The sequence below is a fragment of the Stomoxys calcitrans genome, chromosome 2 (assembly GCF_963082655.1).
Source record: "Stomoxys calcitrans chromosome 2, idStoCalc2.1, whole genome shotgun sequence".
NCBI lineage: Eukaryota > Metazoa > Arthropoda > Insecta > Diptera > Muscidae > Stomoxys > Stomoxys calcitrans.
The window spans coordinates 180,649,433-180,721,521 of NC_081553.1; positions in this window are offsets into that span (position 1 = coordinate 180,649,433).

The following is a 72,089-nucleotide window of genomic DNA, read 5'->3' on the forward strand; positions in this document are numbered from 1 at the left end:
GTAAATCCGTGCAAGACAGAAGTAGTTTTTTTTCAGCAGGAAAAACAAGTTGCCTACAGTGGCACCTATCTTTTTCGGAGGAGAGAATGTTGCATTTACAGATAGAGCAAAATACCTGAATGTTTTGCTGGACAAGAAATTGAACTTCAAATCCAACATTTAGGAATGGGCAAGAAAGGCCACTCTTGCCCTGTATACATCTGCAAGAAAGCCATTGGCAAAAGTGGGGGGTTTAGACCGCGTGTCATGCATTGGGTATATACTAAAGTTGTCAGGCCTATAATTGTATATGGTGTTGTGGTCTGGTGGACGGCGCTTCCAAAGTCCACCTTTTGTTCAATAGTCTACCGGTTCCAAAGGATGGTTTGCTTGTGCATCACAGCAGTACTGAGGCCGACACCATCTAATGCACTGAATTTAATTCTATATCTTATGCCTCTGGACATTGTGGCTAGACAAATTGCAGCGACCACTGCCGTGAGGCTAAGGGAGCTTTCTCTTTGGTCATGTGGCGGTTACGGACACTGTGTTATCCTTGATACAAGTACGATGTTCCCGGCAGTGTGGATTACACTGATCCGGTTTTTGATAAAAAGTACTGTACCACTATTCCTGATAGAACCGATTGGAACTGCGATATCCCTGGTAATAGAAGTTACATAGACTTCTATACGGATAGTTCCAAACCAGACGACCATGTGGACTTTGGGGTTTACTCTAAAGAATTGGTCATATCGAAAGTTAACCTTTCACTGCAGTGCATCAAGCAGATATCCTAGCAATTGAGGAAGTGGTGCAATAGCTAAGATATAATGTCATTACGACGATTGGCATAAATATTTTCTCAGACAGCCAGGCAGCCATTAAATCCCTGGAGAACGTATTTCTGAAAACACAAACCGCACTCGACTGTTGCAGATCAGCCATCTCCATAAGAGATCTGCAACAGTCGAGTGCGGTTTGTGTGTTCAGAAATACCTTCTCCAGGAATTTAATGGCTGCCTGGCTGTCTGAGAAGATATTTATGCCAATCATCGTTATGACATTATATCTTAGCCATCCAGTTCAAAATTCACCTGCTCTGGGTATCAGGCCACAGAGATATCCCAGGGAATTGTAAAGCGGATGAGCTTGTGAGATTAGAAAGTACCCCACACATTCCAGGGATACTGGAATCTGTGGCTATGCCTCTAGCGACATGTAAGCTAAGTTTTCAGGACCAAGGCCGAAGGACAATGAATAATAGATGATCACAAAGAGGAGGCTGTGAGCATTCCAAAACTATGAGGCCTAATCTAGACTTGAAGAGGTCTACTGCTTTGCTGTCATTGGCTAGAACAGACGTCTCAGTCAATGTGTCCGTAATGACAGGTCACTGACTAATTGGAAAACATGGTGACAGACTGAAGGTTGCCTGTAACGACTTTTGCAGAAGCTGTAAGGACATCGAAGATGAAGAGACTATAGAACACCTTCTAATAGTGTGTTCCGCACTGGCAGTCAGACGGAGTTGTACTTTAGGTTCTCATTTTTTTGAGAACCTGTCTGCTCTGTCGGATGTGAACATTCGCAAGTTGTTGGGCTTTTTAAAGCCATTTGGATGGTTCAACGGTAGGAACTAGAAGGCATATTCCTTCTTCTGTTAATGTGGTATCACAAAGGACGAAATCGTCTAAGTGAGTCTGATGGCAGACTGCCACTTTAACCTAACCTAAGATCTACATTCTTAGTAAACCTTTATTTGAAATTCAATTTAAATTCAGTGAACTCTTCTAGCAAAAAACAACAGCAAACTCATTTTTCTAGGTTTAAGGTTTTACCAAGGACTCTGAGTCCTTCTTGACATTAATACAGTGTATCTCTATACTATTAATTAACCTCATTTATCTTAATCAGCTATTTTGAAAGCCGCCATCAAATGTACAACTAATGAATAGTTTTAAAAAAGAACACTGCTACAAATAAAACTAAACCAGAAGTTTCCCTTTTTTTTTCAACGCAATACTGCAGCCGGGGTTTGCCGGTTTGTCGTTTGTTGGCCAAAGGCTTCTAGTGCAGTGCAATAGCAGACCATGACGGTGTTCGGTCTGCTTGTCTTTCTGTCAACTTGCCTTGTTTTATAGACATTAAGAAAAGTTTAATTAATTGTTTTGTTGCTTTTGGACAGTTTGTGGTGGCTTCCCCTCTAAGCAGTCAAGGCAGATAGCCAAGAAAGTAGATGTAATAAGCAATGGGTTAAGATTTGCTATTATTAATGCTTGATTCTGGGTGACCTTAAGTGGTTGGTTTAAAAAATTTTAAATTTATCTTCTGTCCGTGCGTCGCACTGTTTTTTATTTGTAATCGCTATAGTCTTCAAAAAATAAGGTATGCACCTTAAATTTGGCACAGATCCATATCTTTTCCATATGCATATTTTGTTCTTGAATGGGCCGCATCATATTTAGATAGGGTGTCTTTAGGCCATAAAATGCTTTTTTTTCGCCCGATTTGGGTGAATTTTGGAACAGTGAGTTGCACGTAACACCCTGATATCTGACCAAAATATGATCGATATTAGACCATATTTAAATATAGCTGTCATACAGACCGATCATAAAATTTCGGGTCCTCAGCCCATTATAGGCGCATTTTTACCCGACCACCTCGACATTCAATGTTGAGTTGGGTATGGTCGAGAACGGATCGTATTTGGATATAACTTCATTTAGGCCTTACGTGTTAGAATAGTTTGTTGGAATAGTGAGTAGTTTTTGGCCACCTCGACATCCTTACCCGTCATAGACAATAATCTAAGTAAAAGGCTTCTTGGGTTCACAAATATTTGCGAAGTTTTGATAATATGTCTACCCATAGTGGTGGATATACAAAGTTCGAAATGTCAGTACACCTTGGTGATTGCGATAACTAATAGGGAGGAGAAGAGGGCTGCCTACCTAGGAACATGTGGAATGTGAAATTCAAAGGCCCTTAATGGGTATACACTGCATACAGCTACATCGCACAGTGGGGCAAAATCGAAAAAAATCTAGTAAACCAGTAAAAAGACATTAAGTTTGGCCGGGCCGAACTTTGGATACGCACCACCTTGGGTATATATGTAAACCACCTTTTGTCATAATCCGGTGAAAATTACACCATTTATGCCCCCATAGCAGCTATATCGAAATATGGTCCGATTGGGACCAAATTCGGCACTGACATTGAGTGCTCTAAGAGGTACAAGTCATTTTTCAATTTTGTGGAAAATATATAGGTCTTTTTGGTAGCTATATTCAAATATTGACTGATCCCAACCATATACGACACGGATGTCAAAAGGCCCAAAATAAGTCACTGTGTCAAATTTCAATGAAATCGGATTATAAATGTGCTTTTTATGGGGCCAATACTTTAAATCGAGAGATGGGTCTATATGGCAGCTATATCCAAATCTGAACCGATCTAGGCCAAATTGAAGAAGAATGTCGAAAGCCCTAACACAACTCACTATACCAAATTTCGGCGACGTCGGCCATTAAATACGACTTTAATGGGCCCTAAACATTAAATCGAGAGATCGGTCTATATGACAGCTATATTCAAACCTGGACCTTTCTGGGCCAAATGAAAGTAGGATATTGAAGACCCTTACACAACTCCCTGTATCAAATTTCAGTAATATCGGATAATAAATGTGGATTTTATGGACCAAAAACCTTAAATCGAGAGATCGGTCTATATGGCAGTTATATCCAAATCTGAACCGATCTAGGCCAAATTAAATAAGAATGTCGAAGGGCCTAACACAACTCACTGTCCCAAATTTCGGCGAAATCGGACAATAAGTGCGCCTTTTATGGGTCCAAGACCTTAAATCGAGAGATTGGTCTGTATGGCAGCTATATCTAAATCTGGACCGGTCGGAGCCAAATTGAACAAGAATATCGAGTGGCTTAATATAACTCACTGTCTCAAATTTCAGCAACATCGGATAATAAACCTGGCTTTTATGGGCATAAGAACTTAAATCAGCGATTTGGTCTATATGGAGGCTATATCAAGATATAGTAAAATATAGCCTATCTTAACCTGCTAACCTGAACTTAACCTGCCTACGGACAAAAAAAAGAATCTGTTCAATGTTTCAGCGCAACATCTCACTGACCCAAATTTCGGCGAAATCGGACAACAAATGCGCCTTTTATGAGTCCAAAGCCTTAAATCAAGAGATTGGTTTATATTGCAGCTATATCGAATTTGGGACCGATCGGGGCCGATTTGTCCCGCTCCGCTGCTCCTTCTTTAACTCTCTAACATCTTTTTAGTGCCCTCTGTCTCCGAAGTGTCCCCACCTCGCCCTGAATGCGGATATCGAATTCGTGCCATTGTAGCCCATGACGCTAAACGCGTTCGGATCCTGGCAAGAACATCGGACAAAGCGGTGTTTATCACCTCTTAATGTTGGCCACATTTGCGAGGTACCATGTCATGCATGGTCATTTAAAAAATTACCCCCGAAGAGGTGTCGCACTGCCGGACGCCGTTCAGACTCGGCTATAAAAAAAAGGTCCCTTATCATTGAGTTTAAGCTTGAACGGGTGGTGGTAATGTTCTTCCTTAGGGTAAGATGCCATCATTAAGGGAGGGATGCCACCTGAGACATTTCGATTTAAATATGGATATCAAATTCGTGCTGCACTTCCAAATCCCTTTAATTTGAGCCCCATATTGCCATGGCCGGTAAATATGAACCGTTTAGAGGGTGTTTGGGGCTGGGGCGGCCACCTGCACTTTGCACTGAAAATAGATATCAAATTCGTTCTTTATTCCCAACGGAAATGAGGTTCAGTTTAGGGGGAGCTTGAGGGCGTACCCCAAGACACTTGGCTCCAAAATTGGATATCAAATTCGTTTTCTACTCTCAAATACCTTTCATTAGAGCCCCATATTGTCATAATGGGTTAAATAAACCATACATGGTACTTGGAACCAAATTTTAATACCATATTCCTTTTCTGGTTTCCAATACCTCTATTAGCGTTACTAAGCGGTGGCGTGACCTTCTATACTTCGATCTAATTTTGTATGACAGATTCGAAATCTACTCCCGAATACCTTTCATTTGAGCCCCATATTGAAATGAATGGTCAATATGTCTGTTTGGGGGAGTTTTGGGGTTGGGGGCCGCCCCAACCCCAAAACTGGTTACTTAGACTCAAATTTTAATACCATATTCGTTTTCTACTCTCCAATACCTTTCATTTGATACCTATATTGTCCCGATCGGTCCATTTTTGATTTTGGGTTGTGTTTTTGGCATAAGGAGGAGGGTCCGTCCCCCTTCCGATACAGAAAAATGATATAGCCTATGTTTACTTCCCGACCAACCTACACAATGTACGAAAATTGCGAGAAAATCAATTCTGCCATTTTTCAGTCTATACGGAATAAACGAACCGAGTCCCATATATCCGCGATTGGCTAATGTGCCCATTTTGGGCGTTTTTTGTGGGGGTGGGGTGACCCCCTATATTTCGACATGAGTTTATATGCCAGATTCCTTATCTACTCCCGCATACTTTTCATTTGATACCCATATTATCCTTATCGGTCCACTTTTAATTGTGGGTGGTGTTTTTGGGGTAACGGTGGACCCCCTCCTTCTGCCCCCTCCGTTATCAGTAAATTATAAAGCCTATTCCTACTTACTGACCATATTCGTCATCTACTCCCGAATACCTTTCATTGGAGTCTGATATTGTCATGATCGTCAAATAAACCTATTTTAAGGGGTTTTGGGGTTGAGACGGCCCCCAGCTACTTGGAGGCAACTTTTGTTATGAAATTCGTACTCTACTCTTGAATACCTTTCATTTGAATCCCATATTGTCCCGATCGGTCCACTTTTATTTTTGGGCAGTACTTTTGGGGTAAGGAGGAGGGTCCACCTCCCTCCCGATATCAAAAATTATAGAGCCCATGTTTCCTTCCAGACCAACCTACGCAATCTGTAAAAATTATCAAGGTAATCGGTTCAGCCGTTTTATATCCTCCACCATAGGATGGGGGTATACTAATTTTGTTATTCTGTTTGTAACACCTCGAAATATGCGTCTGAGACCCTATTAAGTATAAATATTCTTGATCGTCATATCATTTTAAGTCGATCTAGCCATGTCCGTCCGTCTGTCTGTCGAAAGCACGCTATTTTCGAAGGAGTAAAGCTAGTCACTTGAAATTTTGCACAAATACTTTTTATTAGTGTAGGTCGGTTTGGAATTGTGGGCCAAATCGGTCCATGTTTTGATATAGCTGCCATATAAGCCGATCATGGGTCTTGATTTTCTTGAGCCTCTCGAGGGCGCAATTCTCATCCAATTTGACTGAAATTTTGCACATAGTGTTTTGATATCACTTTCAACAACTGTGCTCAGTATTGTTCAAATCGGTCTATAAACTGATATAGCTGCCATATAAACCGATCTTGGGTCTTGACTTCTTGAACCTCTAGAGGGCGTAATTCTCATCCGATTTGACTGAATATTTCGCACATAGTGATTTGATATCACTACCAACAACTGTGCGAAGTATGGTCCTAATCGGTCCATAATCTGATATAGCTGCCATATAAACCGATCTTGGATCTTGACTTCTTGAGCCTCTAGAAGGCGCAATTCTCGTCCGGTTTGACTGAAATTTCGCACATAGTGTTTTGATATCACCTCCAACAACTGTGCGAAGTACGGTTCTAATCGGTTCGTAACCTGATATAGCTGCCATATAAGCCGATCTTGGGTCTTGACTTCTGGACCCTCTAGAGGGCGCAATTCACTTCCGATTTGATTTGTGACAATGGCTCCTTCCATGGCCTTCAACATACGTGTGCAATATGGTCTGAATCGATCTATAGCTTGATACAGCTCCCATATAAACCGATCTCCCGATTTTGCTTCTAAGCCCCGAATCGGACTATAACTTGATATAGCTGCTCCTCCGTCCTTATTCATTATACTTTGTTTTCCTAAAAACAGATACTGCGTAAATAACTCGACAGATGCCATCATGGTGGAGGGTATATAAGATTCGGCCCGGCCGAACTTAGCACGCTCTTACTTGTTATTTAGATATATCGGGCAAAAAGACCCCTGTTTTGTTGTACAAAATTGAACAGTGATTTATATATATTAGACCACTCATTGTCCGTGCCGTATTTGGATGCATAAGTTATTCAATTTTCACCGGATTGTGACAGAAGGGGGTTCACATATATACCCGGTACGGCTCTCTCTTGCCGTACCGATATTGAGTTCGTAGTCCTATGTGACCCGTTACGATACCGAAAGCTATACTGGTGTCTTTCTTACCTCCTTACAGTAATAGCCTCGTCGTTTCACGATCCGGATCCCTTCATAGGATTTTGTCGTCGCCACGAATAAACTCGAAGTGCGTCACCCCGAAAGGCTTCATGTTAACCAAGTTTATTGAAGGCAGTCCTCTGGCCTTCATTGCCAAATCGTCTGCTCTTTCATTGCCCCTTTCTCCGCTGTGGGTCGGCACCCAAACGATGTGGATCGTGCCATCCTCAGAGAAGCCGTTAATCTTCATCTTACACTCCAAGATTATTCGTGAACTTATCGTCTTGGTTGCTATTGCCCTGATGGCCAGTTTACTGTCCGTAAAAATGTCCACAGTGTGAACTTCACACTTGACGTTCTCGCGTTTATACCACACCACCTCACGCATTCCGTGGTCGACCGAATCTCCGCCTGCAGGACCGTATTGTAAAACAGATCTCAGTCCCTAGGTTCCTAATGTAGAGAATGATGAAGAGTGTATATTCAGTGAACACTTTTCACTCAGACATTATGTTTGGACACATTTATCAGCCAGTGCTGCCAATCTAAAAAACTTTAACCATGAAAATATCACCCTTTGTCTGAAAAGAAGAAGATGCAGTTTAATATTTAACTTTCACTCCAATTCAATATTTATCGCCTGTCTCTATTGTGTCCTTATCAGGGCTGCGTTTTTCTCTTCAAAATGCATTTAATTTTTTTTTTTTTAAAACTTTATTCATGTGCATCAGAAATTTCGGGTGACATCTATGCCAAGCGCATACAGGTGGTATCATATGAAAAAAGAAAGCTATGACACATCAAACAAAGGAATAAATGAAATTAGTTTGGGATGCGATGAAATGGGGGAAACTGATAAAAAGGGATGTATGTATGCAGAAAAAATTTTATTTTATTTAGGGGCAGCCCTTATATGCTTTGATTTATGTACGAGTATATCATTAGGAAGGGTATGAGCTACGGTTAGGTATGGTAGCACTCAAAGCTTTGGATCCAAGAAGGTTAATGCTTGATGGAATATTCAGAATATCGCAATAAACTTCAACCACATGTGATAATATTAACTTGGATATCTGTACACAACATCATTTCGGAAAATAAGAAATCGGATTCTGCTCAAAAAGTTTTGGTTTTGAAAAGTCAACTAGTGAAATTGTTCTAAAACGCACCATTTTCAGATCCACTCAATCTCTTAGACGAATCGCCTTCCACAATGGGGAGAACAAGATGGTGATATTACCATACTTTCATACTCCTAGGACTCCTTGGACTCCTTCAAAAATTGTCCTTCGTTTACAAAACTCGTTGCAGAAACTCCGTTTGAGTTCATAGTCAACATATATTCAGTTCAATCGGAAAAAAATTGAGCCTTCAATAAGTAAAAATTGAGAAATTGTTTCTGTGGGTAGCGACTACGACTTTTCCTACTTTTTATACCCTCCATCATAGGATGGGGGTATACTAATTTCATCATTCCGTTTGTAACTACTCGAAATATTCGTCTGAGACCCCATAAAGTATATATATTCTTGATCGAACTAGCCATGTCCGTCCGTCTGTCAGTCCGTCCGTCCGTCGGTCTGTCTGTCGAAAGCACGCTAACCTTCGAAGGAGTTAAGCTAGGCGCTTGAAATTTTTCACAAATACTTCTTGCTAGTGTAGGTCGGTTGGGATTGTAAATGGGTCATATCGGTCCATGTTTTGATATAGCTGCCATATAAACCGATCTGGGATCTTGACTTCTTGAGACTCTAGAGGTCGCAATTATTATCCGATTTGGCTGAAATTACGACGGATCCTCTCATGACTCAACATACGTGTTTATTATGGTCTGAATCGGTCTATAGCCTGATACAGCTCCCATATAAATCGATCTCTCTATTTTACTTCTTGATCCCCCAAAGGGCGCAATTCTTATTCGAATTGGCTGACATTTTACACAGGTCTCCAACATATAATTTAATTGTGGTCCGAACCGGACCATATCTTGATATCGAACCGGACCATATAGCAGAGCGAATCTTTCCTTTTATCCTTTTTTTGCCTATGAAGAGATGCCGGGAAAAGAACTCGACAAATGCGATCCATGGTGGAGGGTATATAAGATTCGGCCCGGCCGAACTTAGCACGCTTTTACTTGTTTAAGCTAATGTGGGGATAGAACTCGACAGATAGCGGATGGAGAGACGGGTATGATTGGCATTACAAATCGGTATTTCTAGGTAAAGTAAACGTTTTCTCTCATAAATGATTATGCGTTTAATACCTTTTAACGCAAAAGTCCTTCCAACCAATATTTGCTGTGTTTTAATTCAGTACTATAAATGGTGTTTTATAGTACGGGGCGCCCCACCCTGAAACCTACCAAATATATAAAGGGTGATTTTTTTGAGGTTAGGATTTTCATGCATTAGTATTTGACAGATCACGTGGGATTTCAGACATGGTGTCAAAGAGAAAGATGCTCAGTATGCTTTGACATTTCATCATGAATAGACTTACTAACGAGCAACGCTTGCAAATCATTGAATTTTATTACCAAAATCAGCGTTCGGTCCGAAATGTGTTCATTCACCGTAACGTTGCGTCCAACAGCATCTTTGAAAAAATACGGTCCAATGATTCCACCAGCGTACAAACCACACCAAACAGTGCATTTTTCGGGATGCATGGGCAGTTGAACGGCTTCTGGTTGCTCTTCACTCCAAATGCGGCAATTTTGCTTATTTACGTAGCCATTCAACCAGAAATGAGCCTCATCGCTGAACAAAATTTGTCAAAATTTGAAAACATTTCGAACCGAACACTGATTTTGGTAATAAAATTCAATGATTTGCAAGCGTTGCTCGTTAGTAAGTCTATTCATGATGAAATGTCAAAGCATACTGAGCATCTTTCTCTTTGACACCATGTCTGAAATCCCACGTGATCTGTCAAATACTAATGCATGAAAATCCTAACCTCAAAAAAATCACCCTTTATTTAGACCAATCACGACAATATGGGGCTCAAATGGAAGGTATTTAGGATAAGAAAACGTATCTGATATATGATTGTCGGACCAAGTGTTAGGGGGACCACCCCAACCCCCAAAACACCACTAAATCGGACCTATTTACCGACCATGGCAATATCGGACTCAAATGAAAGGTATTTGCAAGTAGAATACAAATCTAATATCCAAATGTGGGACCACGTTTCTGGGGGTCCACCCCTTCCCCAAAACATCCGCCAAATAGGACTTATATACTGACCATGGGAATATGGGGCTTACATAAAAGGTATTTGAATGTAGAATTCTAATCTGATATCCAAATACGGGACCAAGTATTTAGGAGGCCGCCTCTCCCCAAAAACATCCCCCAAAGGGGACAAATTTAAGACCATAGCAATATGGGGCTCAAATGAAAGGTCTTTGGGAGAAAAGCACGAATTTGATATCAATATTCGGGAAAAGTGTCTATGGGGCCACCCCACCCCCACAACACCACCCAAATAGTTAGTATTTTCTTGCTATTGCAATAAGAGAAAGAAGAGTCTTGAGAGGTTTATAGAAACATATCTTAGGGCAAGGATCCCTGGAGATCGCCGGTCTCTGCAGCAGCATGCATATAGTAAATTTTGGAAAGGACAAGAAAGGCCACTCTTGCCCTATACACCAGCAAGAGAGCCATTGGAAATAGTTCGAAGTTTAAACCGCGCGTCGTGCATTGTGTTTATGCTGCAGTTGTCAGACCTATAATGCTATATGGTGTTGTGCTCTGGTGGATGGCGCTTTGAAAGTCCAATACTCAACCTATCCAAAGGATGGCTTGTTTGTGCATCACAGCCGCACTTTAACCCCACATCTAATGCCTCTGGATATTGTGGCTAGACAAATTGCAGCGATCACTGCCGTGAGGCTAAGGGAGCTTTCTCCTTGGTCATGTAGTGGCTATAGACACTGTGTTATCCTTGTTACAATGTCCGCTGTTCCACGCAGAGTGGATTACACCCTACCTGAGCCGCTTTTTATAAAAGGTACTGTGACACTATTCCTGATAGAAACGATTGGAACTTCGATATTCCTGGTATTAGAATTTATATAGACTCCTGTACGGATAGTTCCAAACTAGACGATCAGGTGGGCTTTGGGGTTTACTCTAAAGATCTAGAGCTGGTCATATTGAAAAGGTTACCCGACCACTGCAGTGTGTATCAAGCGGAAATCCTGGCAATTAAGGAAGTGGTAGAGTGGCTAAGATATAATGTCATTGCCGCGATTGACTTAAAAATATCTTCTCAGACAGCCAGGCAGCTATTAAATTAATGGAGAACGTATTTCTGAACACAAAAACCAGCCTTGGTTGTCGCAGATCTCTCAACGAGTTGGCTGACCAGTTCAAAATTCATCTGTTCTGGGTGCCAGGCCACATTAATAACTCAGGGAATTGTAAAGTGGACGAACTTACGAAACTAGGAACTACCTTGCATATGCCAGGGAAACTGGATTCTGTGGGTATGCCTCTAGCGACATATAAGTTAAGATTTCAGGATCAGGCCCGAAGGGAAACGAATCATAGATGGTTACAAAGAGGGGGCTGTGAGCATTCCAAAACTATGTGGCCTAGTCTAGACTTGAAGAGGTCTTCCGCTTTGCTGTCACTGGCTAGAACAGACGTCTCAGTCATTGTGTCCGTCATGACAGGACACTGTCTGGCCAGAAAACATGCTGACAGACTGTAGGTTGCCAGCAACGATTTTTGCAGAAGCTATGAGGACATCGAAGAAAAAGAGACTATAGAACACCTTCTGTGTGTGTGTTTCAATGGCAGTCAGAAGGAGTTTTACTTTAGGTTCTCATTTCTTTGAGAACCTGCCTGATTAAGAGGATGTGAACATTCGCAAGTTGTTGGGCTTTTTAAAACGATCTGGATGGTTCAACGGTAGCAACTAGAAGGCATTTTCCTTCTTCTGTTCCTGTGGTATCACAATGGACGTAATCGTCAAGTGAGTCTGATGGAAGACTACCCAACCTAACCAATGGCAAATCATGGTTAATCGACTATTATCTGATGTCGCCAGATATAGTTTTCGATATCGGACGATATCAAATATAGTACTTAGAGTGCATCTACTGCAAGGTACTTAAATAAAACACATCTTTTATTTCGATTTTACTAGGATTTATCAAAATAACTTTCCCAACAACCCTCGTATAAACTCACCCATTTATGGGTAAAAAATAAAAACCTAAATTTGTTGAAGAGAAAGGGTGGGATTTAAAAATAGCCAAGTTGAAACGAGGCATCAGCGATGACATTCTCAAAGCCTTTTTTAATAGACTTTTGGCGAAACTTTTTTGTGAAAAATTTTACAGTATCGAAAAGTACAGTAAGCGTTCGTCTAACTCAGATAACCCTCTCTTTCCCTTTTTTTTAGCAATAGTGATTGACTGAGTGCAATCCGATTAACTTTTTTTTTACGATTTTATGCACATATGAAGAAATATGGGTGTTTGTGTGAAGATGCACCTCAACATATGGCTAGTTGCTTGATGTGAATAAATGCAATTTAAGGAGCATCCTCTTTCATCTATTGTTTGACCAAAAATGTGTATTGTGCAACACGCGCTTTGTCATAAAAGCTTATAAAAGGGTAAAGGTTTATTAAGTTGCCTCGAGGACTTTGTATGGGATTTTAAGTTCTTTTTTATGTAATGAAGAGATTTCGAAATTCTTGAAAATATCTAACATAATAATTTGCCAACATGTATAAAAGCGGATGCCACCGTAGTGCAGAGGTTAGCTTGTCCGCCTATTACGCTGAACGCCTGAGTTCGAATCCAGGCGAGGATATCAGAAAAACTTTTCAGAGGTGGTTATCACCTACTAATACTGGCGACATTTGTGAAGAACTTTGCCATTTGAAACAAGTAAAGGCGTGCCAAGTTCGGCCGGGCCGAATCTTAGGAACCCACCTCCATGGATTCTGCTATAAATTTATGCAAAATAAATATAGTTGAAGGGCATAATTATACCCTCGACCATAGAATGGGGGTATACTAATGTCGTCATTCTGTTTGCATCACCCCGGAATATGCATCTAAGACCCATATTCTGGATATATATATTCTTGATCGTCATGTCATTTTAAGTCGATCTAGCCATGTCCGTCCGTCTGTCCGTCCGTCTGTCCGTCTGTCCGTCCGTCTGTCCGTCCGTCTGTCCGTCCGTCTGTCCGTCTGTCCGTCCGTCCGTATGTCTGTCGAAAGCATGCTAAATTTCGAAGGAGTTAAGCTAGCCGCTTGAAATTTTGGACAAATACTTTTTGTTAGTGTAGGTCGGTTGGGATTGTAAATGGGCCAAATCGGATCATGTTTTGATATAGCTGCCATATAAACCGATCTTGGGGCTTGACTTCTTGAGCCACCAAAGGGCACAATTCTCCCCCGATTTGACTAAAATTTTGCACTTTCAAGAAACTTTTCCAAGTATGGTTCAAATCGGTTAATAACCTGATATAGCTGCCATATAAGCCGATATTGGCTCTTGAATTCTTTAGCATATAGAGGGCGCAATTATTATCCAATTTGGCTGTAATTTTGGCCGTGGTGGTTTGGTATCACTTCTAACAACTGTGCTAGGTAAGGTTCAAATCGGTTCATAAACTGATATAGCTGTCATATAAACCGATCTCCCGCTTAGATTTCTTGAGCCAGTAGAGGGCGCAGCTCTAATCTGATTTGATTGAAATTTTGCATGATTTGTTTTGTTATGACTTTTACAACTATGCTAAGTATGGTTCAGTAAACCGATCTGGGATCTTGACTTCTTCCGCCTATAGAGGGCGCAATTATTCTCCGATTTTGTACAACGGCTTTTCCCATGACCTTCAACATACGTGTCAAATATGGTCTGAATCGGTGACTGCCGGATACACCTCCCCTATAAACCAATCTCCCTATTTTATTTCTTGAGCCCCTAAAGGGCGCATATTCCTATTCGATTTGGCTGAAATTTTCACACAATGTCTTCTTCTATGGTCTCTAACATTCAATTCAATTATGGTCCGAATCGGACCATAACTTGTTTAAGATCCACACGTCCTTCCTGTGTCAACTTAAATTTTAAGTTGATACCCATTTTTTGACGATGGTCATACTTGCCCGATGAGGGGTGATGATCTGCGTCTGTTTCCAGTGGAGCGGTAGATCTAGATCCCGGGAGTAGGCTTAGAATGGATTCCAAAGACCCAACAGCTGCGGTGCTGGTATAAAGCCGTAGCTTGTTGTCTGCTACTGAAACCTCAACTGGTGGAACAGCTGCTCCAGGCTCCACTAGCTGACAGACAACTGGTCAGCAGGGCCTTTTGACGAAGACACCTGGTTTAAGTCTTAAGGACAAGGCCGAACCTATTCTTCTTCGCATGCCTATAAATTGCTTTGCCAATAGGCTCTCCGGCAAACCACCACGCTATTTAAGAGGTTGGAATAATAAAAGACGCATTGCTCTCTCAGGTTTATTGAGAGGCTTGGTGCGAATGATCCCAAGACTCTCCCTATTAGTGAGAGAGACTCCCTAAATTGGGCTCGGGGATTCACTGCACAGGCTACCCCAAAGACTACATGTCTTGATTCGGAAACTGCCCCACAGTCAGCCAAAAGGCTGCGATCACCTGGAGGGCACCCCATGCCTTAAGAAACTAGGGCGAACAATAGTAAGATGGGTTCAAGAACCTTTGCTAATGTCGCTAGGGACAGTTTGGTGATGGCAGTTGTCGACAAAGGAGAAGAACAGGGCTGCATAACTAGGAATAATTGAAGTGGGATAGTCAATGGACTGTCATCAGTATGCTCCGATGTCCTTGCGTTATTTCCTGGGTCTTCTTCAGTTTGTGCCGATGCAGGCTGGTATCGGGGCCGATACAGTTTAATTGCCTTCGGGGATCAACGCTTAATTGAAATGCATCGTTGTACGCTAAGAAAGATTTGTGAGATCTGGCCACTAGATTTAGTTAAGGAAGAAGATATTCCTTCTTGACCAATGGCGCATGCTTGGATACCAAGGATTCCCTCAAATCCTGAATCGATGCTTGGAAGACTAAGGGAATTTAATTCCAATCTTTCAACCAATGACTGGAAATTGGAAGATTTGATGAGGCTGATGGTGACTGGAAACATGCAGTATTCGTACTAAACTCCGGCTGTCAACAAGTCTGAAGGAATTGTATGCTACGGATTCAACAAGTTGAGACTGAAGGTCTATAGAAGCTGTGGGGTTGGGGAATCAAGAGACGACTCAGCAGTTGTTGCTGAACACTTGCCTGAAGAACTGTCGACCACATCGCTAAATTCTGGGGGATTGCAGGAGACTGAAAATCCTCCTGCCACAATCGAGACTGGAGGGGATGGCATCGAAACGGAACCCGACAAGCCCTGTGTGGGTGGGTCACAAAGTTGGATTGGGCTCAAAATGGGCGCCAGCGGGGAAGCACGGAACTCAAAAAGTACTTCGACAGCAGCAGCTAGTGAAGCATCAAAGAGGAATCGTCCACACCGCAGGCGTCCAGTGTGATGACTGGTTCCATAGTCTTTAACCTGCCCCCGGATGCGTGCGGAGGCTCATCATGACAATATCTAACGAATCTTGGAAGGATATGCGACTGGGAAGTGTTGGATAACCACAGTTATTTTGATCATCTGTATATTAGTTTCAGGCTAGGTGGAAAATATTGCAGAAGTCGTCCCTCGGCTAAAGAGAAGAAAGGCGGCTGGAGGTAGATTTCGGCACACATTCGGCACGACTATCCCTTATAGAGCAGAAAAGAAAGTCAGCATGTTTTAGTGCCAGAAAACTCTTCAAAAGAGCGAAAGCCACAAAGCCACCACACGATTTTGATGTCTTAAAGGCTGAGCTAAGAAAACACAAGGGCTAGATGAGAAAGGCTCAGAACAAATCCTGTGTGGAATTCTCCAGCTCCGTAAAGAATACATCTGAGACCTCTTGGCTAAGGAGGATCCTACCCACGAGACCTATTACGGTGGGATATAGCTGTCTTTGAAAGCGAACCAACTAACATGGGCTTGGCAGTAAATGGAGCCAAGACAAAGAGGATGATATCAACTCCCACCAAACCCTGTAAACCCAAGCCGATATAGTGGAGAAAGTTGTAAACTACAACAAATTTATCTACCTCAGCACCGCCGTAACAGTAACAAATGGCACCAGTGTTGAAACAAAACGTAATGATATGTGTGCCATGCCTATTCACACTTGCATCTCGCATAATCTTCTCTAGCAGGATATTAAAAAGTCCGCACGATAGGCTGTCTCCCCGCCTGAAACCTCGTTTGGTATTAAATGGTTCGGACAGATTCATTCCTATTTTAAACGAGGAACGTGTATCAGAAAGCATCATCCTGCAAAGTCGTATCAGTTTTGCACGGGGATACCAAACTTAGACATGGCTTAAAATGCCCTTGAACGTAAAGGGCTTTTGAAGGCGGCTTAGAAGTCCAAGAAAAGAGGGTAGGAATTGATTTGTCTTTCTCGGGTCTTTTTCAGGATTTGGCGCAGTGCAAATATGTGGTCTGTGATGGGTGTCGCCAACATAGGGGGGATCCGTTTTCAATCTTCTTCGTTTTTAGAACCACCATCGAAGGATGGGGTACATTCATAAAAAATATATATATACAGTTGAAATAGGCGCTTGAAATTTTGCTCAAATATTTTTAATTTGTGTAGGTTGGTTGGAATTGTAAATGGGCCAAATCGGTCCATGTTTTGATATAGCTGTCATATAAATCGATCTTGGGTCTTGACTTCTTGAGCCTCTAGAGGGCGCAATTCTTATCCGATTGGAATGAAATTTTGCACGTGGTGTTTTGGTATCATCTCCAGCAACTGCGCTATGTATGGTTCTAATCGGTCCATGTTTTGATATAGCTGCAATATAAACAGATCTTGTGTCTTGACCCGCTAGAGGGCGCAATTCTTATCCGATTGAAATGAAATTTTGCACGACGTGTTTTTCTGTGACTTCCAACAACTGTGCTAAATAAGGTTCAAATCGGATGATAATCTGATATATCTTCCATATAAACCGATCTTGGGTCTTGACTTCTTGAGCCACTAGTGGGCGCAATTCTTATCCGATTGGAATGAAATTTTGCATGAGGTGTTTAAATATGACTTCCAACAACTGTGCTAAGTATGGTTCAAATCGGTCTATAACCTGATATAGCTGTCATATAAACCGATCTTGGGTCTTGACTGCTTAAGCCACTAGAGGACGCAATTCTCTTCCGATTGGAATGAAATTTTGCGCGACGTTTTTTGGTATGATATCCAACAACTGTGCTAAGTACGGTTCAAATCGGTCCATAACCTGATATAGCTGCCATATAAACGGATCTTGGGTTTTGACTTCTTCAGCCACAAGAGGCCGCAATTCTTATTCGATCGGATTGAAATTTTGCACGAGGTGTTTAATTATGACTTCTAACAACTGTGGTAAGTATGGTTCAAATCGGTCCATAACCTGATATGGCTGTCATATAAACCGATCTGGGGACTTGACATCTTGAGCTTTTAGAGGGCGCAATTCTTATCCGATTGGAATGAAATTGTGCACGACATGTGTATCTATGACTTCCAACAACTGTGCTTAATTAGGTTCAAATCGGTCCATAACCTGATATAGCTGCCATATAAACCGATCTTGGGTCCTGACTTCTTGAGCCACTAGAGGACGCAATTCTTATCCGATTTGAATGAAATTTTGCATGAGGTGTTTTGTTATGACTTTCAACAACTGTGCTAAGAATAGTTGAAATCGGTCCATAACCTGATATAGCTGTCATATAAACCGATCTGGGGACTTGACTTCTTGAGATTCTAGAGGACGTAAATCCTATCCGATTTGGCTGAAATTTTGCATGACATATTTTATTATGACTTTCAATAACTGTACCAAATAAGGATTAAATCGGTCCCTAACCTGATATAGCTGCCATATAAACCGATCTGGGATCTTGACTTCTTGAGCCTCTAGAGGTCGCAATTATTGTCCGATTTGGCTGAAATTTTGTACAAGGACTTCTCTCATGACCTTTAACATAAGTGTCGAATATGGCATGAATCGGTTTATAGCCTAATACAGCTCCCCTATAAATCGATCTCTCTGTTTTACTTCTTAAGCCCCCAAAGGACGCAATTCTTATTCGAATTGGCTGACATTTTACACAGGTCTCCAACATATAATTTAATTGTGGTCCGAACCGGACCATATCTTGGAATCGCTCTAATAGCTGAGCAAATTTTTTCTTTTATCTTTTGTTTGACTATAAAGAGATACCGTGGCAAGAACTCGACAAATGCGATCCATGGTGCAGGGTACATAAGATTCGGCCCGGCCGAACTTAGCACGCTTTTACTTTTTATCGTTCAACAAATGAACTCCTGGTGCATTTAAACTCACTACCTTTAACGGATGTTAAATATAGCTACCCATATGACACCACGGAGAGGTTTGTGTCCACATTTGATATGAAGAAAGACCAAGATAAGCCGGGAGTTTGCCAAAACAGAACCAATCTCAACCGTCGCTTGGTTTTTACATCACAGAGTCATCCAAAGCAAGTATGGCCCAACATCCAAGTCAAGTATGGCCCTAACGGCTTATAACCTGATAAAGCTCCTATAGTATTGGGTTGCCCAAAAAGAAATTGCGTATTTTTTAAAAGAAAGTAATAGCATTTTTAATAAAACTTAGAATGAACTTTAATCAAATATACTTTTTTTACACTTTTTTTCTAAAGCAAGCTAAAAGTAACAGCTGATAACTGACAGAAGAAAGAATGCAATTACAGAGTCACAAGCTGTGAAAAAATTTGTCAACGCCGATTATATGAAAAATCCGCAATTACTTTTTGGGCAACCCAATATAATAATTCTTATCAATTTTTTATTTCATTGCCTACAAATAAATACCTGGCAATGAGCCTGAAAAATGCGATCCATGTTGGAGGGTATGTAAGTTTCGGCCCTTTCGAACCTATACTTACCTAACCTTGTTATGACATCGAATATCCATAGAAATCGATTCATATGCTAACATATTGATTGGAGTTAAAGTCAATAACTTTCTAAACATTTGAATCCAATGGCTGCTTTCCGATTTGATTGGAATTTGGCAAAAATTTTAAATCTTATAAAAATCTTACAATCGCTCTACATATTCGCCTTTATATAATTTGTCACTCATTCAGGGGTAGTGTAACACTTGCAGTTCTATCATAAATTCTGAAAGTGAAGATTTCTTTTACATTTCTTTCGTACTCGTTGTAGTTCCACCGGTAATCACAAGCGGTCACCGTACTAAAACGCAAAACACTTTCATTCAATTCCGAAGCTTTCATAAATATTCATAAATGTTTTCTAGTCTAGTTTTTCTCTCGTTTTCAATTAAAACTACCAAATAACGGCCAGATGGGGGGAGAAGCAGAATCTGAGGTAAACAAAAGAGTTGAACGGCCAATCAGTTTGGTGGTTCGATAACCATCTGCATTTCGTATTCGATGGGTTTTGTATCTGCAAGCACACAGAATTCATTAGAAACCCTCCCTCCCCATTTGGCCCAAAATAGAGATTGCAAAGAGATTGTGTCTATGCTATTGATGAAATGCAAAAATGTCCGACAAACTTTCACAAAAAATGAATTAATGACGGATTGGAATAATTTGTGAAAAGAAGAATACGTTGAAGTTTTTGAAAAATAAAATTCAACGCAGATTGATATGCAAATTACAAAAGGATGCATACAATGTCAATGGAATGCAGAGGTATTAACAATAGAGATGCTGTTATTGGAAACGTTAGGTGTTACGTGTCAAATCGGAATGTGTTGAGGACCCATAGATTCCATCTTCCATTGCCAAAACCCTAGGGCATTATATCATATGCAGAACAATGGAGCTTAAACGACAAGATCTTGCATTACGACGTATTAGAATTTGGCGCCAAAGCCTGTGGAATGTTTAAGTTTCACATCTTTGTTATATGATACTTGTTGTTGTTGTGTTCTATATTTCGTCTGCTTGATTCTGTTGAGTGTCAAGACTCAGGAACTCTGCGATTTAGATGTGGTGCGTCCACTGGGATCTGGGTCTGAGTCGAGTGGGTCTGACTGGGCAGTTAAACAGATGACGTGTAACGTGCGGTCCCTGGTTACAATCAGGACATACATCTTGCATGCCGGCTTCAATCCTCGCTCTGTAGGAGGCGGCTGCATCTGCCGGAACGTAATTGAGCCAGAACTACTCTGGTTTGCCGGGAGAGGTCAATTTCTTCAGGTGCAATGAGAGGCGGTCGTTCTCCAAGGGCTACATTCACCCGGTAGTCATTTACCGCATCTGCTACCGTGTCTACATGAATGATGTCTAAACCTGCTTGATATGACGCTTTATCTAGGGGTGCTCTCTTGTAGCGTTGAACCTCACGCTCTTGATCATGTAGATCTACCTTAAGCCAGCAAGTGACTTGAGGACCTTGTATCTACTTTTGACTTCATCGCAAATTCCTGCGGCATGTGGGGAGAATGGGTCAGAACTGTAAAATGTGACGCCAAGTATTTTGGGACGCTTTCTGGTCGGAATCATTTCTCCATCGACCATCACAGTCAGCTCAGTATTCACCTCACGCGTATTTGCAGTGAACAATGTGGCTGTAGATTTGGTGGCAGATATCTTCAGATTTCTTGTAGCGAAATATGAGGCAAGTTCGTTGAGGTGGATGTTCAACCTATAATACGATCTCTATGCCTTCTGGAGGGGGTGGAATGGAGGATTGGAGATTTCACCCCACCTTGGGGAGATATCACCCCACCTTGGGGAGATATCACCCCACCTTGGGGTACTCCCTGTTTCACTTAACGGTGCTTTGACTTCTTATCCCTAAATTCCACAAATGACTGGCGACCACACAGATAATTCGCGACCCAGCGTTTCAGGCCTGGCTGGAGAGACGTGTTGGCGATGTCCCCAAATAGTTTGGCATGGCTGACCATATTGAATGCTTTCGATAGGTCCAGTGCCAAGAGCACCGTCCTATCAAATAGCCTGGGCTGATTAAAGACACCGCAAATGTGAGCGGTGATGGCATGCAAAGCAGTTGTTGTGCTATGCAGTCTTCGGAATCCATGTGGATGCTCGGCGAATGGAAATTCTCTTACGACGAGGCTCAGGAGGAGTAATGCCTCAAGCGTCTTTGCTACTGGTGAGAGAAGGGAGATCGATCCGTACGACTTCCCCAATCTGGAGTCCTTTCCAGTCTTCAGTAGCGGGATCACTATGCCCATTTTCAAGACATAAGGAACTGAAGAGTGTTCAAAGGCAGGTTGAGGACACGGGTGTCGTATTTAACGTAGATGTCTGCCATCACGTCCCAAACCTGCTAGGCCCAAGGGTGAATACAATGCGTCTACCAACGCCCCCACATGTGGTAACCCACACATTTGATCCCACGTATTTGGACGTTTTCACCTCCTTGGTTAGGAGTGGAGCACTACCTAAAACTCCTTCCGATCTATGGGTCACGGCACCCGGTTGAAAACGCAACTCCACGCCGAGCATATGCACTACCCGCGATTTTGGTACAAACCACAACTACCACGATGCTCCCTACTGGGGCCTCACCAGTGTCAGGCTGGAACCGAAGTTCCAGGAGCTCCTGACACCTGACACCCGTGGTACCAGATTAAAGTCTCCGGTCAGACTTCGTAGCCATAAAAGACTACTACCAGTTGAACCCCAAACAGTTCCGGACTGGTCACCTGGATGAAAAGAATCGCCCTAAGCCGACCTAAAGCCAGCATACAAAAGTATGCATCAAACATACAACAGGACGATATACACAAACACAAACAGGACACGGCAGCCCTTACGGGCTACGCCACACATATCAGCATCAACATGGGACTCACAATCAACACGACCACCCTCACGGGTGACCGATCACAACCACAACAGCTACGGGAACCAACGATGGGCAAATGACGCTGCAACAATATGAGCAAGGCAGGTGCCAGGCCATGTCACGCGCAGCACCAAATCACTCGGTCGCGCCAGTACAGCAACACCTCGTTATGGATAAATAGCGTGTATTCATGCTTCCACCAAGACTTGTCCGCCTCCTAAGAAATACTTCCCGGGAAAAGGTGGTCAGCCTTGCAAAAGTCGTCTCGTTTTTAAGGGCCTCGCTAATCCCCATCGCGTCTTAATCTCTAATATCTGCATAGTAAGGGCATTCCGTCAGTACATGCCTCCAGTCCTCAGGTCTCCCACAGACACACAAATCAGTCGCGGACAAATTCCTCTGATGCAAAAATGCATCAATGCCCAGACTTAGGCCGAAGCCAAAGTCCGTGCGGTCTCGTACGAACGTCGCCCCAACGAATAAATTCGTAAGTCACCCGACCATTGCCACTCTTCGTCCATCTACAATAGTTCTCTACCTAGCATCAATACGCTCCAAAAAGAGTGCCTTGAGCCGCCTAGCATCCCCATCTGCAAGCTCAGAAGTGGTGAGCCAATCCTCACGCACAAATGGAATTCCCTTTTTTACACTATACAGTCAAGCGGGGGCGCGCCAAGCAATACCTGTAGTGCATCTCTCGAAACATTTTTACACACAGCCAAGCAAGCCAGCATTGTCACCCTCTGACAAGCGAGGATCTTCTTTCGTCCTAGGACTGTCGCAGCACTTCCATGCCATACAGGCGCTCCATAAGTTGTGCAAGCAACAAATAGACCACCATATATGGACCGAACAGCGCGACGACTAAGACCCCAATCGCTTCTAAGATCACGCTTAACCATACCAACCATATCCAAATCAACGTCCATGTAGAGATTCCGTCGGGGCCCAACGCCTTGGATGATTTGGCGGCACGGATGACATTCGTCGTAACTTCGCCCACGGTGAATTGTGATGGCTGTCCATCGGCTCGGAGATCACGGATACGACGAATGGCACTCCACGTTGCCCTGTCACTCTCGGGATGCACAAAAAATTTATGGTTGAAACACCTGGCGCATCTGTTCGGATCAGTCAAGGTTACTTCGCCAAAATTGACTGAGGTCATGTCATCCCGTCTAGCGGGGTTCGAGAGTGACTTAACAGTAGACCACAGCTTGCCTAAACCGGTGCTTAAGTTACATTGCTGCAAGTGTTCCAAACACAAATTCCGCTTATGCTCGTTGACTACCCTGTTTATTTCCAGATTCAGCTCGCTGATTCTGGGGTTAGTGGGGTCCATACAACAATTCCCATTAGGCTAGTTTTGGGTCGCTCTAGGGGTATTCGACCGGCTGGTATAAAGCGAGAGGCTGCTGCGTTAATGATGTCTCGGAAGCAGTTCACTAAAGCAGCGATTGGTATACTCTTTGAAGCCAGCCCAATCAGCCTCTTGTGAGAATTATGGGGAGGTGGTCTGACCCCAAGGAGATGACGGCTTGTCTGGATACGTCACTCAGAAGATCGGGGGATGCAATGGAAATGTTTGGCGAGCTGCTGCACCTCCTCGTAATCCTAGTGGGGGCATCATCATTCACCGTGCAAAACGTGGAGCCTTCAATCTGCTCTGCCAGAGCTATGCTACGCTGGTTGTTACTTAGAATAGAATGCCATGAAGTGTGATGCGTATTAAAGTCCCCTAGAACCAGACGATTTTGGCCAGATAGTAACCCGCTTATGTCGGGGTTGTAAGCTTGGGCATTAATTGGGACACAGCTACCATCCAGCGGTATGTGCACGTTGTATAGCTCCATCTCGGTAGTGCCGGACCTGACTGCTATCCCCATGCACTACATGCAGGGGCACTAATGCCAGGCGCAGGCGAGATGGGTCTATATTGCACGGAATGGTGTATCACAAAGGCCAATCTACCATCTCCATTCCATGAGCGATCCTTACGTAGCACATGGTATCCATGACAACTGTGCACTCTGCAGGTGTTGGTCAGCTTTGTCTCCTGGATCGCTGCGACCAATATATTCTTCCGACTCATAAAATCCACAATCTCATCGATCTTGCCACAGAGACCGTTGCAGTTTAGTTGCAAAAATGATACACTTCCCGGCCATGGCCTGGCAATATCGGGACTGGGATGCTGCTGTTGCGTATATTGCCGTACGGGAGATATCGGGGGCTTACATAGTACGACGACGAGGCCGCAGAAAGCGACGACGCTTGTGACCCACTGCTGGCTATGTTCGCACAGTACCTTGCAACATATTCAGCATGACTATAGTCACGTAATGAAGTAAGCCAAAGTAATTTTGGAAATGTACCCACTCCATGCACCGGTTACACCTCACCGACCGATGATAGAGGCGGATCTGGCAATACAAACAGAACCAGGGTCCGGAGTTCTTTTGATTCCCGGCACGGACCAGAAGCGTGCGGAGAAGGCACTCCGGGATGTGCATCTCCCATGACGAAAAAAAAACGAATACGTACACTGAGGCGCCAGCCCTTGCCGATGAGGAATTTCATCGGGACAATCCGGCTGCCATGGGATTGCTTGAACATACAATATAAAACAAGTAAAAGCGTGCTAAGTTCGGCCGGGCCGAATCTTATATACCCTCCACCATGGATCGCATTTGTCGAGTTCTTTTCCCGGCATCTCTTCTTAGGCAAAAAAGGATATAAGAAAAGAGTTGCTCTGCTATTAAAACGATATCAAGATATGGTCCGATTCGGACCACAATTAAATTATATGTTGGAGACCTGTGTAAAATTTCAGCCAATTCGTATAAGAATTGCGCCCATTGGGGCTCACGAAGTAAAATAGAGAGAACAATTTATATGGGATCTGTATCGGGCTATAGACCGATTCAGAACATAATAAACACGTTTGTTGATGGTCATGAGAGGATCCGTCGTACAATTTCAGGCATATCGGATAATAATTGCGACCTCTAGGGGTCAAGAAGTCAAGATCCCAGATCGGTTTATATGGCAGCTATATCAGGTTATGAACCGATTTGAACCTTATTTGACACAGTTATTGAAAGTAAAAATAAAATACGTCATGCAAAATTTCAGCCAAATCGGATCGGAATTGCGCCTTCTAGAAGCTCAAGAAGTCAAATCCCCAGATCTGTTTATATGACAGCTATATCAGGTTATGGACCGATTTGAACCATACTTGCCACAGTTGTTGGATATCATAACAAAACACGTCGTGCAACATTTCATTCTGATCGGATAAGAATTGCGCACGCTAGAGGCTCAAGAAGTCAAGACCTAAGATCGGTTTATATGGCAGCTATATCAGGTTATGGACCGATTTAAGCCATACTTGGCACAGTTGTTGGATATCATAAGAAAATACGTCGCGCAAAATTTGATTCCAATCGGATAAGAATTGCGCACTCTAGAGGCTCAAGAAGTCAAGACCCAAGATCGGTTTATATGGCAGCTATATCAAAACATGGACCGATATGGCCCATTTACAATACCAACCGACCTACACTAATAAGAAGTATTTGGACATGGCTAGATCGACATAAAATGTCTCGACGATCAAGAATATATATACTTTATGGGGTCTCAGACGAATATTTCGAGTAGTTACAAACAGAATGACGTAATTAGTATACCCCCCATCTTATGGTGGAGGGTATTAAAATTGCGCTGGACTTTTTATACCCTCCACCATAGAATGGGGGTATACTAATTTCGTCATTCTGTTTGAAACACCTCAAAATATGCGTCTGAGACCCCATAAAGACCCCAGATATTCTTGATGGTCATGTCATTTTAAGTCGATCTAGACATGTCCGTCCGTCCGTCCGTCTTTCCGTTCGTCCGTCCGCCCGTCTGTCCGTCCATCCGTCCATCTGTCCATCTGTCTGATATCTCCCCAAGGTGGGGTGATATCACCCCACCTTGGGGAGATATCACCTCACCTTGGGGAGATATCACCTCACCTTGGGGAGATATCACCCCACCTTGGGGAGATATCACCCCACCTTGGGGAGATATCACCCCACCTTGGGAAGATATCACCCCATCTTGGGGAGATATCAACTCACCTTGGGGAGATATCACCTCACCTTGGGGAGATATCACCTCACCTTGGGGAGATATCACCCCACCTTGGGGAGATATCACCCCACCTTGGGGAGATATCACCCCACCTTGGGGAGATATCACCCCACCTTGGGAAGATATCACCCCATCTTGGGGAGATATCAACTCACCTTGGGGAGATATCACCCCACCTTGGGGAAATATCACCCCACTTTGCTTAGATGTCACCCCACCTTGGGGTACTCCCTGTTTCACTCAACGGTGCTTTGACTTCTTATCCCTAAATTCCACAAATCACTGGCGACCACACAGATAATTCGCGACCCAGCGTTTCAGGCCTGGCTGGAGACGTGTGTTGTTGACGTGTTGGCGATGTCCCCAAATAGTTTGGCATGGCTGACCATTTCGAATGCCTTCGATAGGTCTAGTGCAAAGATGACCGTCCTATCACATGGCCTGGGCTGATTGAAGCCACGGTAAATGTGTGCGGTGATGGCATGTAAAGCAGTTGTTGTGCTATGCAGTCTTCGGAATCCATGTTGATGCTCGGCGAATGGAAATTCTCTTACTACGGGGCTCGGGAGGAGTAATGCCTCAAGCGTCTTTGCTACTGGTTAGAGAAGGGAGATCGATCTGTACGACTTCCCCAATTTCGTGTCCTTTCCAGTCTTCAGTAGCGGGATCACTCCGCCCATTTTCAAGACATCAGGAACTATAAGAGTGTTCAAAGACAGGTTGAGGACACGAATGTAGTGTTAAACGTAGATGCCAGCCATCACGGCCCAAACCTGCGAGTCCCAAGGCCCAAGGGTGAATACAATGCGTCTGCCAACGCCCCCACATGTGGTTACCCACACATGAGTACCGAATCCCATGTTTTTGGACGTGTACAACTCCTTGGTTAGGAGCAGAGCACTACCTAAAACTCCTTCCGATCTATGGGTCACGGCACCCGGTTGAAAACGCAACTCCACGCCGAGCTTATGCACTACCCGCGATTTGGGTACAAACCACAGCCACCACGTTGCTCCCTACTGGGGCCTTACCAGTGTCAGGCTGGAATCGAAGTTCCAGGGGCTCCTGACACCTGACACCTGACACCCGTGGTACCAGATTAAAGTTTCCGGTCAGACTTCGTAGCCATAAAAGACTACTACCAGTTGAACCCCAAACAGTTCCGGACTGGCCACCTGGATGGAAGAATCCCCCTAAGCTGACCTAAAGCCAGCATACAAAAGTATGCATCAAACGTACAACAGGACGATATACACAAACAGGGCACGGCAGCCCTTGCGGGCTACGCCACACATATCTGCATCAACATGGGACTCACAATCAACACGGCCACCCTCACGGGTAACCGAACACAACCACAACAGCTACGGGAACCCACGATAGGCAAACGACGCTGCAACAATATGAGCAAGGCAGGTGCCAGGCCATGTCACGCGCAGCACCAAATCACTCGGTCGCGCCAGTACAGCAACACCTCGTTATGGATAAATAGCGTGTATTCATGCTTCCACCAAGACTTGTCCGCCTCCTAAGAAATACTTCCCGGGAAAAGGTGGTCAGCCTTGCAAAAGTCGTCTCGTTTTCAAGGGCCTCGCTAATCCCCATCGCGTCTTAATCTCTAATATCTGCATAGTAAGGGCATTCCGTCAGTACATGCCTCCAGTCCTCAGGTCTCCCACAGACACACAAATCAGTCGCGGACAAATTCCTCTGATGCAAAAATGCATCAATGCCCAGACTTAGGCCGAAGCCAAAGTCCGTGCGGTCTCGTACGAACGTCGCCCCAACGAATAAATTCGTAAGTCACCCGACCATTGCCACTCTTCGTCCATCTACAATAGTTCTCTACCTAGCATCAATACGCTCCAAAAAGAGTGCCTTGAGCCGCCTAGCATCCCCATCTGCAAGCTCAGAAGTGGTGAGCCAATCCTCACGCACAAATGGAATTCCCTTTTTTACACTATACAGTCAAGCGGGGGCGCGCCAAGCAATACCTGTAGTGCATCTCTCGAAACATTTTTACACACAGCTAAGCAAGCCAGCATTGTCACCCTCTGACAAGCGAGGATCTTCTTTCGTCCTAGGACTGTCGCAGCACTTCCATGCCATACAGGCGCTCCATAAGTTGTGCAAGCAACAAATAGACCACCATATATGGACCGAACAGCGCGACGACTAAGACCCCAATCGCTTCTAAGATCACGCTTAACCATACCAACCATATCCAAATCAACGTCCATGTAGAGATTCCGTCGGGGCCCAACGCCTTGGATGATTTGGCGGCACGGATGACATTCGTCGTAACTTCGCCCACGGTGAATTGTGATGGCTGTCCATCGGCTCGGAGATCACGGATACGACGAATGGCACTCCACGTTGCCCTGTCACTCTCGGGATGCACAAAAAATTTATGGTTGAAACACCTGGCGCATCTGTTCGGATCAGTCAAGGTTACTTCGCCAAAATTGACTGAGGTCATGTCATCCCGTCTAGCGGGGTTCGAGAGTGACTTAACAGTAGACCACAGCTTGCCTAAACCGGTGCTTAAGTTACATTGCTGCAAGTGTTCCAAACACAAATTCCGCTTATGCTCGTTGACTACCCTGTTTATTTCCAGATTCAGCTCGCTGATTCTGGGGTTAGTGGGGTCCATACAACAATTCCCATTAGGCTAGTTTTGGGTCGCTCTAGGGGTATTCGACCGGCTGGTATAAAGCGAGCGGCTGCTGCGTTAATGATGTCTCGGAAGCAGTTCACTAAAGCAGCGATTGGTATACTCTTTGAAGCCAGCCCAATCAGCCTCTTGTGAGAATTATGGGGAGGTGGTCTGACCCCAAGGAGATGACGGCTTGTCTGGATACGTCACTCAGAAGATCGGGGGATGCAATGGAAATGTTTGGCGAGCTGCTGCACCTCCTCGTAATCCTAGTGGGGGCATCATCATTCACCGTGCAAAACGTGGAGCCTTCAATCTGCTCTGCCAGAGCTATGCTACGCTGGTTGTTACTTAGAATAGAATGCCATGAAGTGTGATGCGTATTAAAGTCCCCTAGAACCAGACGATTTTGGCCAGATAGTAACCCGCTTATGTCGGGGTTGTAAGCTTGGGCATTAATTGGGACACAGCTACCATCCAGCGGTATGTGCACGTTGTATAGCTCCATCTCGGTAGTGCCGGACCTGACTGCTATATCCATGCACTACATGCAGGGGCACTAATGCCAGGCGCAGGCGAGATGGGTCTATATTGCACGGAATGGTGTATCACAAAGGCCAATCTACCATCTCCATTCCATGAGCGATCCTTACGTAGCACATGGTATCCATGACAACTGTGCACTCTGCAGGTGTTGGTCAGCTTTGTCTCCTGGATCGCTGCGACCAATATATTCTTCCGACTCATAAAATCCACAATCTCATCGATCTTGCCACAGAGACCGTTGCAGTTTAGTTGCAAAAATGATACACTTCCCGGCCATGGCCTGGCAATATCGGGACTGGGATGCTGCTGTTGCGTATATTGCCGTACGGGAGATATCGGGGGCTTACATAGTACGACGACGAGGCCGCAGAAAGCGACGACGCTTGTGACCCACTGCTGGCTATGTTCGCACAGTACCTTGCAACATATTCAGCATGACTATAGTCACGTAATGAAGTAAGCCAAAGTAATTTTGGAAATGTACCCACTCCATGCACCGGTTACACCTCACCGACCGATGATAGAGGCGGATCTGGCAATACAAACAGAACCAGGGTCCGGAGTTCTTTTGATTCCCGGCACGGACCAGAAGCGTGCGGAGAAGGCACTCCGGGATGTGCATCTCCCATGACGAAAAAAAAACGAATACGTACACTGAGGCGCCAGCCCTTGCCGATGAGGAATTTCATCGGGACAATCCGGCTGCCATGGGATTGCTTGAACATACAATATAAAACAAGTAAAAGCGTGCTAAGTTCGGCCGGGCCGAATCTTATATACCCTCCACCATGGATCGCATTTGTCGAGTTCTTTTCCCGGCATCTCTTCTTAGGCAAAAAAGGATATAAGAAAAGAGTTGCTCTGCTATTAAAACGATATCAAGATATGGTCCGATTCGGACCACAATTAAATTATATGTTGGAGACCTGTGTAAAATTTCAGCCAATTCGTATAAGAATTGCGCCCATTGGGGCTCACGAAGTAAAATAGAGAGAACAATTTATATGGGATCTGTATCGGGCTATAGACCGATTCAGAACATAATAAACACGTTTGTTGATGGTCATGAGAGGATCCGTCGTACAATTTCAGGCATATCGGATAATAATTGCGACCTCTAGGGGTCAAGAAGTCAAGATCCCAGATCGGTTTATATGGCAGCTATATCAGGTTATGAACCGATTTGAACCTTATTTGACACAGTTATTGAAAGTAAAAATAAAATACGTCATGCAAAATTTCAGCCAAATCGGATCGGAATTGCGCCTTCTAGAAGCTCAAGAAGTCAAATCCCCAGATCTGTTTATATGACAGCTATATCAGGTTATGGACCGATTTGAACCATACTTGCCACAGTTGTTGGATATCATAACAAAACACGTCGTGCAACATTTCATTCTGATCGGATAAGAATTGCGCACGCTAGAGGCTCAAGAAGTCAAGACCTAAGATCGGTTTATATGGCAGCTATATCAGGTTATGGACCGATTTAAGCCATACTTGGCACAGTTGTTGGATATCATAAGAAAATACGTCGCGCAAAATTTGATTCCAATCGGATAAGAATTGCGCACTCTAGAGGCTCAAGAAGTCAAGACCCAAGATCGGTTTATATGGCAGCTATATCAAAACATGGACCGATATGGCCCATTTACAATACCAACCGACCTACACTAATAAGAAGTATTTGTGCAAAATTTCAAGCGGCTAGCTTTACTCCTTCGGAAGTTAGCGTGCTTTCGACAGACAGACGGACGGACGGACGGACGGACATGGCTAGATCGACATAAAATGTCTCGACGATCAAGAATATATATACTTTATGGGGTCTCAGACGAATATTTCGAGTAGTTACAAACAGAATGACGTAATTAGTATACCCCCCATCTTATGGTGGAGGGTATTAAAATTGCGCTGGACTTTTTATACCCTCCACCATAGAATGGGGGTATACTAATTTCGTCATTCTGTTTGAAACACCTCAAAATATGCGTCTGAGACCCCATAAAGACCCCAGATATTCTTGATGGTCATGTCATTTTAAGTCGATCTAGACATGTCCGTCCGTCCGTCCGTCTTTCCGTTCGTCCGTCCGCCCGTCTGTCCGTCCATCCGTCCATCTGTCCATCCGTCTGATATCTCCCCAAGGTGGGGTGATATCACCCCACCTTGGGGAGATATCACCTCACCTTGGGGAGATATCACCTCACCTTGGGGAGATATCACCCCACCTTGGGGAGATATCACCCCACCTTGGGGAGATATCACCCCACCTTGGGAAGATATCACCCCATCTTGGGGAGATATCAACTCACCTTGGGGAGATATCACCTCACCTTGGGGAGATATCACCTCACCTTGGGGAGATATCACCCCACCTTGGGGAGATATCACCCCACCTTGGGGAGATATCACCCCACCTTGGGGAGATATCACCCCACCTTGGGAAGATATCACCCCATCTTGGGGAGATATCAACTCACCTTGGGGAGATATCACCCCACCTTGGGGAAATATCACCCCACTTTGCTTAGATGTCACCCCACCTTGGGGTACTCCCTGTTTCACTCAACGGTGCTTTGACTTCTTATCCCTAAATTCCACAAATCACTGGCGACCACACAGATAATTCGCGACCCAGCGTTTCAGGCCTGGCTGGAGACGTGTGTTGTTGACGTGTTGGCGATGTCCCCAAATAGTTTGGCATGGCTGACCATTTCGAATGCCTTCGATAGGTCTAGTGCAAAGATGACCGTCCTATCACATGGCCTGGGCTGATTGAAGCCACGGTAAATGTGTGCGGTGATGGCATGTAAAGCAGTTGTTGTGCTATGCAGTCTTCGGAATCCATGTTGATGCTCGGCGAATGGAAATTCTCTTACTACGGGGCTCGGGAGGAGTAATGCCTCAAGCGTCTTTGCTACTGGTTAGAGAAGGGAGATCGATCTGTACGACTTCCCCAATTTCGTGTCCTTTCCAGTCTTCAGTAGCGGGATCACTCCGCCCATTTTCAAGACATCAGGAACTATAAGAGTGTTCAAAGACAGGTTGAGGACACGAATGTAGTGTTAAACGTAGATGCCAGCCATCACGGCCCAAACCTGCGAGTCCCAAGGCCCAAGGGTGAATACAATGCGTCTGCCAACGCCCCCACATGTGGTTACCCACACATGAGTACCGAATCCCATGTTTTTGGACGTGTACAACTCCTTGGTTAGGAGCAGAGCACTACCTAAAACTCCTTCCGATCTATGGGTCACGGCACCCGGTTGAAAACGCAACTCCACGCCGAGCTTATGCACTACCCGCGATTTGGGTACAAACCACAGCCACCACGTTGCTCCCTACTGGGGCCTTACCAGTGTCAGGCTGGAAACGAAGTTCCAGGGGCTCCTGACACCTGACACCTGACACCCGTGGTACCAGATTAAAGTTTCCGGTCAGACTTCGTAGCCATAAAAGACTACTACCAGTTGAACCCCAAACAGTTCCGGACTGGCCACCTGGATGGAAGAATCCCCCTAAGCTGACCTAAAGCCAGCATACAAAAGTATGCATCAAACGTACAACAGGATGATATACACAAACAGGGCACGGCAGCCCTTGCGGGCTACGCCACACATATCTGCATCAACATGGGACTCACAATCAACACGGCCACCCTCACGGGTAACCGAACACAACCACAACAGCTACGGGAACCCACGATAGGCAAACGACGCTGCAACAATATGAGCAAGGCAGGTGCCAGGCCATGTCACGCGCAGCACCAAATCACTCGGTCGCGCCAGTACAGCAACACCTCGTTATGGATAAATAGCGTGTATTCATGCTTCCACCAAGACTTGTCCGCCTCCTAAGAAATACTTCCCGGGAAAAGGTGGTCAGCCTTGCAAAAGTCGTCTCGTTTTCAAGGGCCTCGTTAATCCCCATCGCGTCTTAATCTCTAATATCTGCATAGTAAGGGCATTCCGTCAGTACATGCCTCCAGTCCTCAGGTCTCCCACAGACACACAAATCAGTCGCGGACAAATTCCTCTGATGCAAAAATGCATCAATGCCCAGACTTAGGCCGAAGCCAAAGTCCGTGCGGTCTCGTACGAACGTCGCCCCAACGAATAAATTCGTAAGTCACCCGACCATTGCCACTCTTCGTCCATCTACAATAGTTCTCTACCTAGCATCAATACGCTCCAAAAAGAGTGCCTTGAGCCGCCTAGCATCCCCATCTGCAAGCTCAGAAGTGGTGAGCCAATCCTCACGCACAAATGGAATTCCCTTTTTTACACTATACAGTCAAGCGGGGGCGCGCCAAGCAATACCTGTAGTGCATCTCTCGAAACATTTTTACACACAGCCAAGCAAGCCAGCATTGTCACCCTCTGACAAGCGAGGATCTTCTTTCGTCCTAGGACTGTCGCAGCACTTCCATGCCATACAGGCGCTCCATAAGTTGTGCAAGCAACAAATAGACCACCATATATGGACCGAACAGCGCGACGACTAAGACCCCAATCGCTTCTAAGATCACGCTTAACCATACCAACCATATCCAAATCAACGTCCATGTAGAGATTCCGTCGGGGCCCAACGCCTTGGATGATTTGGCGGCACGGATGACATTCGTCGTAACTTCGCCCACGGTGAATTGTGATGGCTGTCCATCGGCTCGGAGATCACGGATACGACGAATGGCACTCCACGTTGCCCTGTCACTCTCGGGATGCACAAAAAATTTATGGTTGAAACACCTGGCGCATCTGTTCGGATCAGTCAAGGTTACTTCGCCAAAATTGACTGAGGTCATGTCATCCCGTCTAGCGGGGTTCGAGAGTGACTTAACAGTAGACCACAGCTTGCCTAAACCGGTGCTTAAGTTACATTGCTGCAAGTGTTCCAAACACAAATTCCGCTTATGCTCGTTGACTACCCTGTTTATTTCCAGATTCAGCTCGCTGATTCTGGGGTTAGTGGGGTCCATACAACAATTCCCATTAGGCTAGTTTTGGGTCGCTCTAGGGGTATTCGACCGGCTGGTATAAAGCGAGAGGCTGCTGCGTTAATGATGTCTCGGAAGCAGTTCACTAAAGCAGCGATTGGTATACTCTTTGAAGCCAGCCCAATCAGCCTCTTGTGAGAATTATGGGGAGGTGGTCTGACCCCAAGGAGATGACGGCTTGTCTGGATACGTCACTCAGAAGATCGGGGGATGCAATGGAAATGTTTGGCGAGCTGCTGCACCTCCTCGTAATCCTAGTGGGGGCATCATCATTCACCGTGCAAAACGTGGAGCCTTCAATCTGCTCTGCCAGAGCTATGCTACGCTGGTTGTTACTTAGAATAGAATGCCATGAAGTGTGATGCGTATTAAAGTCCCCTAGAACCAGACGATTTTGGCCAGATAGTAACCCGCTTATGTCGGGGTTGTAAGCTTGGGCATTAATTGGGACACAGCTACCATCCAGCGGTATGTGCACGTTGTATAGCTCCATCTCGGTAGTGCCGGACCTGACTGCTATCCCCATGCACTACATGCAGGGGCACTAATGCCAGGCGCAGGCGAGATGGGTCTATATTGCACGGAATGGTGTATCACAAAGGCCAATCTACCATCTCCATTCCATGAGCGATCCTTACGTAGCACATGGTATCCATGACAACTGTGCACTCTGCAGGTGTTGGTCAGCTTTGTCTCCTGGATCGCTGCGACCAATATATTCTTCCGACTCATAAAATCCACAATCTCATCGATCTTGCCACAGAGACCGTTGCAGTTTAGTTGCAAAAATGATACACTTCCCGGCCATGGCCTGGCAATATCGGGACTGGGATGCTGCTGTTGCGTATATTGCCGTACGGGAGATATCGGGGGCTTACATAGTACGACGACGAGGCCGCAGAAAGCGACGACGCTTGTGACCCACTGCTGGCTATGTTCGCACAGTACCTTGCAACATATTCAGCATGACTATAGTCACGTAATGAAGTAAGCCAAAGTAATTTTGGAAATGTACCCACTCCATGCACCGGTTACACCTCACCGACCGATGATAGAGGCGGATCTGGCAATACAAACAGAACCAGGGTCCGGAGTTCTTTTGATTCCCGGCACGGACCAGAAGCGTGCGGAGAAGGCACTCCGGGGTGTGCATCTCCCATGACGAAAAAAAAACGAATACGTACACTGAGGCGCCAGCCCTTGCCGATGAGGAATTTCATCGGGACAATCCGGCTGCCATGGGATTGCTTGAACATACAATATAAAACAAGTAAAAGCGTGCTAAGTTCGGCCGGGCCGAATCTAATATACCCTCCACCATGGATCGCATTTGTCGAGTTCTTTTCCCGGCATCTCTTCTTAGGCAAAAAAGGATATAAGAAAAGAGTTGCTCTGCTATTAAAACGATATCAAGATATGGTCCGATTCGGACCACAATTAAATTATATGTTGGAGACCTGTGTAAAATTTCAGCCAATTCGTATAAGAATTGCGCCCATTGGGGCTCACGAAGTAAAATAGAGAGAACAATTTATATGGGATCTGTATCGGGCTATAGACCGATTCAGAACATAATAAACACGTTTGTTGATGGTCATGAGAGGATCCGTCGTACAATTTCAGGCATATCGGATAATAATTGCGACCTCTAGGGGTCAAGAAGTCAAGATCCCAGATCGGTTTATATGACAGCTATATCAGGTTATGAACCGATTTGAACCTTATTTGACACAGTTATTGAAAGTAAAAATAAAATACGTCATGCAAAATTTCAGCCAAATCGGATCGGAATTGCGCCTTCTAGAAGCTCAAGAAGTCAAATCCCCAGATCTGTTTATATGACAGCTATATCAGGTTATGGACCGATTTGAACCATACTTGCCACAGTTGTTGGATATCATAACAAAACACGTCGTGCAACATTTCATTCTGATCGGATAAGAATTGCGCACGCTAGAGGCTCAAGAAGTCAAGACCTAAGATCGGTTTATATGGCAGCTATATCAGGTTATGGACCGATTTAAGCCATACTTGGCACAGTTGTTGGATATCATAAGAAAATACGTCGCGCAAAATTTGATTCCAATCGGATAAGAATTGCGCACTCTAGAGGCTCAAGAAGTCAAGACCCAAGATCGGTTTATATGGCAGCTATATCAAAACATGGACCGATATGGCCCATTTACAATACCAACCGACCTACACTAATAAGAAGTATTTGTGCAAAATTTCAAGCGGCTAGCTTTACTCCTTCGGAAGTTAGCGTGCTTTCGACAGACAGACGGACGGACGGACGGACGGACATGGCTAGATCGACATAAAATGTCTCGACGATCAAGAATATATATACTTTATGGGGTCTCAGACGAATATTTCGAGTAGTTACAAACAGAATGACGTAATTAGTATACCCCCCATCTTATGGTGGAGGGTATTAAAATTGCGCTGGACTTTTTATACCCTCCACCATAGAATGGGGGTATACTAATTTCGTCATTCTGTTTGAAACACCTCAAAATATGCGTCTGAGACCCCATAAAGACCCCAGATATTCTTGATGGTCATGTCATTTTAAGTCGATCTAGACATGTCCGTCCGTCCGTCCGTCTTTCCGTTCGTCCGTCCGCCCGTCTGTCCGTCCATCCGTCCATCTGTCTGTCGAAAGCTCGCTAACTTTCGAATGAGTACAGCTAGCCGCTTGAAATTTTGCACAAATACTTTCTATTAGTGTAGGTCGGTTGGGATTGTAAATGGGCCAAATCGGCCCATGTTTTGATATAGCTGCCAAATAAACCGCTTTTGGGTCTTGACTTCTTCGGACTCTAGATGGCGCAATTCTCGTCCGATTTCATTGAAATTATGCACGTGGTGTTTTGGTATCACTTCCAGCAACTGCGCTATGTATGGTTCTAATCGGTCCATGTTTTGATATAGCTGCCATATAAACAGATCAGCCGCCATATCAACAGGGTCTTGACTTGTTGAGCCACTAGAGGGCGCAATTCTTATCCGATTTAAATGAAATTTTGCACAACATGTTTTGTTATGATATCCAACAACCGTGTCAAGTATGGTTCAAATCGGTTTATAACCTGATATGGCTGTCATATAAACCGATCTTGGGTTTTGACTTCTTGAGCCACTAGAGGGCGCAATTCTTATCCGATTGGAATGATATTTATCGCGAAGTATTTTGTTATGATATCCAATAACTGTGTCAAGAATGGTTCAAATCGGTCCATAACCTGATATAGCTGCCATATAAACCGATCTTGGGTCTTGACTTCTTGAGCCTCTAGAGGGCGCAATTCTTATCCGATTGGAATGAAGGTTGCACGAAGTATTTTGTTATGATAACCAACAACTGTGCTAAGCATGGTTCAAATCGCTCCATAACCTGATATAGCTGTCATATAAACCGATCTTGGGTCTTGACTTCTTGAGCCTCTAGAGGGCGCAATTCTTATCCGATTGGAATGACATTTTGGACGAAGTGTTTTGTTTAATAACCTACAACTGTGCCAAGTATGGTTCAAATTGGTCCATAACCTGATATGGCTGTCATATAAACCTATCTTGGGTCTTGATTTCTTGAGCTTCTAGAGGACGCAGTTCCTATCCGATTGGAATGAAATTTTGCACGACATGTTTTATTATGATATCCAACAACTGTGTCATGTATGGTTCAAATTGGGCCATAACCTGATATAGCTGTCATATAAACCGATCTTGGGTCTTGACTTCTTGAGCTTCAAGGAGGGCGCAATTCCTATCCGATTTAGCTGAAATTTTGCATGACATATTTTAATATGACTTTCAACAGCTTTTCCAAATAAGGTTCAAATCGGTTCATAACCTGATATAGCTGCCATATAAACCGATCTTAGGTCTAGACTTCTTGACTTCTTGATCCACTAGAGGGTGCAATTCTTATCAGATTTGTTATGATATCCAACAACTGTACAAAGTATGGTTCAAGACGGTCTATAACTGATATAGCTGCCATATAAACTGGTCTGGGATTTTGACTTCTTGAGCCTCTAGAGGTCGCAATTATTATCCGATTTGCCAAATCTTTTCTTTTATCCTTTTTTTGCCAAAAAATAGATACCGCACATAGAACTCGACAAATGCGATCCATGGTGGAGGGTATATAAGATTCGGCCCGGCCGAACTTAGCACGCTCTTACTTGTACTTAATTGGCTTTGGCAGTAACTTCTACCATTTGGCTTTTTAATTTAATTTCCATAAAAAATCTTAAACAATACAAAATGTATGCGATTGGCATATTTCCTCCAAACTTAAAAGGTTTTCCTTCTTGTGGTGAATTCTAATGCGAAAACGCTTGAAAATATTTTTTTTTTGTGTCTTATGTTTCTTGCGGTAGGATTTAGCCACCATTTAAGTAAATGTTTCCCCTCCATAAAGTTCACTGCATTGTTTTGTAGTGGAAATTTCACTGCCTCTTAGGACTGTTACAATTTGCAAACTATAAAACAACATCAACGGGATTTTAAGAAGAAGCAAAAAAAAAAAAAACAAAAATTAGAGAGGAGAAAATTCGAACCACAAAAAATAAGAACAACAAGAAAATAATACCCTAGAACAGCTTCCGAGTGAAATAAACTTAAGTACATTAAAAGAGATGAAAAAGTTTTTCTGTTCTGAAAACTTAACCCAAAAGATGAGAAGAATGAATGATGGTTTAGAGTTGAATGGTGCAGAAGCAAGAGGTGGAGCGGAAAATAGTATAAAAATCTAAAGGAATTTAAAAGTAATTCAAATACTCTTATAACCTTAAGGCTTAGTTTAAACTTTGTTACTCTATGGAAAAAAGGGCATTCGAAGCAGGCTGGCAAAGGGTGAATTTAATATTGTGATACAAATTTGCCCATGAAAATTTCATTAAGGAAGGGGGCAAAAAATTCTCATATATCAACGGATGCTGTCCGATGCAAGTTTAAGTTCAAAACCAGTAAGAAAGGGCAGAAGTCGGGCGGTACCGACTGTATAATACCCCACACCTACCCTATAGATACAATGTGGGATCTATATCCAATTCTGAACCAATTTTTATGAAACTCGGCTAGCAAATATGTTCAAACTGTAATAACTACGGTTGACAAATGACAAAATTTTTTCAAATAACCCAAAATCTGACGTGTATATATATATAGGAGCTATGTTTGAATCGGAACCTATTTCGACTAAACTTTGGAAGTCATCGAGAAAAGCATTGTAAAACATTTTGGGAAGAGTGGTCAATAAATGCCCTTGCAGTGGCTCTTGGAGTGAAAATCGGGCGATATACATATATCACAGATATATCTAAATCTGGGCGAATTTCTATAAAATTCACCAGTAATGTCGAAAGTCATAAGAAAATCCCTCCTGCTAAATTATGAGAGAATCGGTTAACAAATGAGCGCTTTATTGCAATATTTCTCAAAATTGGACGAACATGTACATGGGAGCTATATATAAATCTGAACCGATTTCGACTAAACTTTACAGATATTGTGGAAATCATCGAGGAAAGTATTGCACAAATTTTGGGAAGATTGCTCAATAAATACGCTTGCAGTGGCTGAAGGAGTAAATATCGGGCGATATATATATGAGAGCTATATCTAAATCAGAACCGATTTCGATAAAGCTCACCAGTAATGTCGTGAGTCAAAACAAAATCCTTCGTACCAAATTTCAAGAGAATCGGCCAACAAACGACCATTTTATTGCATTATTACTGCAAATCGGACGAACATATATATGGCAGCTATATCCAAATATGATCCGACTTTTTCCAATTTCAATAGGTTTCGTCTCTAGGCCGAAAAACATGCCTGTACCAAATTTGAAGACAATCGGATGAAAATTGCCACCTGTACTTTGTACACAAATTAACATGGACAGACAGACGGACGGACAGACAGACGGATATTGCTAAATCGTATCAGAAAGTGATTCTGAGTCGATCGGTATACCCATCAATGGGTCTATCTCTCTTCCTCTTGGGTGTTACACAAATGCACTAAGTTATAATACCCTGTACCACAGTAGTGATATAGGGTATAAAAATCATCGATAGAAGCAAAAGGAAGGGGATGACTTCACTAAAGCTTTAATCGCACTAAACATTAAAGAAACTCGACAAAGTGCCAACCTATTATCATGCCACTCGGTAGACATTTTTTCCAACAACTGAACTTAGAAAAAATTAAACCAAGTTAAAAACTACTTTGGGAAAATTCAATGCGAACTTGCAACGAGAACTGCCATTAAATTTGCATCTGCAACATTTAATCTTAACCAAAGAAATTTCTTAGAAAATATTTAGTTTCTATTAAGATTCATTTTGTAACCTAGTGACTTTGAAATTAATGCAAAAAATTTCACAAAAGAAAAACAAGTAAAAAGGCGTTAAGTTCGGCCGGGCCGAACTTTCAATACCCACCACCTCTGGTATATATGTAAATCACCTTTCATTAAAATCTGGTGAAAATAGCATACCTTATGTCCCATAGCAGTTATATCGAAATATGTTCCGATTTGGACCAAATACTGATAAGTACAAGTTCACTTGTGTAAAACAAAATATTGCTGATACAGCTACTAAAACTGTATATAAAAATAAACCGATCTGAACCATATACGACACGGATGTCGAAAAGCCTAACATAAGTCACTTTGTCAAATTTCAGTAAAATCGGATTATAAATGCGCCTTTTATGGCGCCAGACTTTAAATCGAGATATCCGTCTATATGGTAGCTATATCCAAGTCTGAACCGATCTGGGCCAAATTGAAGAAGGATGTCGTGGGGCCTAATACAACTCACTGTCCCAAATGCGCTTTTTATGGGCCCAAAACTTTAAATCTAGAGACCGGTCTATATGGAAGCTATATCCAAATCTGGACCGATCTGAGCCAAATTGAAGAAGAATGTCTAACGGCCCAACACAACTCACTGTCCCAAATTTCATCGACATAGGATAATAAATGCGCCTTTTATGGGCCCAAAGCATTAAATCGAAGGTTGGGTCTATTTGGTAGCTATATCCAAATCTAAACCGATCTGGGCCAAATTGAAGAAGGATATCGTGGGGCCTAACACAACTCACTGTCCCAAATTTCGTAGACATCGGATAAAAAATGCGCCTTTTATGGGCCCAAAACCTTAAATAGAAATATAGGTCTATATGGCAGCTATATCCAAATCTGAGCCGATCTGGGCCAAATTGAAGAAGAATGTCTAAGGGCCCAACACAACTCACTGTCCCAAATTTCGGCGACACCGGATAATAAATGCACCTTTTATGGGCCCAAAGCCTTAAATCGAAAGATCGGTCTATATGGCAGCTATATCCAAATCCGGACCGATTTGGGTCAAGTTGCAGAAAAAGTCGAAGAGCCTATCACAACGCACTGTCCCAAATTTCGGCGAAATCGGACAATAAATGCGCTTTTTATAGACCCGAAACCTTAAATCGAGGGATCGGTCTATATGACAGCTATATTCAAATATTGACCGATCTGTACCAATTTGAAAAGCGACATCGAAGGGCCTAACATAACTAACTGTCTCAAATTTCAGCGACATCGGACAATAAATGTGCCTTTTATGGCCCAAAACCTAAAATTGAGAGATTGGTCTTTATGGCAGCTATATCCAAATCTCGACCGATCTCTGCCATATTGCAGAAGTATGTCAAGGGACTTAACTTTACTCACTGTCCTATGTTTCGGCGACATCGGACAATAAATGAGCTTTTTATGGACCCAAACCTTAAACTGAGAGATCGGTCTATATGGCAGCTATATCCAAATCTGAACCGATCTGGGCCTAATTGGCGAAGGATGTCGAAGGGCCTAACATAACTCACTCTCCCGAATTTCAGCAAAATCTTCTAATAAATGAGGCTTTTATGGACCTAAGACCCTAAATTAGAGGATCGGTCTATATGGCAGCTATAGCCTAATTTGGACCGATGTGGGCCAAATTAGCAAGGAATGTCGAAGGACCCCATACAAATCCTTGCCCCGAATTTCAGCAAAAACGGATAATAAATGTGGGTTTTATGGGCCTAAGACCCCGAATCGGAGGATCGATCTATATGGCAGCTATAACCAAATTTGGACCGATTTGGGCCAAGTTAATGATGTATGTCGAAGGGCCTAACACAACTCACTGTCCCAAATTTCAGCAAAATCAGATAATAAATGTGGCTTTTATTGGCCTAAGACCCTAAATCGGCGGATCGGTATATATGGCAGCTATATCCAAATCCGAACCGATGTGGGCCAAATTAATGATGGATGTCTAAGGGCCCAACACAACTCACTGTCCCAAATTTCGTCGACATCAGATAATAAATGCGCCTTTAGTGGGCCCAAACCTTAAATTAAGAGATCGGTCTATATGGCAGCTATATCCAAATCTGAACCGATCTGGGCCAAATTAACGAAGGATGCCGAAGGGCCTCACACAACTCACTGTCCCAAATTTTAGCAAAATCTTCTAATAAATGAGGCTTTTATGGGCCTAAGACCCTAATTCGGAGGATCTGTCTATATGACAGCTATAACCAAATCTGGACCGATGTGGGCCAAATTAGCGAAGAATGTCGAAGGGCCTAATACAAATCCTTGTCCTGAATTTCCGCAAAATCGGATAATAAATGTGGCTTTTATGGGCCTAAGACCCTAAATTGGAGGATCGGTCTATATGGCAGCTATATCCTAATCTGGACCGATGTGGGCCAAATTGACGAAGGATGTAGAAGGGCCTAACACAACTCTCTGTCCCAAATTTTAGCAAAATCGGACAATAAATGTGGCTTTTCTAGGCCTAAGACCCTAAATCAGCGGATCGGTCAATAAGGGGGCTATATCAAGATATAGTCCGATATAGCCCATCTTCGAACATAACCTGCCTATGGACAAAAAAAGAATCTGTGCAAAGCTTCAGCACAATATCGCAAATTTTAAAGACTGTAGCGTGATTTCAACTGATAGACGGACAGACATGTCTAGATCGTCTTAGATTTTTACGCTGATCAATAATATATATACTATATAGGGTCGGAAATGGGTATTTCGATGTGTTGCAAACGCAATGATAAAATAAATGTACCCCCATCCTTCGGTGGTGGGTATAAAAACTCGGGACAATAGATATGCCTTGGGTGTAGCGTACATATCATGCATCCAATATGTTTAAGATTTGTAAGCTATTGTCCCTCAGTTTTTTCATTTGGATCTCAGCTTTGCGGGGTTTGATGGCCATTAAAGAGCAGAGGTTGAGCATATCCGCCTACAACGCTAAACGTCTGCTACGAAGCCTGGCGAGAACTGTAGGCAAAATTTTCAACGGTAGTTAAAATGGTGGCGAAATTTGTGAGGTACTCTGCAAATTGAAAATTTTGCCCATAAACACTAAGAAACTGGGGCAAACTTCTCTCATATCACTGAGTGTTGTCAGATTCAAATTTTAAACTCAATGATAAGGGGCCTCCTTTTTATAGTCGAGTCCAAACAGCGTGCCGCAGTGCCACATCTTTGGGGAGAAGTTTAATGACGGCATAGCACCCCACAAATGTCGCCAATATTAGTAGGGGATAACCACCGCTGAAATTTTTTTTCTGATGTTCTCACTAGGATTCGACTTAACCTAACCTCTGTGCTACAGTGGTAAGGTCCTGTGACATATAAAAACTTCTCCCCAAACAGGTGTTAACCTGCGGCTCTATATGTGACCCTGTTTCAAGTGTTTATAAATTTTCCGTGAAACATATTTCAGTTCCATCCTAATATTGACTTTATTGTAACAGAGGGGCTTCATTCTCATAAATACATTTTTTTTTTTTTTTTTTTTTTTTTTTTTTAAGCAAATTTATTGAATAGGTATCATGCTTAAAGTAATACTACAACTAGTCTCTAATTACAAAGTGACTAACTAGTAGTTTTGATGCAGACGTACTAAAAAATAATTGGGTAATTAGATTAACCTAATACAAAATATTTGAATTAAGATAATTTATTTCTATTACGTAATATGCTATCTATCTTCTATCCTGTGAAGCGTGTTAACAAATCATGGGGTTTGGATCGTTGCAGTCTTCTGAATTGATTCGAATAATCGAGCAGCTTTAGGGCCTCAGGGTTAGTATGTTGCTGGAGCCGCATTGCATGTTTCTGAGCATGGTTAGAGATTTCCTCTTTTACAGTTTTCATTTTAAGATCTCGATGTAAGTCACTATTTCGGACAAACCATGGTGCATTGACAGCTGATCTCATTGCTTTATTTTGGAACCTTTGTATTTTTTCTATATTACTGTTTGAAGCACATCCCCAAAGTTGTATGCCATATTGCCACAGAGGTTTTAGCGTCTGTTTGTAGATCAGAAGTTTGTTGTCCGTTGATAAGACTGAGTTTCTTCCAATTAGCCAGCTTAAGTTACGGTATTTTATATCTAGCTCATCCCTCTTTTTATTAATATGATCTTTCCATGTTAACTTTGAATCTAGGGTAAATCCTAAGTACTTTGCGGAGTTTGCTACTGGTATTTGCTCAGAGTTTAAGTATAATGGTGTATTTCTAGTGTGTACCTTGGAAAAATCCACGTGAACTGATTTATTACTATTTAGTTTTAGTCCCCACTCTTTGGTCCAATTAGATATATTGTTTAAGGCAGATTGCAAGCAAGTTATTGATTCTTTTGAGCTTGAACCTGAAGACATCAAGACCGTATCATCAGCAAAAGTTCCTATGAAACAGTTTTCGTTTAGAGGCATATCATAAGTATAGATAAGATATAAAATAGGGCCTAGGATACTGCCCTGTGGGACTCCTGAGAGTATGGGGTGCAGTTCGGAATATTCATTTTCGTACCGTACCCTGTAGTATCGATCTCTCAGATACGATGTGATGATATCGCTATAATTTTCAGGAAGCAGCATTCTGAGTTTGTTTATAAGTCCATTATGCCAGACGCCGTCAAACGCTTGAGAGATATCTAAAAATACAGCTGAACAAACCTTCTTATTTTCGAATGCCTTTTCAATGGTATCGGTAACTCTGTGAACCTGTTCAATAGTAGAGTGCTTCTTTCGGAATCCAAATTGGTGATTGGGTATTATATGCCTTGTCGAGACAATTGACTCCAGCCTTTTGCAGAAAAGCTTTTCGAAAAGTTTTCCAATTACCGGAAGAAGAGATATTGGTCTGTATGATTTGGGGTCATGCGGATTTTTCCCTGGCTTTTGTACCATCACTATTTCGGCAACTTTCCAACAGGTTGGTATGTATTTATGTGTTAAAACAGCATTCATAATAGTCGTTAATCTAACAAAGCCATGGTAAGGTAATTGTTTTAAGACATCTCCTTTTATAAGATCGAATCCTCCAGACTTTTTGTTTTTTAATTGTTGCACTGCATTCCATACTTCTTTAATTGTAATTTTTTCAAATGGTTCAAAGGAAGTATCTCGATAAGAATTATTGTTATTGTTGGTAATTATTGGTGACGGATTTGAAAAGGTAGATCTTAAAACGTGGGCGAATGTATTTGCTTTTTCGATATCGCTTTTTGCCCATTGGCCGTTATGATTTAAAATTGCAACTTTTTGTTGTGTTGGTCTATGTTTATTCTTTGCAGCTTTCCATAGGGAGTAATTAGAATAGATGGTTGGATTTAAATTTGCCAAGTAATTGTGAAAGGTTTGATTGTTGTGTTTTTTTGTCAATCTGCTCAGGTTTTTTGTAGCACAGTTTAACCTTCTTTTGTCCCGTGGCGATCGTGTTATTTGCCATTTTTTCCTTAATTTTCTTTTCTCTTTTATTTTATTTAAAATATATTGGGGGTATGCCGTTGCACCTTGGGGGATAATTACCTTCGGTGTACTATTCCAAGCAGCTAATTGAATTATTTTTGTGAAAACGTCTACTTCTTCTTCGATGTCTTCCTTGCTATTAATGGGTGAATGCTTAACTGAGTTCGTAATGAGATGTTTAAAATAGTCCCAGTCTGTATACTTATTAGTTAAGACGGCGCAGGATTGTTTAACATTAGGTTGGCTCGAGTACGTCAGATAAATCGGAGAGTGATCAGAACTTAGTTCATGACCTTCTTCTATTATAAGTTTGGTTCGTTCGATTTTTCTAGTTACAAAAAAATCGATCACGTCAGGAATTTTCGAGATATCTGTGGGCCAATAAGTAGGTTTGCCAGTTGAAATTACTGCACAACCCGTATGCTGCAGTGCACGGTAGAGTTCTTTGCCCTTAGGCGTAGTTAGTCTAGAGCCCCACTGGATATTCTTCGCATTGAAGTCACCTCCCATCATAAACTTATGTTTGTGTGCGTTAATAAGTTCTTCATACTGTTTGGATTTTATGTTGTGCCTCGGTGGACTATATACAGATGTTATAGATAACGGAGATTTGTCTACTATAATTGTAACCGTTGTAGCTTGAAATTCCTGTACACCTATCTTATTTTCGAGCCAATGCTCGATCGAGCTTTTAACAATGACCGCGCTCCCTCCTCTTGAGTTATTACTGGGGTGAACTGTGTGGTATATATCATAATTTTTTAACTTTAGGTCATCATAAATACATGCCATTAACAACCTTCTCAGGATGTCTTCTTGTTGTCTGTGGAAAAAAAATCGTAGTTTCTGTTTCTCGAAATTGTGTTATTCTTGACATAATATATTGGGGTGTTCTTATGTCCTGCCGCGATTCGGTTTCTACTGCGGCATTTCATTCATCTTCCTCAATTGATCTGTGACTTTGATATTGGGGCACCCATGACGTCCCTTGTCTCAACACGAATGTTGTTCATTTGTATGCATTTCATTTACTTAAGTGCAATTTTCATTTGTCCTTTGTGTCGTCCTTGCAAGGCTTCAATGCGGCAACGGAATATATATTTCCAAATAAACGTGTTCATGAGGAAGACTATGTAGTGTTTTTTTTTTTTTTTTTTTTTTTTTTTGGGCAGGGAGGTTGGAAATTGCAATGCAATGCGTAACACGGGCACAGAGAAATGGCAGATTCGTTTGTGCTATTTTGTTCGTCAGAGCAATGGGAGAAAATATCTTGAATTTTTCCAAAAGCATTCCGTTTCCGCTTGTTGAGCCTTGATTTTTTAATATACGACATGCGGGCAGTGTTGCCACCATATAATTTGTAGAAAATGTGATTTGGCCAACTTATTACTCAACAAATTTCTTTATTTTTATACCCACCACCGAAAGATGGGGTGTATTCATTTTGTCGTTCCCAATGCAACACATCGAAATATCTAATTTCGATCCTATAAAGTATATATATACTTGATCGTCGTAAAAATCTAAGATGATCTAGCCATGTCCGTCTAACTGTCTGCCGAAATCACCATACGGTCTCCAAAAATAGAGATATTGAGCTGAAACTTTGCACAGCTTCCTTTTTGTCAATGGCCAGGTTAAGTTCGAAGATCGCTTTTATCGGATTATATCTTCATATGTATAGCCCCCATATCGTCCGATCTGCCGACTTAAGGTCTAAGGCGCTCTCATTATCCGATTTTGCTGAAATTTGAGATACTTCCTTACGTTAGGCCATTCGACATCCTTCTTCTATCTGGTCCCGATTAGTTCAGATTTGGATATAGCTGCCACATACACCCATCTCTCGATTTAAGGTTTTGTGCCCATAAAAGGCGCATTTATTGTCCGATGACGCCGAAATTTGGGACAGTGAGTTGTGTTAGGCCCCTCGATATCTTTCTGCAACTTGGCCCAAATCGGTCTTCATTTCGATATAGCTGCCATATAGAACGATCACTCGATTTAAGTTCTTGGACCCGTAAAAGGCGCATTTATTGTCCGATTTCTCCAAAATGTGGGACAGTGAGTTTTGTAAGGCTCTTCGCTCATGCTCAATTTGGCCTAGATCGGTTCAGATTTGGATATAGGTGCCATATAGACCAATCTCTCGATTTAAGGTTTTGGGCCTACAAAAGTCGCATTTATTGTCCGATTTTGCCAAAATTTGGGACAGAGAGTTGTGTTAGGCCCTTCGATATCCCTCCTTATTTTGGCCCAGATCGGTCCAGATTTGGATATAGCTGCCGATTTTGCCAAAATTTGGGACAGATAGTTGTTTTAGGCCCTTCGACATCCCTCTTCAATTTGGCCCAGATCGATCCAGATTTGGATATAGCTGCCATATAGATCAACACGCCTATTTATGGTCTTAGGCCCACAAAAGCAACATTTTGCTGAAATTTTGGGACAGCGAGTTGTGTTAGGCCATTTGACATCACTCTTCAATTTGGCTCAGATCGCTTTTCTCGATTCAATGTTTTGGACCCATAATAGGCGCATTTATAAGGCGATTTCACCGAAATTTGGAACAGTTAGAATTGTTGGTCTCTGTGACGTCCATGTTAAACTTAGCCTAGATCGGTTCAGATTTGGATATAGCTACCATATAGATCGATCTCTCGATTTTAAGTCGTGGCCGTATAAGAGACGCATTTTTGATCCGATTAACTGAAATTTGTCACAGTGACTTATGTTGGGGTTTTTCTTCAGCCCAAGAAAAACCCTGGATGACCGGGGAGATTCGCAATATTGGGAAAGTGGTCCGCAGATTTTTTAACAGAGGGACACCTCTTTGGGGAGAAGTTTTACATGGCAAAGTACCTCATAAATATCGCCAGCATTGGGAGGGGACAACCACCGCTGAAAAACCAGTACCGGGTTGACCCGGTCCTTAGAGACTGGATAAACCATATGCTAAGGAACAGGTGGATAAATTATGTGTCCCATGGCATAAATATACGGAAGAAAGCGGCACAAGGCGTCCAGTGGGGCATTTTATAGCCTATGGGTGACCACCATAAAAGACCTATTATGGATGCTGACTGAGGAGGTATTTGAACCTGTCTGCTACGCAGACGATGTTATAGTACTTCTAAGGGGTAAGGATCCGAACGAGCAATGCAGAAGGGCCGAAAAGGTCTTGCATATGGCATATGACTGGGCTAGACCTAGAGGTCTCAATGTTAACCCAGAGAAGACTGAAATATGCCTGTGGTGTGATCTTGGACAGGAAACTGAATTGGAAGTGCCGCATTCAGGAGCGTACTGAGAAGGCTTATAGATGTTGGGCACTATGTTATCTGCCTGAATCCGAGGATAGTCCACGGGCTCTACAGGAGCGTGATTAGACCAATACTTACATACGCCTCAGTAGTTTGGTGGACTGCAATGGAGAAAAGTGCAACATAAGGACCATACAACAGGTTCAGAGAACATGTTGTCTTGACTTAGGCGGAGCGATGAGGACCACGCCCACTTGGGCACTGAAGACTTTTATATATTTCATACAGATTAAGTGTGAGGCAGCCACTGTAAGAGCTATAAGACTTTTTATATGTTACTTTATTGTTTTTTTAGAGCGCACAACAAGCCGATTACTGGAAAATATTGAAAAATGTTCAAGCAATTCAAACCCTGTCAATTGATTTTGTCTTCGGTCTATAAAAAGTCACAGGTTCGATGTACCCATTAAACACATATCACTGTATGCTAGGTAAGGCAAGGTTGAAAAGATGGTGCCACTATGAACATACTCATAAGCCAGTGCTCGGCTTGCTGTGCGCTTTAAACACTAAAAAGTAGCCTAGAAAAAAATATCTGACTCAGCGGGCAATGACATAGGAAATGCTCCAACGTCTCATCATGTTCCCCACATGCCCTACAAATGCATAAGTGAGCTCGTAATCCGTTGTGTCCCGTCATAATACCGAAAGCTATACTGACTTTCTTCTTATTCCTTTCAGTAATAGCCAAGTCTTCTCTCGATCCGGATCTACCCATAGTCCTATCGATGGTTTTGCTATTCAACAGTGTTTTATGCGCGCTCATCGGCCACGCCCTTAACTCAAATTGCGTCGCCACGAAAGGCTTCGGGTTAACCAAGTTTATTGACGGCAGCCCTCTGGCCTTCACTGCCAAATCCTCTGTTCTTTCATTCCCCTTTACTCCGCTATGGCCCGGCAAACAAAAAATACGGATAGTGCCATCCTGAGAGAAGGCGTTCTTACCGTTCTGGTTGTTATTGCCCTTGTGGCTAGTTTACTGTGCCTAAAGATGTTCATATTCGACGTTCTCGCGTCAACACCATACTAGCTCACGTATTCCGTGATCGCCCGTACCATATTATAGTCAGGCAGTCGGAAATATATTTCAGTCCATGGGTTCTCAATGTAATCTCCCATGGCCACTCCGTCGTCCAGCTTTGATCCACCCGCGTAGCATGAACTTACAGATGGTAAAGCCATAGTTCCCATCAATCCTATACTGTGCCCTTGGAAGCAGCGTCTTGCACTCGACCTCAAGTGTCGCCTCAGGTATCCGATCTTAAAACTTTTCCATCCCTTCCAGGTTTTCTATTCTTGCTTCGACAATACCTCGATGGTGTGACCTGCTCTTATCCTCCATCCATTCTCCCACCACCTTAAGTCTCATAGCCGAAGCACATAATCTGTATGTCTATGGGTCGGATATCTAGAATTTGCTCCAGTACCCTAGTAGACGTGGTGCTCATCGCTCCGCCATGCCAAGACAACATGATCTCTGAACCTGTTGTATGGTCCTTATTTTGCACTCTTTCGCCATCGAAGTCCACCAAACTGCTGAGGTATAAGTAAATATCGGTCTATTCACGCTCCTGTAGAGCCAGTGGACTATCCTCGATCTCAGGCCTCATTTCTAGCCTACGGGCCCGTCAACATAGTGCCCAACATCTGTGAATCCACTCGTTATGCTACTGAATGTGGCACTTCCTGTTCAGTTTCTTCTTATATATCACTCCCTAGCATTCAAACTTGATTGATATAGAAATCGTTATGTTCAAAAAACGAGGTGCGTAAATTTAACCAACTTTCAGTTTTCTCAACATTAACATTGAGACCCCTAGGTCTATCCCAGTCGTATGCCATCTCCAAGACCCTTTCGGCCTTTCTGTATAGCTGATTTGGATCCCTACCCCTCAGAAGTGCTATAACATCGTCTGTGCCACAGACCGGTTCAAATCCCTCCTCAGTCAGCATCCGTAATAGTTTATTTATGGTGGTCACCCATAGGAGTGGCGATAAAATGCTCCCTTTTGGTGTGCCCCATAATTTCCCCACCTGCCCTGTAGCATATATTTTATCCTAAGGACTCGGTCGGAACTGGTTAAAGGATTGAATCAGTTTGTCAGTCCGCACATTGTTAAAGTCCCCTCGATGTCAATGCATACCACCAATGTGTACGCCTTGGCTTCAAAGGATTATTCTATTTTGTGCAAAATCTCGTGCAGGGCAGTCTCCAACGACCTTCCCCCGACATAGGCATGCTGTTTGTATTTGAGCAGTTCGCTGGATGTCGTACTCTTTGTCATGGCATCCGCTTAGAAAGGACTTAAAGCTTATATACCTGTAGGCCTTTGGTGTTTCATAACTTACCTAGCCAGGCATAGGTGTAAATACCACCCTTGCCTCCTGGCCGACTTGTGGCCAGATGGGGTGCCAGGTAGTCGTCCTCTTTTTGTTGTAACACTGGAAATATTTCATCAGGTCCGGATGACGCAAATGTTTTAAAGCTCCTCAAGGCTTCATTTACCATAAGTTCTGTAATGATAAGCTTTCTGTCAACTACATTATATTAAGATTCCGGTGTTTCCATGAGTTCCGCCGTATCCAATGGAAAAGCCTCAACATGTACCCCGTTGTGTCTACTCTCACTACCATGTCATCTACAAACGATTCAGTTTGGACATGGGTTTTTGAGAAAAACTTTTTACTGACTTTTTACGTCGTCACTGACCCTATCGACGTGTTGGTAGAAAAGCTTCTAGAAGGCTCGTTCTGCAGCTATGATGTGTAATATACATCCCAATTAACATCCACATTTTTACGACTTGCTCTGCTACAAAGTCTGCAGAGCTCTTTCCCAATGTTGCAAATCTCCCCGGTTTCCAGGGGTTTTCTTGGGGTGATTTCCTTTCTCGACAAACCCCACTTTTGCAGTCGTAATCCTGTTGACATTGTTGTCGATGTCTTCTATTCTTCCTCCGAATAGTCTTCCGAATTTTGTAAAATAGGTTTTCACATTGTTTTGGAGGCTTATCAGCTTCGGTGATGGTCGTGGTATTCTAAAACTTATGTAGTGAAGGTCCGAAAAAGAGTGTTCCATGGAGACCCCCCAATAGTGAACCGCATAGAATAGCCAAATGTAGAATAGCGTTTCAGTCACCTACATCTTCTGCGCTCCTTGTGAAATCTCTGACACCAAGTTTTGGAGTGTCTCCCACCACTTGATCTTTTCATAGAGTTTTGGTCCTTCCGGTTTGCGTGTACTACCGCAATTGCCTTCAAAAGACTTCTTTGCTGGGGCTTCTTTTTTTGGGGGTGTGTTACCAACATTAAGTGTTAATACGTCGCTAGTATTTAAGAAATCTGCCAGATTTTGGCCGCGCTTATTCGCATCGTACTCTTGTCTGTTTTACCTCCCTCACCAGTAGTTGATGCATGATATGCTCCACCGTCTCCTAGCCTCAGAGCACTGTTATATCCGTTGGCGACGTTGGTAACTCTAAGGGAAAGATATAATTTAAAATTGTTATATCCTTATTGCATATTTTGTTTAAAAAAAAAAATGTTAAATGGCAACCCTGCAAATGAACAATAACACAAAGGATAATGTTGAAGATACATAGCTCATGTGTGTGAGGGAGTGCGTTGTTGGATTTTATCACTCTGTGAATAAATGTTTTCAAACACATAGCTCGCTTCACTTTCGCATACTCACAAGAAGCGAAATTCTTTGAAAGACAATGCGTTTCGCCCCAAGGTTATTGAGAAATGAGGTCGATGCAATACAAACGAAAAATACACACGGAAGTGTAATACGAGCTTTACATTTTCACCCACCCAATCCCAAGAGGAAGAGAATCTTTTGTTATTATCAATGAAGGTAAGAACTCAATATGCACCAATGAGGTATGTATGGTAGAATGAAATTTTTTAAAAATATGCCAAATGAGACTGAAGCAAATATTCAAAAGTCAGTGATTGGAATTATTTACAAAGTTATTCTACTGAACTGTCAGCCATGTACCATATGATGCTGAAGCCAGTAAGGAAGGGCAAAAGTCGGCCTGAGCCGATTGTATAATACCCTACACTTACCTTATAAGTACAATGTGGTATATCCAATTCTGAAGCAATTTTGATGGACCTCAGCGGATGTTTTCAGATGGGTTATTAAACGATCCGTATCAAATTTGGAGTAAATATTTTTAATTTGTAATAACTTCGGTTGACAAATGACAACATTATTGCAACTTACCCAAAATTTGACGATCACATATGTATGGGAGCTATATCTGAATCGGAACCAATTTCGAGCAAACTAAGATATTGTGGTAGTCGTCGAGGAAAGCGTTGTGCAAAATTTTGGCAAGATTAGTCAATAAATGCGCTTGCAGTGGCTCTTGGAGTGAAAATCGGGCGATATACATATATCACAGATATATCTAAATCTGGGCGAATTTCTATAAAATTCACCAGTAATGTAGAAAGTCATAAGAAAATCCCTCCTGCTAAATTATGAGAGAATCGGTTAACAAATGAGCGCTTTATTGCAATATTTCTCAAAATCGGACGAACATGTATATGGGAGCTATATCTAAATCTGAACCGATTTCGGCTAAACTTTACAGATATTGTGGAAGTAATCGAGGAAAGCTTACTTTACTTTTACTTTAATTGGCTATGACAGAATATTTCTTCTACTAGCCGAACGTAGAATAGCGTTCCAAGCGCCTCGATCTTCTGCGCTCATTCTAAAATCTCTGACACCAAGTTTCGAGGTGTCTCCCACAACTTGATCTTTCCATCGGGCTTTTGGTCTTCCTGGTTTGCGTGTTTGCCTTCAAAAGACTTCTTTGCTGGAGCTTCTTCATCCATTCTTACAACATGACCTAGCCAACGCAGCCGTTGTAAAGGGTGATTTTTTTGAGGTTAGGATTTTCATGCATTAGTATTTGACAGATCACGTGGGATTTCAGACATGGTGTCAAAGAGAAAGATGCTCAGTATGCTTTGACATTTCATCATGAATAGACTTACTAACGAGCAACGCTTGCAAATCATTGAATTTTATTACCAAAATCAGTGTTCGGTTCGAAATGTGTTCAAATTTTGACAAATTTTGTTCAGTGATGAGGCTCATTTCTTGTTGAATGGCTACGTAAATAAGCAAAATTGCCGCATTTGGAGTGAAGAGCAACCAGAAGCCGTTCAAGAACTGCCCATGCATCCCGAAAAATGCACTGTTTGGTGTGGTTTGTACGCTGGTGGAATCATTGGACCGTATTTTTTCAAAGATGCTGTTGGACGCAACGTTACGGTGAATGAACACATTTCGAACCGAACACTGATTTTGGTAATAAAATTCAATGATTTGCAAGCGTTGCTCGTTAGTAAGTCTATTCATGATGAAATGTCAAAGCATACTGAGCATCTTTCTCTTTGACACCATGTCTGAAATCCCACGTGATCTGTCAAATACTAATGCATGAAAATCCTAACCTCAAAAAAATCACCCTTTATTTTGATACGTGTAACTATGCTATCGTCGTCAAACAGCTCGTGGTTCATACGTCGCCTATATTCTCCGTTAACGCAAACTGGTCCATACATTTTCCGAAGAGTCTTTCTCTCAAATACTCCAAGCAGTGCCTCATCTGCCTTCACAAGTACCCATGCTTCAGAACCATATAACAGCACGGGTAGTATCAGTGTCTTGTAAAGTGTAGTCTTCGTCTGTCGAGAGATGGCCTTGTTTCTTAATTGCTTACTTAGTCCAAAGTAGCATTTGTTTGCCAGTATTATTCTTCGCTTTATCTCAAAACTGGTGTCATTCGTTTCGGTTACGGCGGTGCCGAGGTAGATAAAGTTACTGACTATCTCAAAGTTGTTGTTCCCAACTTTCTCCATGTTCTTTATCTGCTCGGTTGTACAAGGCTTTTTGGGAGTGGAGACCATCCATTTCGTCTTATCTCCATTTACTGCCAGACCAATTTTCACTGACTCTCTTTCGATTCTTTCAAAGGCTGCAGTTACTACTTCCGGTGACCGACCTATGATATCGATATCGTCGGCATAGGCAAGTAGCATGTGCTCTCTTGTGATTAGTGTGCCATATCTATTCACTTCTGCATCTCGTATAATCTTCTCCAGCAGGATATTAAAGAGATCACACGAGAGGCTGTCTCCTTGTCTGAAACCTCGTTTGGTATTAAATGGTTCGGAGAGATTCTTTCCTATTCTTACTGAGGAACGCGTATCAGCAAGTGTCATCCTGCAGAGTCTTATTAATTTTGCAGGGATACCAAACTCAGACATGGCTTGAAATACCTTTGAACGTAAAGGAGTATCGAAGGCGGCTTTGTAGTCAACAAAGAGGTGGTAGGTGTTGATTTGTCCTTCTCGGGTCTTTTCCAGGATTTGGCGCAGTGTGAATATCTGGTCTAGGGTGGATTTACCAGGTCTAAAGCCGCATTGATAGGGCCCAATTATCTCATTGACTTTAAGCTTTAATCTTTCACACAGTACGATCGAGAGTATCTTGTATGCGATGGGGAGGAGACTTATTCCTCTGTAGTTGGCACATTCAGTCTTGTCTCCTTTCTTGTGTACGGGACATAGTATGCTGAGGTTCCAATCATCGGGTATGCGTTCTTCTAGCCAGATTGCGCAGATAAGCTGATGCATACGCCTTATCAGCGTGTCGCCTTCGGTCTTAAATAGTTCAGCGGGTAACCCGTCGGCTCCTGTTGCTTGTTGTTCTATAGTCGGGTTACTGCTACCTGGACCTCATTCTGACTAGGAGGTAAACATTCTATACCATCATCAGGGATTGGTTCTGCGGTATCCTCTTCGCCGCCAACATCGGACACTAGCAGTTGGGTAAAATGTTCTTTCCATATCCTCAGCATGTTGTCTGTGTCAGTTACCAGATTTCCTTCTTTGTCTCTGCAGGAGGATGTGCCAGCACCAAAGCCATCGGTTTGGTGTTTAATTCATTGGTAGAATTTCCGGACTTCATTCTGACTCCTGTACATCTCAATTCGCTCACACTCACGTCTTTCCATTTCCTTTTTCTTTCTGCGGAATAGACGTTTCTCCTCTCTCCTTTTCTCCCGATACCTCTCCTTCATCTGGCGCGTTGCTAGTGATTGCAGGGTTGCTCTATATGCCTTATTCTTGGCTTCAGTAGCATCTCGACACTCTTGGTCGTACCATGGGTTTTTTGGAGGAGGCTTTCGGTACCCAAGTACGGATTTCGCGGCATTTTCCATGGAGTGGGCAATAGTTTGCCACTGCGTCATTATATCATCGGAACAAGGAGTGCTTTCATCAAGCAGTTGGGTCAGTCGAGTGGAGTATGCCGCTGCCATTTGTTGTGTCTGCAGCTTTTCAATGTCCAGCTTCCGTGCAGTGTCAGATCGTACTTTTCTCGCCATGTTCAAACGGGTGCGAACCTTTGCTGCAACAAGGTAATGATCCGAATCTATATTCGCTCCACGGATCGATCGTACATCTAACACGCTGGATGAATGCCTTCCATCTATCACAACGTGATCAATTTGGTTCCTCGTGTTTTGATCGGGTGACAGCCATGTGGCTTTGTGGATATTTTTATGTTGAAACCTGGTGCTACTAACTACCATGTTTTTTGCCGCGGCGAAGTCTATCAGCCTGAACCCATTACTGGACGTTATCTCGTGGAGGCTTAACTTTCCGACTGTTGGACCAAAAATTTCGTCCTTCCCTATTTTCGCATTAAAATCTCCCAGAACGATTTTAATATCATGGGCGGGGCAGCGGTCATATTCTCTCTCTAGGCGCTCGTAGAAAATATCCTTGGTCTGCTCGTCTTTGTCTTCCGTCGGCGCATGGGCACAAATAAGACTGATGTTGAAGAATTTGGCTTTTATGCGGATTGTGGCTAGCCTCTCATCCACCGGAGTAAAGCTGGAGACTAAGTGTTTCAGTCTTCGACTAACCACAAATCCGCAGCTAAATTCATGCCTCATGTTATGGCAGCTATAGCATAGTTCGTCACCGTTTGGTGTTGTAGTGACGCCATTCCTAGTCCATCGCACTTCCTGTAAGGCGGTTGTGTCTGCCTTGTACTTCTCTAATACATCCGCCAGCGAGTATACTGCACCTTCTCTATAAAGAGTGCGGACATTCCAGGTGCAGATCCGCAAATCATGGTCCTTTTTTCGTTTGCGTGGGTCGTCAACGTTAGGGGGTCCGTTTTTACTATTCCTTTGTTTTTCATAGTAGTTCTATGTTTTCCGGGGGCGGGTTACTGGCCCAGCGCCCCAACCGCATGGGTTTGTGGGATTTGCACAGATTATTTATTTTTTTTTTGTCCATAAGCAGGTTAAGTTCGAAGATGGGCTATATCGGAATATATCTTGATATAGCCCCAATATAGACCGATGCGCCGATTTAGGGTCTTAGGCCCATAAAAGCCACATTTATTATCCGATTTTGCTGAAATTCGGGACAGTGAGTTATGTTATGCCACTAGAAATCCTCCTTCAATTTGGCTCAGATCGGTTCAGATTTGGATATAGCTGCCATATAGACCGATCCGCCGATTTAGAGTCTTAGGCCCATAAAAGCCGCATTTATTGTCCGCACTTGCCAAAATTTGGGACAGTGAGTTGTGTAAGACCCCTTGATATACTTCTTCAATTTGGCCCAGATCGGTTCAGATTTCGATATATCTGTCATATAGATCGATCTCTTGATTTAAGTTCTTGGGCCCATAAAAGGTGCATTTATTGTCCAATTTCGCCGAAATGTGGGACAGTGAGTTGCGTTAGGCTCTTCGACAACTTCCTGTAATTTGGCCCACATCGGTCCAGATTTGTATATAGCTGCCATATAGACAGATCTCTGGATTTAAGGTTTTGGGCCCATTAAAAGCGCATTTAATATCCGATGGCGCTGAAATTTGGGGCAGTGAGTTGTGGTAGGCCTTTCGATAGCTCTTTTCAATTTGGTCCAAATCGGTTCAGATTTGGATATAGCTGCCATATAGACCGACTTCTCGATTTGAAGTCTTGACCCAATATAGGGCACATTTATAATCCGATTTTGCCCACAGTGACTAATGTTAGGCCTTTCCACAGCCCTCTTCAATTGGCCCAAATCGGTTCAGATTTGGATATAGCCGCCATATAGACCGAGCTTCCGATTTAAGGTCTTGACCTAATAAAAGGCACATTTATAATCCGATTACGCTGAAATTTGACACAGTGTTAGGCTTTTCGACACCCGTGTCGCATATGGTTTAGATCGGTCTATATTTGGATATGGCTACCAAAAAGACCAATATTTTTCTCTACAAAATTGAACAATTTGACTTGTACTTATTAGACCAATCAATATCCGTGTCTAATTTGATCCAAATCGGACCATATTTTGATAAAGCTGCAATGTGGGCATAAAATAAAAATTTCACCGAACTGACACGAAAGGTGATTTAGATATATACCCAAGGTGGTTGGTATCCAAGTTCGGCCCGGCCTTTTTATTTGTTTCCAGGTTCAATAGGCTTTGTCTCTTTGCCAAGAAATATGCTGGTGCCAAATTCGAAGGTGACTGGATGAAAATTGCGACTTGTACTTTGTACACAAGTTAACATGGACAGACAAACGGACAGACAGACATAGCTAAATCGAATCAGAAAGTGATTCTGAGTCGATCGGTATACTTGTCAATGGGTCCATCTCTCCTCCTTCTGGATGTTACAAAAAATGCAATAAGTTACAATATAATACCCTGTACCACAGTAGTGGTGTAGGGTATAAAAATTGTGGAAAAATATTCAAAAAACATGATATAATCCACATTAAAATTTATTAATTTCTAAAATTTACTCTATTTAATTGTTTAAGATACTCACCACCATAGTATGGGGGTATACTTATCTAGCCATTCCGCTTGTAACTCCTCGAAATATTCGTCTAAGTCCCCATAAAGTATAAATATTCTTGATAGTCATGACATTTTAAGTCGATCTAGCCATGTCCGTCCGTCTATCCGTCCGTCAGTCTGTCCTTCCGTCCGTATGTCTGTCGAAAGCACGCTAACTTTTTAAGGAGTAAAGCCAGCAGATTAAAATTTAACACAAATACATCTTATAAATGTAGGTCTTTTGGGATTGCAAATGGGCCATATCGGTCCATGTCTTGATATAGCTGTTATATAAACCGATCTTGAATCTTGACTTCTTTAGCCACTAGAGGGCGTAATTCTTATCCGATTTGGCTGAAATTTTGCATGACGTGTTTCGTTATGACGTCCAATAACTGTACGAAGTGTGGTTCAAATCGTTTCATAACCTGATATAGCTGCCACATAAACCGATCTGGGGTCTGGACTTCTTGAGTCACCAGAGGACGAAATTTTTATCCGATTTGGCTGAAATTTAGCATGACGTGTTTCGTTATGACATCCAATAACTGTGTTTAGTATGATTGAAATCGGTTCATAACCTGCTTTAGCTGCCACATAAACCGATCTGGGGTCTTGACTTCTTGAGTCACTAGAGGACTAAATTTTTATCCGATTTGGCTGAAATTTTGCATGAGGTGTTTTGTTATGACTTCCAATACCTGTGCTAAATGTGGTTCAAATAGGTCGATAACCTGATATAGCTGCCACATAAACCGATCTGAGGTCTTGACTTCTTGAGCATTTAGAGGGCGCAATTCCTATCCGATTTGGCTGAAATTTTGAATGACGTGTTTCGTTATGACTTCCAATCAATGTGTTAAGCCTCTAGAGCGCGCTATAATTATCCGATTTGGCTGGCATTTTGGTCAACGATTTCGCCTATGACCTTCAACATGCGTGTTAAATATGGTCTGATTTGATTTGCCTGAAATTTTACACAATGACTTCTACTATGGTTTCCAACATTAAATTCAATTATGGTCCGAATCGGACCATAACTTGATGTAGCTCCAAAAGTATAGCAAATTCTTTCTTTTATCCTTTGTTTGCCTAAAAAGAGATACCGGGAAAAGAGCTCGACAAAAGCGATCCATGGTGGAGGGTATGTAAGATTCGTCCTGGCCACAATTTTACTTGTTTTTATTGCAATAGTCTTCTGAAATACTTTTCCCAATATTTATAATACTCGAACATGTATATAAGGTATAACATTCGCCCCCTAATTTTATATGCAAATTCTAGCCTGAGAAAAACAAAATTTTCTGGAGGTGTCCAAAAGTCTCGTAGACTGACTTCATATTTTGTGATTTGCGAAGACATTAGCATCCGATTTTTAACTTATATACAGATTCAGATTGATTACAATGTATTTTTTCACTAAGGAACAGGGGCAAATTCATCACATATCAATGAGTGCAGTCCGATTCAAGTTTTAAGCTCAATGATATGAAGACTCCGCCTTGTCCGAACGGCGTGCACATCTCCAAAGAGGTGCGACACCTCTTTGGAGAGAAGTTTTACATGGCATAGTACCTCACAAATTTTGCTAGCAATAAAATGTATATGATATCTTTGCTGTATCACATTTTGATACCCGACTCTTCTGACCACAGTTAGAGCCGCAGTGGCTGTCTTATATTTAAATCGTATTGGGTTGCCCAAAAAGTAATTGCGGATTTTTCATATAGTCGGCGTTGACAAATTTTTTCATAGCTTGTGACTCTGTAATTGCATTCTTTCTTCCGTCAGTTATTAGCTGTCACTTTTAGCTTGCTTTAAAAAAAAAAAGTGTAAAAAAAGTATATTTGATTAAAGTTCATTCTCAGTTTTTTTAAAAATACATTTACTTTCTTTTAAAAGATCCGCAATTACTTTTTGGGCAAACCAATATTTGCGTGGGTGAGACATCCAGAGCTATCTCCAACTATCTCCTAAAAGCCGCACAGTCTCTTAACGTAATGTAATGTCCATTTTCTATATCTCCATCCACCAAAAGTTCATCCGAATCAAACTTAGCTCGTTTTTTACTTGTTCCTAATTTAATCATAACGCAGTGATTAATCCCCCCTAGCAAAGAGCTGACATACTTAATTTTTCTCTCACAACCTCAACTAAACTTTTTAAGAGAGATAGCAATTCTCTTAGGATTTTTTTTTTTGCAACCATACCCTTGTGTGGATTTGCTCTACGCATGCAATTAAAAAATTATTGGCATAAAAAATTAGTAATTGGTCAAATGGGTTCATTAAATTGCGGTTACTAGGGCAATAAAAACCAAAAAGGGACAACAATACGATTATCATCGTTTACTAGGGCTGATAAACCGTCATTTGCTGATATATTTGTGGAAGAGTATGTGTGAGTAGGTATGTATGTGGGTGGCTACGTGTGCTTGTTACTTGTAAATACCCTCAGCTTTGGTGGCAATTAAACAATTAGCATATTATCCGGCCACCAAGGCTCCATATCTGTGTGTATGTGCGTATGTGTTTGAGTAGGTGTTTGCATTCTGCATTGGTGTATTGATAATAATACCATATTCGTTATGGCTCTCCAGAGAGCTTCTATTGTTTGCATATTTACAATGGAGCTAGTAATTCACTCATTGATGATATGTTTGTCGGAGCGGTCTTAATGGTTACGGAATGTTTCCGTTGCCAGCAGGAGAACGAGTAAGTTGCAATTTTAATTTTGCTAATATGTTGGTTATGCACAAATTATTCGCTCACCACACAGTGTGCAGTTGTGTGTGTGTCAATGTCTACACAGCCACAGTTCGTACGTAGCTCTACCTATTTCAACAGCGCACAGTGGGCCAAATGGCAAAAAAATTGGAAATAAGTCTACAACTTTTTATCTGTTGATTTTAGCCATACAAAATGTTCTAGACATTTGTAGAGGAGGACATAGGCTTTCAGAAAAGTGCTGTTGTTGGTCCATATCTTTAATACAGGGTGAGCTACAGGGTGTCAAAGTTGACCACTTTTGACTTCTCCAAGCTTCTGGGGGCCATAACTTTTGATCTACTCAACCGATTTACATGATTTAGGACTCTAGAGAAAGAGCTTGACAAGATCTAAAAAACTTATGCATAAAGTACCATGCCATCGTGTACTGTTAAGGAGTTATGAATTGTTTAATTTTAAAATATGAAAATTTGGCCTTGGTTTTTTTCAGTGTTTTTTAAATAACTCCGTCAATTTTAAAGCTATAAACTTCATACTTCACACAAATTATGCCAGCATATGTGTGCATAAAATACAAAAGGAATCACGTGAATATCTTTGGCGGTTTAAAAATGGCATCGTTTTCAATATGAAAAATATTTTTTTTGTCAAAAAATTGCAAAATTTTTCAAAAAAGATACTCCCATTTCCTTTAAGTTTTCGCAAACTTTGGCCGTCAAAGCATTATCATTTCTTTCCATTTTCACAAAGTCGAGGTATTAAGAAAAGTTTTAAGTGCTAATTTGGCTAATTTCGATATCAAACAACACCGTTATCTTAAGACCAAAATGGCCAATTTTTTTACTAAACTTCAAAAGTTTCTCACTGGAAAAAAAGTTCCACGGGGATTTTTTCGCTTTTTTTGAACTTAAATGAAAGCTTAAAATGTTCCCAACATTTTAAGGTATGTCTCGCCATATCCTAGCCATAAATGAGATCGTAGCGATCAAAATACTGAAAAAAGTCAATTTTCAAGTAGTGCTATATTCATTGCTAAAAAACAAGTATTACGTCACATTTTATTGCAAAGATGTTAAATAAACTTTTATTTGGTAACACTTCTTCTACAAAACACAAAAAGAATCATGGAAATATCTCTATTCTATTCCATTTTATGGAACCGGCAATAAAAAAGTCAATTTTTCAAAAAAGTCGAATTTCCCAAATTTTGTTTTTGTTGTCCTAATTGCACATGACACACTATAGCCATATTTACGCAACATACCTTATCGTAAAGGAAATTTTCATACCTTTCCAACAATGTATAAAACATTTCTCAACTCGGATTCTATCTACTCTAAAATTCATTTACACTTCATTAAACTCTATATAAAAATGTCTATTTGTGAAATGGAACCTTATATGGGGCCTACACTAAAACATTGATAGATTTGCCCAGGGTTTACAATACAAATGTGTTAGAATAAAAAAAGGTCTCCTGCCAAAGTTTAAAAAAATTGGAATAAAAATATGTGTTTTAGAGCGAAAACACTTCGCATCGGCGTGCGTTTATATGTATATTAGCTACTCCCAAAATAAAAAAGCATTTTAGTTTTGTATTATTTGATTTTATTCTCTACCAAATAATCTAAGGTATCAAAATTTAAAAGCTCTTTAATTTGAATGGCATCGGGATCGTCCTTATCTATATCGTCACATATTTTTGGTAGCCATTTAGTTCTGATGCTGTATAGTACCGGATCAGACGATAACAATAAATATTGAAGTAAATCATAATTTTGGTTAAATTTGGTGCTCTTTCGGGTATTGAAAAGCCGGAACTGTTTAACATCTCTATTACGGGATTCCTGAGCTTCTTCTGTAAGTTCTCCTAACGGAAGTATGTTGTATTCCACAATTTCCTTGCCATGATGTAAGACTTTATGTACTGTCGGTGTTAAAGCTTTCCACGAATATAAATCAGATAAAATGTTTTTTGTGTCATTACTATAAGCTTCAAATTTGGTTGAATTTATCATCTTTTTGCTATTGATTACAGCCAAAATCACTTTGAATCGTCTTAGCAAGTGTTCATCAAGACCGGTTATTTTAGATGTCGATACGGGGTCCTCAAAAAACCGCCTTGCCGAGTTGCCATCATTTGTGCTTCCGTATCCGTAAAGAGGTTTATCTATTATAAGTCCCTTTTGTTTAAACTCCAACTGGATTCGATTCTTCTCTTCCTGCCTCATTTTGTGAAGATCTTGGTTGTTTCTAGCAGAGACATCGCGGTTTCCAGGGCTAGTCCGATATTTAAGGTCATACGATAAATGCAAACAATACTCCATGAATCGAATTCTACAGTGCAGGGGCGAAATACCGAAATTGAGCGCATTTTCGTTTACTAAATTTTCATCAGACTTGTCCTCGAATTGCCCATTCTTCTTGCCACAAATATTGCATCTCCAATTGGACATAACGCCAGTTAATGCGTTTGCCACCTTTCCATCGATCATAGTGAGTTGTAGTTGAAACGAAACTTTTATATTTCTTCCCAATTGGTTTATAACAATCATGGGTAATGCAGCAATTTCTTCCTTTATTTCGTTCACCAAAGATCGTGTTGTGTTCCGGTCTTCCTTTGTATACTCAAACCGAATTGGGCGACATAAATATTTTGACCCAGGTGTTCTATTTATCCATATATCTTGAAATGCATTTTCTTTCGATGATGAAGATTGGTCCTTGTACAATCTCATTCTCAATGGTACTAATGATGCCATGAAAATTGATGCGAAGTTGGCATCTATTTCTGTTTGTTGCTTATATTCGGAAAATAGCGAAACAGGTAACATTTGTCTGCATCAAATCTTAACACAAATATATATATATATGCAGGTATATTTCTAGGTTACTTTTTATTCAAAAATCATCAGCTTACATTAAAAATAGATGTAGGTACTATACAAACGCACGCCGATGCGAAGTGTTTTCGCTCTAAAACACATATTTTTATTCCAATTTTTTTAAACTTTGGCAGGAGACCTTTTTTTATTCTAACACATTTGTATTGTAAACCCTGGGCAAATCTATCAATGTTTTAGTGTAGGCCCCATATAAGGTTCCATTTCACAAATAGACATTTTTATATAGAGTTTAATGAAGTGTAAATGAATTTTAGAGTAGATAGAATCCGAGTTGAGAAATGTTTTATACATTGTTGGAAAGGTATGAAAATTTCCTTTACGATAAGGTATGTTGCGTAAATATGGCTATAGTGTGTCATGTGCAATTAGGACAACAAAAACAAAATTTGGGAAATTCGACTTTTTTGAAAAATTGACTTTTTTATTGCCGGTTCCATAAAATGGAATAGAATAGAGATATTTCCATGATTCTTTTTGTGTTTTGTAGAAGAAGTGTTACCAAATAAAAGTTTATTTAACATCTTTGCAATAAAATGTGACGTAATACTTGTTTTTTAGCAATGAATATAGCACTACTTGAAAATTGACTTTTTTCAGTATTTTGATCGCTACGATCTCATTTATGGCTAGGATATGGCGAGACATACCTTAAAATGTTGGGAACATTTTAAGCTTTCATTTAAGTTCAAAAAAAGCGAAAAAATCCCCGTGGAACTTTTTTTCCAGTGAGAAACTTTTGAAGTTTAGTAAAAAAATTGGCCATTTTGGTCTTAAGATAACGGTGTTGTTTGATATCGAAATTAGCCAAATTAGCACTTAAAACTTTTCTTAATACCTCGACTTTGTGAAAATGGAAAGAAATGATAATGCTTTGACGGCCAAAGTTTGCGAAAACTTAAAGGAAATGGGAGTATCTTTTTTGAAAAATTTTGCAATTTTTTGACAAAAAAAATATTTTTCATATTGAAAACGATGCCATTTTTAAACCGCCAAAGATATTCACGTGATTCCTTTTGTATTTTATGCACACATATGCTGGCATAATTTGTGTGAAGTATGAAGTTTATAGCTTTAAAATTGACGGAGTTATTTAAAAAACACTGAAAAAAACCAAGGCCAAATTTTCATATTTTAAAATTAAACAATTCATAACTCCTTAACAGTACACGATGGCATGGTACTTTATGCATAAGTTTTTTAGATCTTGTCAAGCTCTTTCTCTAGAGTCCTAAATCATGTAAATCGGTTGAGTAGATCAAAAGTTATGGCCCCCAGAAGCTTGGAGAAGTCAAAAGTGGTCAACTTTGACACCCTGTAGCTCACCCTGTATTAAAGATATGGACCAACAACAGCACTTTTCTGAAAGCCTATGTCCTCCTCTACAAATGTCTAGAACATTTTGTATGGCTAAAATCAACAGATAAAAAGTTGTAGACTTATTTCCAATTTTTTTGCCATTTGGCCCACTGTGCAGCGTAATATGTGTGAATACGTGGCCGGACTTAACCACATACTGCTGTAGAAGTAACCAACATTAGAGTGTTGTCGTTAATGCATATTCAAAAGGGGTAATCGTAGATCTAATACAATTCACAATACATCTGAAGATATTTTTGAGTATATCAGTCTTTTACATTTACATCCATATAATTGAGGCTTATATTTGAACACAGAAATCCTTATACCCCCTACCATGGATGTAATAAGGGAATACTTGCTTCTTCACAATTTGTATGGGCAAACTTCTCACATATCAATGAGTGGTGTCCAATTCACGTTTAAGCTAAATGATAAGCGAACTCCTATTTCTTGCCGAGTACAAACGGTGTTCCGCAGGGCTATACTTCTTTGGGGGAAAGTTTTTATACCGTCCACCATAAGATGGGGGGTATACTAATTTCGTCATTCTGTTTGTAACTACTCGAAATATTCGTCTGAGACCCCATATAGTATATATATTCATGATCGTCGTGACATTTTATGTCGATCTAGCCATGTCCGTCCGTCTGTCCGTCCGTCTGTCTGTCCGTCCGTCTGTCCGTCCGTCTGTCCGTCCGTCTGTCCGTCCGTCTGTCCGTCCGTCTGTCCGTCCGTCCGTCCGTCCGTCTGTCTGTCGAATGCACGCTAACTTCCGAAGGAATAAAGCTAGCCGCTTGAAATTTTGCACAAATACTTCTTATTAGTGTAGGTCGGTTGGTATTGTAAATGGGCCATATCGGTCCATGTTTTGATATAGCTGTCATATAAACCGATCTTGGGTCTTGACTTCTTGAGCCTCTAGAGTGCGCAATTATTATCCGATTGGAATGAAATTTTGCACGACGTGTTTTGCTATGATATCCAACAACTGTGCCAAGTATGGCTCAAATCGGTCCATAACCTGATATAGCTGCCATATAAACCGATCTTGGGTCTTGACTTCTTGAGCCTCTAGAGTGTGCAATTCTTGTCCGATTGGAATGAAATTTTGCACGACGTGTTTTGCTATGATATCCAACAACTGTGTCAAGTATGGTTCAAATCGGTTCATAACCTGATATAGCTGCCATATAAACCGATCTTGGGTCTTGACTTCTAGAGACTCTAGATTGCGCAATTCTTATCCAATTGGAATGAAATTTTGCACGACGTGTTTTGTTATGATATCCAACAACTGCGCCAAGTATGGTTCAAATCGGTTTATAACCTGACATAGCTGCCATATAAACCGATCTGGGATCTTGATTTTTTGACCATCTAGATGGAGCAATTATTATCTGATTTGCCTGAAATTTTGTACGACGGATTCTCTCATGACCATTAACATACGTGTTTATTATGGTCTGAATTGGTCTATAACCCGATACAGCTCCCATATAAATCAATCTCTCTATTTTACTTCTTGAGCCCCCAAAGGGCGCAACTCTTATTCGAATTGGCTGACATTTTACACAGGTCTCCAACATATAATTTAATTGTGGTCCAAACCGGGCCATATCTTGATATCGCTCTAATAGCAGAGCAAATCTCTTCTTAGATCATTTTTTGCCTAAGAAGAGATGTCGGGAAAAGAACACGACAAATGCGATCCATGGTGGAGGGAATATAAGATTCGGCCCGGCCGAACTTAGCACGCTTTTACTCGTTTGTCCTGTTTTGGCTTGTTGGTGCATCACAGCCGCACTGAGGACGACACCATCTCATTGAACTGAATTTAATGCCACATCTCATGCCTCTGGATATTGTGGCTACCCAAATTGCAGCGACCACTGCTGTAAGGTTAAGGGAGCTTTTGCATTGGTCCCTGTGTTATCCCTGATACAATTTCCGATGCTCCAGGCAGTGTGGATTACACCCTACCTGAGCCGTTTTTTGACAAAAAGTATTGTACCACTATTCCTGATAGAACCGATTGGAACTACGTAACAGAAGTTACATAGATTTCTATACGGATGGTTTCAAACTAAACGACCAGGTGGGCTTTGAGCTGACTCTAAATATCTAGAACAGGTCATATCGAAAAGGATAATCGACCACTGCAGTGTATATTAAGCGGGGATCCTTGCAATTAAGGAAGTGGTGGAGTGGGTAAGATATATTGGCTTGCCCAAAAAGTAATAGCGGATTTTTTAAAAGAAAGTAAATGCATTTTTAATAAATCTTAGAATGAACTTTAATCAAATATACTTTTCTTAAACTTTTTTTCTAAAGCAAGCTAAAAGTAACAGCTGATAACTGACAGAAGAAAGAATGCAATTACAGAGTCACAAGCTGTGAAAAAATGTGTCAACGTCGACTATATGAAAAATCCGCAATTACATTTGAGCAACCCAATAATATCATTACGACGGTTGGCACAAATATCTCCTAAGACAGCCAGTAAGGCATTAAATCCCTGAAGAACGTATTTCTGAACACAAAAACCGCACTCGACTGTCGTAGATGTCTTAACGAGATGCCTGAACAGTTCAAAATTCATCTGTTCTGGGTGCCGGGCCACAGAGATATCCCAGGGAATTGTAAAGCGGAAGAGATTGCGAGACTTGGAACTACCCTACACATTCCAGGGATACTGGAATCTGTGGGTATGCCTCTAGCGAGATGTAAGCTCAGTTTTCAGGACCAGGCCCGAAGGTCCAACGAATGATAGATGATCACAAAGAGGGGGCTGTGAGCATTCCAAAACTATGTGGCCTAATCTAGACTTGAAGAGGTCTACTGCTTTGCTGTCATTGGCTAAAACATACGCCTCAGTCATTATGTCCATCATGACAGGTCACTATCTAATCGGAAAACATGCTGACAGACTGAAGGTTGCCAGCAACGACTTTTGCAGAAGTTTTGAGGACATCGAAGAAGAAGAGACTATAGAACATCTTCTGTGTGTGTGTCCCTCACTAACAGTCAGAAGGAGTTCCACTTTGGGTTCTCATTTCTTTGAGATCCTGTCTGATTTAGCCGATGTGAACAAAATGGACGAAAACGACTAAGTGAGTCTGATGGCAGACTGCCACTTGAACCTAACCTAACCTATGGTCAAGAACGAGCAATATTTGTATATAGCTGCCAAAGAGATTGATCTTCCGATTTAGAGCCTTGGGCTCACCAAAGGCGCATTTATTACCCAATTTCGCTAAAATTTGGCATAAGGATATATGTTTGATTTTTCCGCCATATGTGCTTTATACAGAACAGATCAATCTATTTGGTTGCCCAAAAAGTAATTGCGTATTTTTCATATAGTCGGCGTTGACAAATTTTTTCACAGCTTGTGACTCTGTAATTGCATTCTTTCTTCTGTCAGTTATCAGCTGTTACTTTTAGCTTGCTTTAGGAAAAAAGTGTAAAAAAGTATATTTGATTAAAGTTCATTCTAAGTTTTATTAAAAATGCATTTACTTTCTTTTAAAAAATCCGCAATTACTTTTTGGGCAACCCAATATATTTGAATATAGCTTGTATATATACCGATCTCTCGATTTAAGGTCTTGGGTCCATAAAGGGAGCATTAATTACCCGGTTTCGCTGCAATTTTGCACAGTAGGCTGTGTTAGACCCTTCAACATCCGTTTTCAATATAGGCCCGTTCGGCCTATAACTCGACATGGTTGCCAAATATACCGATATCTCGATCTAAGGTCTAGAACTCATTACAAATTTGAAAATTTTGCCCATGAACATTTCACTAAGGAACAGGGACAAACTTCTCACATATCAATGAGTGCAGTCCGATTCAAGTTTAAGCTCAATGATAAGGGACCTCCTTTTTATAGCCGAGTCCGAATGGCGTGTCGCAGTGCGAAACCTCTTTGGAGAGAAGTTTTACATGGCATAGTACCTCACAAATGTTGCCAGCATTAGGAGGGGAAAATCACCGCTGAAAATTTTTTTCTGATGGCCATAGGCGGACATGCTGTCCTCTGCGCTACGGTGGTCTTGAACCCATTACTGGCGCATTTATTATCCGATTTCGCTGAAATTTGACATAGTGACCTATGTGAAGCTTTACGACATCCTTGCCCTATATGGATCAGATCGGCCTATATTTTGATATAGCTGCCATATTGAGCCATTTTCAGTTATAACAACTTGAACAGGGAATTGTATTTATAAGATTGGACCATATTTAAATATAGATGCAATAGTTTTTTCACCGGGTTATAATGAAGGGTGGTTAACAAATATACCCGAGTTGGGTATCCAATGTTCCGCCCAACCGAATTTAACTCCTTTTTACTTGTTTGTGGTCAAATTTTGCAAATGTATGCTACTTCCATCAATTTCTAGAAAGATCTCTTGATCTAATTCTTATCTAAATGTGTTCCACATTGCTCAGGTGCGAATTGTTAACCCATTATACTCTAATAAACTGATCTTCATTTTGTATTTTATGATTGTTTGCTGTAAACAACAACAACAACTCATTTGAAATAATTACTATTTATATATTTATGCAATTTAAATATGTCACTTGTAGGCCTCGTATTCAACATGGGTATTTGTGGCTTATAATATGAATTAGTTTGGAACTGCCTCAACCCAATATGGGATGGTATACTGGGTTGTTCAATACCCCAAACCATGATGATTTGAGACTTTTATTTGTTTTGCATTCATTCATCATGGGTTGGTTTATGTCATTTTTATTGAGGAAGATAATTTAAACAAATGAATCGACATGTATGCACTTACCTATATGAATATGTCCACAAATAATGTCATAGCTGTTGTTTTATGCTTTAAATAATGTGTTAATGTAGAAATTTATCACTCCTACACATGGACACAGGCGTGCAGGTGTTTATTCATATTTAAATGTTAATAAAAGCCAATGCTATAAATTATGCATAATTTATTACATTCAAGACAGATTCCAAAGAAAATATCGGCTTTGGTTGTATCATAGCCTACTCACATATTAAGAGTTTGAAATAAATACAAGTAAGTTCGGTCGGGCCGAACTTTGGATACACACCACCTCGGATTGAAACCTTTGGTCAAAATCCGGTGAAATATACATACTTTATGCCCCATAGCAGGTATATATTGGGTTGCCCAAAAAGTAATTGCGGATTTTTCATATAGTCGGCGTTGACAAATTTTTTCACAGCTTGTGACTCTGTAATTGCATTCTTTCTTCTGTCAGTTATCAGCTGTTACTTTTAGCTTGCTTTAGAAAAAAAGTGTAAAAAAGTATATTTGATTAAAGTTCATTCAAAGTTTTATTTAAAATGCATTTACTTTCTTTTAAAAAATCCGCAATTACTTTTTGGGCAACCCAATAGAAACATGTTCCGAT